This window comes from Chenopodium quinoa, unplaced genomic scaffold (assembly GCF_001683475.1).
Source record: "Chenopodium quinoa cultivar QQ74 unplaced genomic scaffold, ASM168347v1, whole genome shotgun sequence".
Taxonomy (NCBI): domain Eukaryota; kingdom Viridiplantae; phylum Streptophyta; class Magnoliopsida; order Caryophyllales; family Amaranthaceae; genus Chenopodium; species Chenopodium quinoa.
In genome coordinates, this window is record NW_018743850.1 from 2,158,260 (window position 1) to 2,230,348 (window position 72,089).

The following is a 72,089-nucleotide window of genomic DNA, read 5'->3' on the forward strand; positions in this document are numbered from 1 at the left end:
ACAAGTGTCCCTCCATCCTCCACTTAGCTTGATCGTGTAATAATGGGATGTTAACAATTCACTGGAAAAACCCGATGGTTCTTGTCATTGTTGTTGTTGTTGTTATTGCTGTCATCGTAGTTGTTGTTGTTGTTGTTGTCGTCGTCGTTTAGTGCATGAATGAAACAGAGTGGGAAGAGGAACAAAGAGAGAGAAGAAAGAGACGAATTGATAAAAAATGAGACGCTTGACAAGCTTCCTCTTAGCTGGGATAACACTACTCACCGTCTTAGGCTTCAAGTAAAATATGCTAGTTTTTCCCTCCATTTTTGGGTTTAATTTTTGGGGTTAACTGAACGAGCTGCTAGAAGGTAAAGTTGTAAATCTATGAAAAATTCTAAATCTTTAATAAATTTATTCATATATGGCTTAATAAAATCCATTGGTACTAAATTGTGTTTAAATGGTATTGTTTTATATCAATTAAAAATATGTTGAATTCTTATTGGTACTAACGAACAAGTATGTTGGTCAATTTGACAACACCCTCTAGTGTATTTGGGAAAGGGAACCCACACATTCGAAAGTGCCTCTAACTAGTTTGGTAATAGAGTAGACGAATAGAACATCTGGCTTTGGTATGAGTAACTTATGCTTTTCAATTCTACTCTATGTTGTACTCTTTACTACTTAGTAATCAGAACTTTCTTCCTTTATTTAAATAATAATCACTTCCAAATAGTAATATTCACTATTCATCTTAATTCTTACTATCATGAATAGTAAGTAATACCTTATTCCGTAGATATTTTGTTATGTTACCTTTAATTTACACTATCAACGTAACAACTAATTTCTTACACGTATCCTTATGAGGTTTTGATTTGATCACATGAATTTGTAATGCGTATCCCTGATTTCATGAAGTAATAATGAATATGAACTCAAATAGGGAAAAAACAGACTCTGAACCACCAAAATAAAAAAAAAAAAAAAAAAAAAAAAAAAAAAACACCTTAATTTAAAGTCACATAAATTCAAAAATACAAATCACCCAAGAAAAAATCACAAATACATAGATATTGTAATATTAATCTACCCTCCAGTAGTACACATTCCTCCACCTCCACCCTCCCATTGATCATACAAAACTAGGATGCTAATATTACATTGGGAAAACCCGATGATTGTTGTTATTGTTGTTGTTGGGAACTGAAACAGAGTCGGAAGAAGAACAAAGAGAGACAAAAAAAGAAACGAATTGATCAAAAATGAGACGCTTAACAAGCTTCCTCTTAGCTGGGATAACACTACTCACATTCTTAGGCTTCAAGTAAAATGTGCTAATTTCACCCTCCATTTTTTTTTTGGGTTTGATTGTTTATGAGTGAGACAGGGAGAGAATATAATCAATACTTGGTAATTTTGTATATATAAGTACAATAGCTTATTAAGTGTGGGTTGCACAAAATTACGACCGTAGATTAGCACTTTAAAAATTAAAAGTTATCGACGGTATATGATGAGAGACGAGTTTCATACGTAGTATCAAGGTGTGAATGAAAAAAGAGGAAGGTTCAAGGAAAGTGGTTAAGAAAAGAATTGAGGAGGGTGTCTAAAGATTAAAGAAGACTCTAAACTTAAGTCCTTGCTAATTTGCGTTTTTTTTTCTTTGGTTTTATACATGGAAGCCTAGGAGGCACAAGGTTAACACAGTACTCATCCCAGTGAGAGATATCTCAAATGGTTAGAGCATATCTCTCGGTTATAGGAGATATTGTGATCGATTACAACACTACACTTGTGGCTCTCTAAACACCAAAAAAAATTAAAATAATAATAATAATAAAAAAAAACAGTGTACTCATCCCGCCCTAATATTCGCTCATGGCTCATTTGATATCATTGTAGTTTTTGAAATTTTGTTTTTTAAAAGTCATATGATATATGTCATATTAAGAATTAAAAATTAATTTGACTGGTAAAAATCATGACTATTAAGAAAACTGATAACAGAAGAGTGAAATCTAAAATTATTAAACCTTTTACAGTTTTCAAGTCATGACAATAACGAACAAACCCTTAAAAACAGTTAATAAACCCTTATTATAAAACCCTTATTAATAACAAAAGAAATCATGTCGATAACGAACAAACCCTTAATGAAACCTTTTACGATTTTCAAGATATGTTTCAAATTAAAATTTGATACAATAACCTACAATTAAACTGTACATTTATATTTCATCTTTGTTCTTCAACCAACCTCAATTGTTGATCAATTCGGAGTGAAGTAGAGACTAGAGAGTCATAAATGCAAAGTACTTTCGTTTGATGCAACAATTTTTGGAAGAGTATTTTTACTCACCCAAAAATTGTTACATCAATAGACGCCTTACTTAATTTATGTAACTATATTAAATTGGTTTTTGGAGGGCAATTTCCCTCCTAAACTTTACTCTCTCTCTCTTCTTCTTCTTTTTTTTTTTTTTTTTTTTTTTTTTTTTTTTTTTTTTTTTTTTTGCAAAATCATTAATTTATTCACAAACTTTTTATTATTAATCTATTAATGGTTACCTTTTGACATGACTTACATTTATATAGAGACTTCTACATTTCAATTACTATTTCCTATTAATTTTAAATACCGAGCATAACTCGGGCATTATTTAATAAGAATTATAAAAAAAATAAAAATTTAATTTAAATTGATTTTTTGTATTTATTTGTATTTAATACTTTTTAAACATTTGTAACGTATGACTAGTTTGAGAAGATATCATGAAATTGATTATTCAAAATTACTTTGTAATCAATAGTTAAATTCGTTTAAGGTAAAAGGTCATATTTATAATTGTTGATATACTATTAGTGATGGTAACAGATCGGATCTGGATTAGGTTCTGATGGACTTGGTTCCAAATTAGTGTTTTTCTACCTATGATCTAGATCCGACCCGGATTTTTCGGGTCTGGAAAATGGATATCCAAATCTAGATATGATGGGTCCACCGGATCCTGGTCCAAAACGGGTTATAAACGGGTCTTGCATATTTTGCCTAATTTTTTGCGATAAATATAACGTTGAAGTCAAAAAATGCATTTTAAACTTCCGTTAGGATACTTAAGTTAAAGCTATACAACTAATCCAAATAATATAACAACCAACTTATACATACACTTGTCTTAGAAAAAACATGACATAAAAAAAAAATAAAAACAAGTACAAATGAGCAAACAAATAAATATTGATGGTTAGACCTAGATCCATTACAAACAATAATGTTTGAGACAATATTTATTTTAGTGAAATTGAAAAACAGGTAAACGGATTCGGGTCCGAGCATTATGGTTAGACCAGGATCCGAATCCGTTTATTTTCAAAGGATCCAGATCCAACCCGGATCCATCGGGTCCAAATTTTGAAAACTATATCCGTGAAAAACGAATCTTGATCCACGAATCCGGATCGGGTCTAGATTTACTTCCATCCCTATATACTACTATTAAATTCACTTTAGTGGTTTAGCCACTTTGACTTTGAACGCCCTCCGGATTCCCTCCTCCCAAAATAGTACCTGAATTCCTGAAAGTCTTAAACTTCAATGAAAATAAACAAGTTTGCCAGTATAGTTAGGCCTTGTTCTTTTGGATTGTTCAGTTTAGTTTATATTGTTTCAATTCAGTTTGGTTCAGATCGTTTCATTTCAGCTCAATTCAATTTAGTTCAAGTCGTTTCAGTTTAGTTCATGTTGTTTTAGTTCAGTTTAGTTCGTTTCAGTTTAGCTTAGTTCAGTCAAGTCATTCAATTCAGTTCAGGTCGTTTAGGTTCAGTTTAATTCAATTCAAGTCATTTTAGTTCAGTTAAATTCAGTTCAGGTCATTCCTGTTCAGCTCAATTCAGCGTTATTATTATTATTATTATTATTATTATTATTATTATTATTATTATTATTATTATTATTATTATTATTATTATTATTATTATTGTTTATGTTATTGTTATTGTTATTATTATTATTATTATTATTATTATTATTAATTGTTGTTATTGAATTAGTAATTATTATTATTATTATTATTATTATTATTATTATTATTACATTAATAATTATAATTATGTAAATTATTATTTTCATTATTCGATTAGTAAATGTTAATATTTATTATATTAATAATAAATATTAAGTATACATATATTTTAAATTTTTTTATTATTATTAATTATATTAATTGTTTTTATTGAATTAGTAATTATTATGATTGATTATATTTTATTAATTATTATTTTCTTCTTCTTCTTCTTCTTCTTCTTCTTCTTCTTCTTATTATTATTATTATTATTATTATTATTATTATTATTAAATAATGATTAGGAGGAGTTTTTTCCATCCACAAAATGCTCTCCCAAGTGATATTCCTAGGCTTACCCCCCATAAACCCTTACCTTGTTTAAATATGAAGTTGATCGTTTGGAATGTAAAGGGTGCTAATAATGATGATTTTATATCGCATGCATGGGATCTGGCTAGCTTTCATAGACCTGATATTTTAATTTTGTTGGAAACTAAGTGTAACTCTGGAAAAGCTTCTGAGGTTAAGAAGAGGCCAGGGTTTCATGATCATAGAGCGATACAAGCTATTGGTCAAAAAGGTGGTATTTGTGTGTTTTGGAAAGGAACTTTGGATCTTATTTTTTTATACTGATGAAGAGAATAAGTTCCACTCTTTGTTCAAATTTCATAATCATAAGCCTGAGGTGCTTATTACAGGCATGCATGCACCTAGTGTGGCTAGGGAAAGACGTGCATTTTGGAGAGAAATGCAGCAAAATTGCCCTCCTCCTGCTACTCCTTAAAGATGGCTCTAGGCCGTGTCGGGTCGTGCTTCGTGCCAGGCCCACGTGCTTTGGGGTTAGTTAGGCCCGGGCCATGGCTTGGCCCACGACTTTTGGGTCGTGCCGCGTCGGACCAAAGTTTTCAAAAGGTTGACCCTTGCACGTGCCATCGTGCCGGGCCGGGCCGGGCTTGTGTGCCTAGCTAACATTTCATTGATTTTAGCATGTTTTATCGTGCAGGGCCCGGCCGTGCCATGTCTTATCGTGCTACTCCCAAATAAAGGCGGCCCAAGCCCGACACACGGCCCACACGCACAGTATCGTGTGCCGTGCTTTTTTCGTTCTGGGCCATGCCAGGCTTCGGGTCGGCCCAGCCCAGTGCCATCTTTACTGGTCCTTGGTAGAGATTTCAGATCTTCTCAATGCCAAGATTTCAACAACTTCTCTAATGTTGCTGGTTTAATTGATCTGGGTGCAGCTGGCAATCCCGATACTTGGGATAATGCTAGCCTTAGGAGATCTTTAATTAGAGAGAGGCTTGATCGAGCAATAGCTAATGCTACTTTTGTTGAGGCTTTCCCTCTAGTGCAGGTAACAAATTTGGTTCGAACTTACTTTGATCATCATCTTATTTTAGTTACCTTTGCTACTCCTCCTCTTAAAGGTCCCTTCCCTTTTAGATGTAAAGAAGTCTGGATGGAACATGATAATTTTAAACAATTATTTGTGTCTATTTGGCATTTAAAGTTTTTTGATGGTAGATCAAATTTCCTTGATAATAATGGGGATTGGAATACTAATATTTTTGGGAATTTAAACAGGAAAAAGAAAACTCTTTTGGCTAAGATTAATGGTATCCAATTAGCTTTAGCCAAAAAATATTCTAACTTCCTTGTTAATTTGAAAAAACACTCCTTGAATTAAACGGCATTTTTAAAATGGAAAGGGTTATATGGGCTCAGAAGGCTGGTATAATAGGAGAAAATATGGGGATTATAATACTAAGCATTTTCATATTTTGGCAAAGGTCAAAAAAAGTAGGGTTAGGGTGGTTTCTTTTTCAGATTATAATGGTCTAATTATTGAGGATCATATGGCTCTTAAGGCTTTAGCTAGAAGGCATTTTGTTTCTTTGTTTACTAGCTCACTTCCCTCACAAAATCAGCCCTTTGCCTATTCCCCTTTTCATCTTATAAATGATGCTGAGAATGCTTTTCTTGTTGCAATCCCTGATTTAGTGGAAGTGAAATCAAACCTTTTCAAAATGGATCCAATTAAAAGTTCAGGCCTAGATGGTATCTAGCCCCTTTTCTTGTAAAGGTTTTGGGAGGATTTTGGCCCTTCAATTCATGAATTCATTGTTAAGTTAAGGTGTTCATTATTATTATTATTATTATTATTATTATTATTATTATTATTATTATTATTATTATTATTATTGTTGTTGTTGTTGTTGTTATTGCTATTATTTAATTATTATTATTATTGTTGTTGTTGTTATTATTATTATTATTATTATTATTATTATTACTGCATTTTTATTATTATTATTATTATTATTATTATTATTGTTATTGTTATTGTTATTATTTAATTATTATTATTAGTATTATTATTATTATTAATGCATTATTATTATAATCATTAAACATTATTATTAAATATTAATTATAATTATAATAATTATTATTATTATTATTATTATTATCGCATTATTATTATAATCATTAAACATTATTATTAAATATAATTATAATAATAATAATTATTATTATTATTATTATTATTCAATATTAATTATTTATCATTATTATTAAAATTAATTATTATTAATTTTAAATATTAGTTATTATCTTTAAAATATTAGTTTTTATTATAAAAATCAATTATTATTCTTATTCTTATTATTATTATTATTATCATTATTATTATTACTATTTTTATTACTATTATTATTATTAAATATTAATTATTATTATTATTATTGAAAAAATATTAATCACACGAAACTTTGGAAATGTTTGTATTAAATTTCAGTGTCAACAATATGTTTAAAGCATTTTAGCTATTTTGACCCTGGCCTCCACCTCTCAATTAAAGAGTTTTGCAGTTCTGCTCAATATTCTTAATCGAGTTAACCATTGTAAAATTGCGACCTAAAAGAGCGTCTTCTTCTTAGCTAATAAAAAAATCAACCCCCACCCAAAAAAAAGACCCTTATCAACTGAAATTTTCTTCGTGGAGGCGTATGTACCAAGCATGTTACATCCAGTCTTTTATTTTATTTTATTTTATTTAAAAAAAAAAGCAGAATGAACATATAGTTGTTTTGTAAAAAACATATAGTTATTTTGTAAAGAACATATAATTGTTTTATAAAGAACATCCAGCTTTATGTTCTTTTTGTATATCTAAAGAACATTTGTAATATTAATAAAAAACATGATAATATTATGTAATGAACATTATTTATATTCTCCCACCATAATCTAAATACAAAATTCAAAGAACATTTCACAGTCAATTAACATTATTTCAAAAAATAAAAGTACATTACACTGACAATCAAATAACATGGAGATAAAGAAAATTATTGACCAGTATGTTCTTTTTTACTTTAGGTATATGTTCATTACATTTTAATAGTATGTTCTTTTCACTGTAACTATATGTTCATTACATTTCTATAATATGTTCTTTCCGCTTCTTTTTTTTTTTTTTTTTAAACGTATGTACCATGCGCATGGTACATATGCCTCTACGAACCAGGCATTGCCTTTGGGTGACTAGATTGAAAGTTGAAAGAAAACAAAATTTTACCAATGGTTAGTAACATGATCCCAAAAACCTTACCAATTAATGGTCATATTGAAATATTATAGGAGTATAATTTATCATGTATAGCTACGCTAATTTGCAAGCAGTTTTTATCTGAGAACATGTCTTTTGTCCAAATAAATGTTGTTGTTTATTTGTTTTTAGATGTTGTCATTATGGAAATCAACTAATTTGTTCAATGCTATATTTTCTCTTTCATTCTAAAGATGACGTTTCAAATAATCTTCAAGTACATCTCTAAGATCGAAGTATCCTTTTAACATTTCATTAAAAAGAAAAAGTATTCTTTTAACATTACGTCGATCTGCATTGTAATCATCTCTATTGTCATGGGACGTTTTTCTAAAGTGAGCCAATTTTGGCAAATATTAACTAAAATGGTTGCGTGGCAAAAGTATTTACCAAACTAAGCTTCCAGGCTAAAACGTTGTCTCGGTCAGCGTTTTATGCTGGGTTTTTTTTTAAAAAAAAATCAACCTAAAAACGCTGTCTGGGACAGCGTCTTTGTTGTTGACCTTTTTTTTAAAAATTTTTGTAATTGCCTTTTATTTATAAAAATGTTTTTAAAAAACAAAAACAGTTATACCAAAAGCGCTGTCCCAGACAGCGTTTAACTCTGGAACTATAAACGCTGTCTCGAACGCTGTCTGAGACAGCGTTTCTGTCGTTTTTTTTTTTCCCTCCAATAGCGTATTTCATTTCATTTCCTCCTCCTTCATTCTCAAACCCCTTCTTTCCCAAACTCTAACTTAATCCCCCTCTCTCTCATACTTGTGCTCCTCCGTGTAGACCGCCGCCGGCGCCGCCACCTCCACCGTCGCCCGCCGTCACCTCCACCGTCGCCCTCCGTGTAGCCCAATATACACTCCCCTCACCCTGAAATAGGTATTCATTCAACTTTCTTTGTGTTTTAAATTCTAGGGTTTATGTTGGTGATTTCTAATTTTTTTGGAATTGGGTTAAAATGTTGATGAGGTTGAGTTGTTAGTGTTAAAAATGTTGAATTGTTAGTGTTGGTATTGATGAATTATTAGTGTTGGTAATTGTTGAATTGTTAGTGTTGATAATGGTAGTGTTGATATTGTTAGTGTTGATAATAGTTTGGATAATGTTGAATTGTTGTTGTTGGTTTTGTTGAAAATTGTTGACAATGGTTGATAATTATTAGGTTTTGAACAATTGTAATTACCTACATTGTTGTGTAATAATGGTGATTTAGGGGTTCTTAGTAGTTAATTTGTAGAGTATGTAAAATTTTTTTGTTTGATTGTGGTGATTTAGGGATGATTTAACGGCTTTACGTAAAATGTGTTTTGGTTGTTATGTAGAATATGGCTGGACAAAATGTAGCGTTGTTATGTCAATGGGGAGGTGAAATTTTGTGTAATGGATCAAATGTGGAGTACAGTGGAGGGAATATGGACCTTATAACACTTGAACCGAACATGACTGTGACTGATCTGATGAATGAGGTTCACAGTTGTATTGGTTCAAACCCTATGACTGTTGAACTGAACCTTAAAATGAGGTGTGATACTGGTCATGGGGTGCAAGTGTTACCTGTCTCTACGAACAGACATTTGAAAGGTTTGAGGAGCATGGTAGGAATGAAGGGTTTTCCCAATGAGATATATGTAGAAACAGTGCCTATATGTACCCAACAAAGTACTCGGGCAGAACAACAAGCTACATATGTCTCTGATTACAACACCGCGTCCTTCCAAGAGCCCGCAAACCACATTCCATCGAATGCATATGGGATGGGTTCTTTCACTCGAATGATGCAGGATGACCAATTTCACTTGCCTTTTAGTTCTCATATAGCTTCACCAGTACATGCGGGGGGACGCGTGACAGTGTTCGGCCAGCCTGCTCCGTCGTCATCGAACACCGTGGCATCTTCGCCAACGCAATTGCATAGCTACTCTCCTATGCAAGGTGATGATGGTTCACCGTTTCGAGAAGAGCCAAATCATTTTGATGATGTTGTGAATAATGAATTGTCGGTGTATGATGTGTATGCGGAAATGGATGATGAGGACGAGAACGGAGAGGGGGATGATGAACCTACACAGGTGGAAGATGGTCAGCCGTTGGTTAGAACTCCCATACCTTGGTTCAGTGAGGTACCCGAGAACTATGAAGTTGATCAGTATTGGGCCGAATCGGGTAGCCACACCTCTTTTGTTCCCGGGGGAGAATTTGAGAAGGGAATGTATTTTGAGAGCAAGAAACTGCTTCAAGAAATGGTGAAGATGTATTCTATTCAGAGGAATCAATCCTAGGTTGTATTCGAGATCGTGTCACGCAACGGGACGGCCTTTGTGTTATTTCTGATCGGCATCCTGGGATCATTGCAGCAATGAATGATCCTAATGTTGGATTCACCCAGCCCCGAGCGTATCACAGGTTTTGTGTCCGCCACATAGCCTCTAACTTGAAGACTCGCGTGCGAAGTAACGACATGAGAGACATGTTCAAGGCCGCTGCGTACCAAAGGCAAGAAAGAAAACTTCAAGTTGATCTGTGTTTCATTGGTGAGGCATGTCCAAGGCCATCGAGTACATTGCTCAAGTCCCGTTCCCTATGCGGTCTCTGTTTCACGACAGTGGTCGCAGGTATGGTATATGTACTACTAACTTCTCGGAGACATTCAACAATGTGCTTAAAGGATCTCGGTTTCTACCGATTATGTCTCTTGTCGAGTTAACCTTCCACAGAGTTAACAAGTATTTCACTTTGAGAAGGGAGTCTTCTGAGGCTAGGTCTGATCAGGGACTTCCATACCCCCCAAAGGTCACTGCCATCCTCGAGAAGAACAACGCTAAAGCCAGATATCATAGAGTGGATGCCTATAACCGACGATTGCATATTTACCAAGTGACAACAGAGAGGGGAGAGAGAGTTGGTAATAAAGGAGGCCACAAGCATACGGTGAACTGGCAGTTGAGAACGTGTACGTGCAACAAACCGAAGATATTCCACCTCCCATGTTCTCATGTGCTAGCAGTCTGTGCTACATACTCACTATCAGAACGGCCTTGGGTGGACCCTCTATTGCAGTCGGTCGCCTACATGAACACCTATGCACCACAGTTCTGGCCGATCCCCTGCGAGACAACCTGGGCACAGTGGGCACAGTACGTAGGCCCTAAACTCATTCCGGACGGCACAATGATACGTGGAAAAGGTCTTCCAAAGTCGAAGCGCATACGCAATGAGATGGATGACAGCAACCGGCCCCCAACCAAATGCAGCCGTTGTCACCAGCAAGGTCACAACCGCACTACTTGTCCATCTAGACCAACATAGGACCTAAGTGTATATGTGTTATTTGATATAGTAGTATGTAGTGGTGTTATTTTGATGAAACAGTTATAATTTTCTACATTATGTGTTATTGTGTTCAATTCGATGAATTTTATTTTGTACGTTGGATGTTCGAGATTTCCTGTTTATGCCTTTCAATCGAAATTAGTATTCAATATATTGTGTTAATGTTTGGTGTGTAACGTTTTCAATGAACAGATATCATGGACGTACGGGATAGGACACCCGGACCTGTTGACCCTTCTGTCCTGACACTACAGGACACCCATCGGAGCGTCGACGTATGGAACCTGACGGTAATGATTCATCTTTAACGTTTTTGGATTCTTTGATGTACTATCTTTTGTTACTTATAAATGCTCCTGTGTTTTCAGGGTGACGTAGCGAAGCCACTACAGTGCAGGCACTACAGGACCCCTGGGTTGTCCATGATCGCTGCCTTGAGTACGTGACGTACGCTGGCTTTGGCGGTGTACATCGCTTGGGATTCAGGGAGATCGACCGACACCTTGTCACGGCGTTAGTGGAGAGATGGAGGCAGGAGACGCACTCCTTCCACCTACCAGTTGGGGAGGCGACTGTGACATTGCGGGACGTGGCAATACTGACGCGCCTTCCAGTACAGGGGTCTGCGGTGACGTGATCATTTCTAATCGATCCCGTTGGATTGGTTGTGCGGGTTCTCGGGGTGCAGCCGGGTCCCAACGATGTTAGGGGCTCCGCCTTGAGGACGGTCTGGTTAGGAGATACTTTCCAGGGCTTGCCTGCGGACGCCGATGACGCCACAGTACAGAGATACGCTCGAGCGTACTTGTTCTTCCTCATATCCGGCGTGTTGTTCGGCAACAAGAGCGGGAGCCACTTGCAGCTTATTTACCTACAGCTGTTAGACCACGACTGGGAGCATATCCGTGGATACAGCTGGGGTAGTGCCTCTTTGGCGGTGTTGTATCGCCAACTTTGTAGAGCCTCACGGAGTGGTGCGCTCGAGATTGGAGGACCTCTGTTTGAGCATCAGGTATACTACGTATATTATCACACGCGAATTATGCAATGAGTAATGTCATATTTAACATAGTTTTGTGTTTTGCTATTGAAGCTATGTGCTTGGGAGCACATCCACGTTGGAAGACCAGGTAGGCCTGCTGTACATCGTCCGGGGCAGCAGGACCAGGATGACCAGTATGAGCCGTACATCGCTCCGCCTCACCCTGCAGCTGATGAGGCTTACAGTTGCAGGTTTGTAACAATTGTCATTTTTTTTCCCATATACGATTTCATTTTGTAAACATACTTACCAAATTTGTTGCCCCAGGTGGATGGCCCCCAGACTCACACAGGAACATGCGGCGACGGGTCTCCCATACTACCGAGACGCCCTTGATCGACTCACTGAGGATCAGGTACAAACTCTGAAGACATTTGTAATCATTTAGGTACTGTGTATACTGATTGTGGACTAACTTATTTAGGATGTGTTATTGCAGATCACATGGATCCGTATGTACCGGAGTTGGTAGATGTCATGCCTGCACATCTTCTGGAGCATCAGGGAGAGTGGCGTGCTCGGGTCCCCCTGATCTGTTTCGAGGTTGTGGAGAGTCACCTACCTGACCGCGTCATGCAACAGTTCGGACTGCAGCAGCCTATTCCCCAGAACTGTGACACTGTCGTGCGCCTTCACGACATTGACCGTCGGGGAAAGACGGAGACAAACTGGGCACTGGAGCATTGGCAGTATCTTCAGCTATGGGAGCAGCGGTTGGGTCATGTCGTTCAGGGTTATCCCATGCAGGGCGTTATGGATCATGACGATCCGTACATGGTGTGGTACAGGCTTATCACACGCCGTTTCATCAACCCCAGCTACACACCACCGTCCACCATTACCACCCGGCACATGACGTCATTAGCGGATATGTGAGTTTCTTTTACTATACTTATCATCCTCATTTTTTAACTTTTTTAAATATCATGTACTTGACTGATCGATGATTACTACAGGCGGCGGATATGATGGCGATGTATGATGCGCTGTCCCTCGCCCTTACAGACGGACCCACCAGAGCCCAGGTCCAGCGGATGCGAGATATGTCCGTGACTTCCTTACGCAGACATGGTCACGGTCATCTCAATCCAACAGCGGGACGGTGATGATGGTCACTCCATCCATTCGCGGTTCGACCCCGGCCAGAGTAGCAGTGGAGGTGATCCTACGTCGCACACAGAGGCAGAGGAGTACATCTTCCACAGTTCTGCACCCTTTAGAATCCAGGAGGACGCATCGTCCAGCCAGCTCACTCCCCCCCCCCCCCCCCGCGCCGGAACCCATTCACCACCATTCACCATTACACTCGGCGTCGTCCAAGACGAAGGGACGACAGTGAGGCTAGGGAAGGGTTACACTAAATTGATGAGTAGTGAACGTATTGTATCATTGTTTTGTCCTTTTTCCTGGAATGTTGTATATAACGATTGCAATATCAATATAAGACATGCTGGTTGAATGAATCTGTTTGTGTTTTGAAGTTTTGTTTGCTTATTTATCCAAATCGGATTTATGTCAGTCAAAATAGATCCTTCAGGGCTAATGTACATTAAACAACAGACATTTGGAATCCATAGTCGAAAATGGGGAAGAAAGGATGGCCCATGGTGGTTAATGTTGTTGTTCATGGTGGTTTTAGTGTTGTTGGTTGTGGTGGGTGGTGATCGACGGTTGTTGAATGGTTGGGGTTGGTGGTGGAGCTGGTTGAAGTGTTGTTGGAGGTCAAAAGTGGTGGCAGATGGTGGTCGATGGTGGGGGTTGTTGGTGGATTGTGGTGGCAAGAATCATGGCAGGGGTGGTGGGTGGGGCAGAAGAAAGTGGCAGATCAGTGGCAAAAGGCTGATTCTGCTGCTGTTTTGCAGCAGAGAAACGCTGTCCCAGACAGCGTTTTAGGTTGAAAATAAGACGCTGTCTGAGACAGCGTTTTAGGTACAAGGAAGTTTGTACATAAAGCGCTGTCTGGGACAGCGTCTTTGGTATAACTGTTTTTGTTTTTTAAAAACATTTTTATAAATAAAAGGCAATTACAAAAATTTTTAAAAAAAAAGGTCAACAACAAAGACGCTGTCCCAGACAGCGTTTTTAGGTTGATTTTTTTTTAAAAAAAAAACCCAGCATAAAACGCTGACCGAGACAACGTTTTAGCCTGGAAGCTTAGTTTGGTAAATACTTTTGCCACGCAACCATTTTGGTTAATATTTGCCAAAATTGGCTCACTTTGGAAAAACGTCCATTGTCATGAATATCATCATCTTATTATACATTTATGATTTATCCACAACATGCTAGCTTAGTTCAACGGTTATACTTATTTATAGCTTGTGTCATGTTATGTGTAATTTAATTTTATATATATAACTTAATTATTTTCACTTATTTCTTAAGAAAATTAGTTCAAATAAAGGTTAATAAGTTCAAGAAACGTAAGTCCTAAGAAAATCTTATAAAGGTTAACTATAAGTAGCACTAGTTCGATTTTAATTTTAAAACAATAATAGTTTCATATGAATAAATTCAAACAAAAGAAAACATGGTGAATAGAACATAGCTCCATAAATAATATGGAGTACATCCCTTAGTTTGCTCCTAAATAATTTACACTGTATTTATTCTATTTTCACACATACCAATGTCGTAAAAACTGAATTAATAAAGAAAGCTTATCAAAAATTAATTTTTAACTTTACAAACTAATTAAAATCTATATATGAATAGTCTAAAATTGAAAAAGGTGTAACTAAAAATACAAAAAAAGTATAAATATCAAAGAAACATACGAGTTAATCCATATTTGAATCGAAAGATAATGATAAAATAAGTGAATATCATTAGGCTTGTTCTTTTGAGCTGAATTGGGTTGAACAAAACTAAATTGAAGTAGAAAAATGAATTAGAATCAGCTAATCTGAACTGAAAATAAGTAAAAAAATAAATAAATAAAAAATAAAAAATAAAAATTCAAATAATTAAGAATTCATTCTCTTAAATATTCTGAACAAATTAAGGTTGTAAAGACTTTAAACATTAGGACCATCTTAGCTTTCAAAATGGAAACACATGAATGCCAAATTTTCCCTAATTTTAATATTCTTTTTCATCTCTAGATTCTCTACTACGGAGTATCAAATATGGAGGGACAAACACAAGATTAGCCAAGATCGCCCTTTTTTCTTTTGTTCATTTTTGCACAAAATCGCCAAGAATGCCCCACTCGATCTAACCTATTATGGTAATACAAGTACTTGTGAAATAAACAGGAAGGTACAAGGAAGCTAAGTTGGACTGAGAAAGGTAAACTATGTGGTTAGTTTGGCGGTGACTTATACAAGTCACTATATACAAGTCACTATTTTCCTTGTTCAAAATAAGTTGTCTCCTAATATTAAACACTCACAACTAAAATGGATGGTATCTTCGTTTTTAAAATGCTTTTTTTTTTTTTCCTTTCTTATTTGTACTTTTTACCTTTGCTAGCACAAACTTTTAGCTATTTATGGAGTATATTTTTAAATCTTATAATATGTAAAAACTTTAACATGTTGATATTTAACAACTACACTTTAAGACACTTCTAAGTTCTAACAAAAAAATTTTAACGAACCCATCAAAGGGGATTATATTATATCATTTGAAGCAATTTTCCAAATTCCACTTAATATCATTCTCCCACACTCGTTAGTTGGTAGATTATATTTCTCAAGGTCAGAAGAGTGTCAAGTTGTGAACAAATTTATCCTAGATACGTGTAACAAAAGACCAAATTACAATGTCAAAGTTAACTAAAAAGAAAGTTACTTGTTCCATAAGAGTCACTTTTTGTTCCAATAGTGGAAAAAAATAATAATAATAAAAATAAAAATAAAATTTAAACATGTCAATTATTTAGAAATGAGGAAAGTAATAAAGTTGACGATTAAATAAAGGATATACAAAAAATAACTTAAATAAAGTGAAGGAAAATGTTGAAATAATAAGGGGTAAATAAAGGTGTGATAAGACCGTATGGGGCCAATGGGGGAGAATATATAATTATTTTGTAAATGTCAAATCATAAGAATAACCCTCACTCACTTTACATGGTGGTGTGATGTTGTCGGGCCATTTTTTAGGTTTTAGTGGTTTAAGGTGAATATATAAATTGGAGCCCTATACAGTAAGCATTTAAAAAAAAACAAAATGATTTGAGCATGCAAAATGTAAGATTATCCACCTCAATTTTAACTCCAAATTCTCATATTATATTTGAAAAATAAAAAATGTGTTAGTGATAACTTTGATATATTGTTAATTTAATAACAAAATTCTAACAAAAAAAAATTATGATTTCCTTTAAAACTTTTTTAATCGAAGACTGTTGGAATTTATTCAACCAAAAGCTTACCAAATATAGTTTGTGTTAGTAATATGACATATTCATTTTAGAAATATTAGTCGAGTAAATAGAAATGATGGAAGAAGTAAACAAGACATAAAGGTGGACTCAAAAGGCAAATTATAGTAGCTTCACTAATTTGACAATGTGACGACATACTTCACTAAAAGAAACAATGTGACGATTTCCGAAGATTGACATAAGTAGAAATTTATTAAATTCTCCGATTAGGTAGGCACCAAATTCAATAAAAGACATACTTATACTCCTTTCGTCCCAAAATACTTGATTCAGTTTTCATTTTCGTCCGTTCTAAAATACTTAACACGTTACTCAATATGAAATGGGACCACCAATAAAAAAGTATTTTTTTATACTCTATTTGGGACCACAAACTCCAAAACCCAATTAAATCCTACATTTTCTCTCTCCTCTCTACCCTTACCTCCCCACTTTTTATGTTTTTACAATATAAAAATACAAAAAAAAAAAAAATTATATAATAAACAAATATTTTAAATGAACTCACTTATACTGTTTTCAAATTACGTGTCCACCCAACGTGTCAAGTATTATGGGACGGGGAGAATAGTAAATTGATAATCGGCGGATACAAAAATACAAAATCACGTAAGCATCCTCGAAGGTCCACCTCCCCAAAACGCATCTGCCGCAACTCCACCCGCACCAATATCCCTCAATCCTTAACTAAAATGTCGTCTAACTTTTTGCTGCTTTTACTAGTTTCCAAATTAATAAATACCCACAACATCCTTTGATGATTTTACTTCATTCTCACACCTAAGTTCCACGACACCTCCCTTCTTTCTCTCTCCTCCTCCAAGTAGAATAACACAATATGGTAAATAAATCTGAGAAGGAGACTGAAACTGTTAGCTCATCTTTTTACTATAAGCCTAAGAAGGTGAGTAGTGTTATCCCCGCTAAGAGGAAGCTTGTTAAGCGACTCATTTTCGATCATTTTGTCTCTTATTTAGTTTCTCTTTGTTCTCCCTCTTGCTCTGTTTCCGTCATGTACAATAGCGGCATACATGGCGGATACAACAACAATAGTGGCGAGGCCGGTGGCGGTGATGGTGGCAACACCAAAAGTCATCAGATTTATCCACTGGAGTAGTAACATAATATATTTATCGATGTTGTACTCTGATCAACGTTGGACCAATTTGTATTTTCATATTTTGCTTTTTTTAATTAATTTGGGCGGCGAGGCGGGAGGAGGCTAGGCCAGGGAAGATTAATGTACATTAGTTTGGTTTTGTTAACATGTATTTGGGTGATTTGTAATTCTCTTTGCTTCTTATCAAATTTATTGTGCTGTCCATTTTGTAATCTGTTTTGTTAGTTGGATGGTACCTCGGAGACTCTGTTTCCCTGTTTGAGATTAGAGCTGATCATCATGTTCTTCCAATCCAACTCTTCACATTGTTTGATGATCAATTCCTTGAGGACAGAGAGTACTGAATGTACCAGAAATATCTTTCAATTTGATGCACCCATAAATTTCAAGTTGCTTCATAGAGTTATTAGAAGGTTCCACTAGCACACTGATCAATTCTGTGCATTCTAGTTCAAGGACTGAATTGATGCACAACTCCTTGATTATGGAAGAAGCTGATAACGATGACACTGCGATTCTTGGGAATTCAAGAGATATTTCAGCAGCTTCCCATGGATGTTAACTACCTCTAGTGTCTCAAGGTTCGGCACCAGAGGCATTAACATCTGCTTTGGCAGCCACTTATTCTGAGTTCAAAAAGACACTTGAAAATCAATTGTTTGGCGTGTAGGCCATCTGCATCATCCAAAACCGCCTTTAACCACCCCTTAAGTTATGGCAAATTAACAAAAACCCGAATCTTCAAGGATAGAAAGCAACCTGTGGATTGTGTACTGGAAAGAATTGGTATACTAGTATAATTACGAATCCACTTCAAGGCTTTGAGGCTCCAAAGCTCAAGAAATTCAAGACTACATAATGAGCTCAAGGATGGAAAATCCACTCCCTTCCAACCCTGAAGAGGTGTTAAAAAAACTATTAACTCAGTTGGTCGAGCAATGTGTAATCACGGTTACACATGAGATGTAGGTTCAAATCCTACATAAGCTTATGTAGTATCTCTTTTTTGACATGTAGCGATTTCTTTGTTTTTATATATAGTGCCCTTTATTTGTATATAGTTATCAAAGATATAAATACCTTATATTTATATAGTTATCAAAAATACCTTATATTTATATATAGTGACCTCTATTTAATTTGCATATAGGCACCATTAATATAGTTACCTTATTTTTATATACAGTGTCCTCTATTTATAAATGTTGTCAAAACTGATATAGATACCTTATCTTTATACGGAGTATATAGTGACCCATGTGTAAATTTCATCAATATTCAAATAGTTATACTTTATTTTTATATATAGTGACTTCTGTGTACACGTCATTAAAATTGATATAGTTACCTAATTTTTATATATACTTATAGTTACCTTATCTTATGGGCTGTTTCACATCAAACTATTTAATTAATATTTAACGGCTAAGATTGTTTGTTTTTAATTTTCACCATAAGCTTTGTTTTTAGCGGAATCTCCCCGTATATAATATATATCTAGGGTTTGGATCTGGTGAAAAGGGTCTTTAAGGTGAGAAGTGTGAGAAGTCTGGATACATCATGTATCTGTTATAGGTACATCAAGTTAATATTAAGGATATATTAAGTAATTATTGCAAATACATCAACATTCACTTGGATCAAACAAAAGTAGACATGACTTTCTTTCACCCTTTCCCTGAATCCATATCTCACGTTTGGCACTCGTCGTAACTACTTTATAAAAAAGTATGTTACAAGTTTCTGTTCAGACTTATAATATAATTACAAATACAATAATAGAATTTTATAGATACATTAATGGTATACTACAGGTACATAAATAGCACATTGAAGGTACATTATTAGTATATTACATATACATTAGTATTTAGTAGTGTACTGGTATATAAAAAATACACCGAGACAAAATTTGTTTCCATCAATTTTGTTTGATTCAACAGAGATGAGAAGTGAGTAGGTAAAAATGCAATTATCATTTGTAATAGTCCAAATTAAACTCCAACTTTAAAAAATTTCATCATCTTCTCTATTGATAAATCAGATTCATACAGTCAATTTGTCAACAAATCACCTTTAAACCTCATATATGAGTACAATCTGTATCATTTTCTAGGCCTTTTTTTTTTCTGTCCAATGAAATTCGGCAATTTACAATGGCAAGTTGAGTTATTACGGTGAAAGGAAAGAGGGTTAAGTTGACGTCGCTGAAATTTAAACTGCTAGTAAAGGGTTATTGGAGGAGAAAGAAATCATATTTTCGAAGAGGTGGGGGCGAAATCTTGTATAATTAATTGGAACAAATTAGAAGATATGTTAATGGATTAAAAGTTAACGGGAGGGAGATAGAGGCTTGCTTGGCCAGAATACAAAATAAAAATCATCGTGCAGCTTTTCGTTTCTACTTTAAAGTTTTAAGTGACTAACAATCAAGCTATAATTCTGACCGTAAATATCAAGAATTGATGGCTGAGATTGTTTCTCACCCTTTTCACCATAAGAGCCCTTCTCTATATATATATTATGGGATTTGCTAGAATGAGAAATAAGAATATGAAAAGGGTAATTAATTTAACTATTGTTTATAATTCTACACAAAAATTTTAAATAAAAAAAATAAAACATTTTGTATAATGCCACAGACAAAATATATAACCAGTTATTTATTTATTTATATTTTTTTATTTTTTATTTTTATTTTTTTTATGTATATCATGAAATGAAAAATGAAATATAATGACGACAGAGTAATTAGACAAATAAGTTTAAAATTTTAATGATAAATTGATATCGTTTTTCTTTTTATTAACTAAATAATTTAGTATGTTAAAATTGTATATTAAACACTATGGTATTGTAACATAAATAATTACTACAGTGTATTTGATACAATTTAGGATAGTGGAAAACATATCTAATTTGTCGTGCTTTTGATATACATAAATAACTAAAAATTAAAAATAAATCAAATAAGATTGATATTGTTAAAAAAAAATTAAACTATGCTATTAGGAAGCCGTTTCCTAATAAGAAATTAAAACATTTTGAAATTTTTAAATAGAGAATATATGAATAACAAAATAAGGCTTAGGGAATAATAGTAATAGTAAAAAATAATACTACCTCCGTTAAAATTTAGTTGCAATTTTTACTATATTTGGATGCATAGTATTAGTTGCAACTTTACCAAAACTTTCCCTTTTAAGTAAGTTTTTTTGCTGGAAATGTCAATATTGCCCTTATTTAAAAAAAATTGAACATACACTTAGATAATTAATTAAAGGAAAATTTGTCAGAAAAAACCTTTTAAATGGGTCATTTTGCAAGAAAAAACCTTATAAACGATTCTTTGTTAAAAAAAACCATTACGATTACTTTTTTTGTACAAAGAAGCCTGGCCTCTATTTTCCGGCATTGACTCTCCTTTTCTGGTGTTGACCAATTGAAATTCCTACTTGCAGCCACAGTTGGGTAAATTTCCCTCCTTTTTGGTTTGGTTCCCTAATTTTCCCTCTATAAATATTGTAGCGCAATTGTTATTATCCCTAAATCACTCAAACAGAAATTAGGGCAAATCTCCACCCAAATCAAATCAATTGAAAGGTAAATTAGGGTTCTTCTTCTTGTAGTTTAACAATTGGGGTGATGAATTCACCATTGTAGCGCTCATTCGTTCTTCTCTTCTCTATAATTCTTCTGTTGTGCGTTTTTTTGGTCTTCACTAATTCCTCTGGTGTTGTTGTTAATTTTATAGGTGAAATGGTGAATTGTGCATGTGGTTTTCCTTGTGCGAAGCGACATTCCTGGACTCATGAAAATCCAGGAAGAAGGTTCGAGGCTTGCAAAAAGTACGACCAGGACAGTGGGGAACGAGGTTGCAACACGTTCAAATGGCTGGATGAGGAGCAGACGGAGTGGCAACGTGAAGTGATAAATACTCTACTAGGTGAGAGGCACAGGAGGGCAACCGAGTTGACTATTATCAAGGCTAGGCTTGCTTACGTAGAAGATCACAACAATCTTGCAAGGGGAATGCAAAGAGGCTCTGTTCCACATAAGCAACTTGGCATATGTGTTGTTGTTTCTGTGATTGTAAGTGTGGTGTTGATGAAAATGTTTAGTTAGGTAGAATGCTAAGGTTGTGGGATGCTTCAGGTAGTACATTGCTTAGGTTGGTCAGTATGTAGGGGTTTAAGCTAAGAAAGGGGTGGTTTTAGCTAAGTAGGTGGTGCTAAATATTTTGTGTATTTTGGACCCACGATCAATTGAAATAAAAATGCAATCTTATTATCACTAGTAGAAAATAGGTAATGGGAAGCCACTAATTGGAAGCGGTTATTGGAATCCGCTTCCAATTCCATACAAAAACCCGGGAAATTAAAAAAAAAAACAAAAGGATAATTGGAAGCGGTTAGGGTTGAACCGTTCTAAAAAGTAATTAGAAGCGGTTCAAACCGCTTCCTTTTTTTTAAAAAAAAAAAACCGGCTTTTAAACTTTCTTCCTTCCCTCGTCATTTCGTTCATTCCCTCCTTCATCAATTTGTTCCAGCTGCTTTCATTCCCTCCTTCAATTCGCTTCCTCTTTCACTTTCACACACCGTCACACAGTAGCCCACAACCACCATTGTCGTGCTTCTAATACCCACCACAACAACAACCTTCAATTCGTCCATTGAGTGCTTGCACCATTGTCGTGCTTCACGGTTTTGTGTTGTTAGGAATAGGGATTGCTGCTCCTGCTCCGACCACCACAACCACCATAGGGTGCTGCTGCAGCATCGTCGTCGCCTCCACCACAGTCGCCCTCCGTCGTGCTGCTGCGTCCCTCTGCGTGCTGCCCCTGCTGCCTCCATTGCTGCGACCCTCTGCGTGTTGCCCCTCTCACCTTCACACGCCCTCTCACCCCACATTCCTTCTTTTAGGGTGAGTTCATGCTTAATTTTACTTCATTATCTATATATTGTTAACAATTTCCCAAATTTTAGGGTTTCAATTTTAGTTAATCAAATTTTATGTTAATTATTTTATTAATTATTTGTATACAAAATGTTAATTGTTACCTTAATTGTATAATGTTATAAGTTGTTTGAATTTGAGTAGCTAAAAAGTGATGAATTAATGAATGGATTGTAAGTAAGCTTAGTTTGCTTGTAGGTAGTCCAATTAGTATTATATGAATGAATGAACTTGTGTTTTGTTAAATGTCAAACAAATTCAAATTGTTGAATGCTTGCATCATCATTTGCCTAGATACCCGTTCGAGTCTTTCTCATTAGGAGGAAGTCTTGAATAGTCCCCGGTTGAGACTGTTCTTGGACGTGTAATCTCACTTAGGTAGTGAATGTATGTCTCTTTTTCGATCTTAAGGAATATCTCGGCTTAGCATTTTGTCACCATGTTCTCTGGGTGCATATGTAGGTAAGTAATTATCTACGTTGTGTACTTGGAGAACTGGGGCGAAATGCTGCCGGATTTTCCTTAAAATTGGAAAGTTGGCATACATTCACTAGTGAGATTAGACGTTCAAGGATGGGTTAGGTTGGATTGATAAGGACCTTTTGGGAGCATTCATTTTGTACACTATATGCATGAACGATATAAATACATACTATGTACTTTGATTATATGTTGCATTTATACATTATTTATAATGTGTTGGTTTGTATAAAGGCAATTTAAAAACGTTGATGGATCGCGGTTGGATGTATGGTAGACGTGATACGTTGGAATTCTTTAATGGGGTCCAAGAGTTTTGCAAGAGTGCTTCACAATATCAGATCAGAACGGGTGTGAATGACCTTTATTGTCCTTGTGTCAATTGTAATAATGTGACAATGGTCGACAGTGTTGATACAATAAGGGATCATGTGGTATGTCATGGGTTTAGGCCTCAATATCATCTGTGGGTTTGGCATGTCCTAATGATTGTGTTCTTTATCGAAATGAATATAAAGAGTTGGAGGAGTGTCCACGTTGTGGTAAGTCGCGTTACAAGCGAAAGAGCAGCAATGCTAGTATGAAGGGACCTCCTGCCAAGGTGTTATGGTATCTTCCCATCATTCCAAGGTTCAAGCGTCTATTTTCAATACCAAAAGATGCTAAGAACTTGAGATGGCATGCAGAGGGAAAAAAGAAAAATGGTTTGCTGAAGCACCTGGCTGACTCTCCGGATTGGAAGAACATCGATATGAAGTTCAGGGCATTTGGTGATGAAGTAAGAAATTTAAGGCTTGGGTTGTGCACCGACGGTTTGAATCCGTTTGGCACTCTTAGTACCCAACATAGAACATGGTCGGTACTTTTAGTGATCTACAACTTGCCTCCGTGGTTGTGCATGAAACGAAAATATGTAATGCTGTCACTATTGATAACGGGTCCAAGGCAACCTGGAAACGACATAGATGTTTACCTTGTGCCCCTTGTTGATGATTTAAGAAAGATGTGGGACAAAGGAGTTTCTGTTTTTGATGCCCATAAGAACGAGATGTTCTTCTTACGTGCAGCCCTTATGTGGACCATTAATGATTTTCCTGCATATGGCAACCTGTCCGAGTACAAAAACAAAGTGCATAAAGCATGTCCTATTTGTATCGATGACACACCAAACGTGTACCTTGAACACTACGGCAAAGATGTGTACGTGAGGATCCGAAGATTGCTTAGGCGCGATCACCCATATCGTAGGCAGAAAAAGGCCTTCAATGGGAAAGTGGAAAAGGGGGCTGCGCCTAGGCCATTGAGTGGACATGAGGTGTATAGTCGAGTGAAGGGTATAGCAACTGTTTTTGGTAAAACATTGAAACCTTTAGACCCACATGCTCTCTTTAAAAAGGAATCGATCTTTTGGAAGCTTGAGTACTTGAAAGAACATGATGTTAGACATTGTCTCGATGTGATGCATATAGAGAAAAATGTTTGTGATGCAGTTGTTTGGACAATTATGGGTATTCATGGTAAAACAAAGGATGGAAAGAGCGCGCGATTAGATTTGGAAGCGTGGGGGGTTCGTCCAGAATTGTGGGTCCAGGCAAAGATAGGGAAGGCCAAGGTAATGGAAAATGTAAGCGAAGATGGTGGCAAAAGACGTAAGGGGGAGCGCAAAGGAAAGGGCACCAGTGTATCAAAGAAGAAAGATGATGTAAAAGGCAAGAATGAAAAGGTTTATTTACCTCCAGCTTGCTACACATTGTCAAAGGAAGAAAAACGAAAGTTTTGTGCTTGTTTGTACGACATTAAGGTTCCATCTGGTTTCTCGTCAAACATGAAAAGATTCGTTTCCTTAAATGGGGAATTGAAGTTGACAAGTATGAAATCCCATGATTGTCACATGATGATGCAAGTATTCCTACCGATTGCAATTCGTGGTATTCTAGCGAAGCACGTGAGAGAAGCTATTACAAGCCTTTGTTCGTTTTTCAATACCATATGCAGCAAAGTGCTTGATCCTTTTACACTTGATGCTCTCCAGGCGAATGTAGTCGTAACTTTGTGCAAATTTGAGATGTATTTTCCACCGTCATTTTTTGACATAATGGTGCATTTGGTTCTTCATTTGGTTCGTGAGATTAAGATGTGCGGTCCAGTCTTTATGAGGTGGTGCTATCCTTTTGAAAGACACATGGGCACATTGCAACATAAAGTTAAGAATCCAGCCCATCCAGAATGTAGGGGATTGTGGCGGAGGAGATTGGTAATTTCGTGGCGAAGTATGTTGCCGTTGTCGAACCAATTGGGCTTCCCACTTCTCGACATGAAGGGAGACTTGATGGTCATGGCACCCTCGGGTAGAAACAAATCTCACCTACTCATGATCAGTTCTTGCAAGCTCACCTATTTGTGCTTCATCATGTTGCGGAGGTTCACCCATATTTAGAAGAGCACATGGATAGTTTGCGTGCGGAATTTCCATCAAAAGGGGAAAGGGCACTAATGCAGTTGCATAATAAGATGTTTGTGACGTGGTTCCATGATCGAGTTATGCGTCAATTGGATGAGAGTGTCTCTGATACTATAAAGTGGCTAGCTTATGGTCCAAAGGAAGATGTTTATTCTTTTGAGGGATATGACATAAATGGGTATACATTCTAGACTGAGCATCGTGATCAGAAATCCTCATCGACTCAAAACAGTGGTGTCACTCTTGTGGCTTCATCAAGAGAGTTTGCAAGTACGAAGGATACAACACCGGTTGACGCACAATTATCTTACTACAGACGAATTTAGGAAATATGGGAACTAGATTACCGTGAGTTCAAGGTAGGTCTATTTAAGTGTAAATGGGTCGATAATATTAGGCGCAACGTCAGACATGATGACTTCACTCTTGTAGACCTTGGCCACTTGGGATAGTTTGGAACCATTCATCCTTGCATCTCAAGCCAAGCAAGTGTTCTATGTAACCGACCCAGCAGATCCAAAATGGTCCATCGTCCTTGCTAGCAAAAGAATAATTTTAGGGGTTGGAGATGTTGAAGACGAGGACGAATATGATGCGTTTGATGATTCACCCCCTTTCACCGCCCCTACACTTGATGTAGCAAATGATGTAGACAAGGATGCAAATTATATTCGAGCAGACCACAATGAGGGAATACTCGAATGAGGTACAATTTTTTAAGCATCGTAATTTTTTGTAAACATGTTTTTTATACCAAATATGAGTTGTTAGAAGGATTAGATGTGAACTAGGAATGAAAATAAAGAAGTTGGGAAAGTTAGTAGCTCATTTTTGCCATTTTGAACTTATTTCGCTCCTATAACCTTGAATTAGCATGAAATCAATGACTTTTAAGCATTTTCAACTTGTAAATATGTTTTGTATACCAAATATGAGTTGTTAGAAGGATTAGATGCGAACTAGGAATGAAAATAAACAAGTTGGGAAAGTTAGTTGCTCATTTTTGCCATTTTGAACTTATTTCGCTCCTATAACCTTGAATTAGCATGAAATCAATGACTTTTAAGCATTTTCAACTTGTAAACATGTTACTAATTACTAACTATTTGCGTGTCTTGTGGTGGTAGGTGTCTACATAAAATGGGTGGTGATGAATATCTTCACCACGAAGAGGATATGGATGATGAAGACATTAGTAGTTCTCAATCTGGTGGCGAGTCGTATGATGTCAACAAGGAGCAAGATTTGGGTGAACCAGAAGACCAAGCTCATGATGACTTGCAGCGTAGGCTTGATGCTTATGAGATACAAGCTGAATGTGCCCCCCTATTAGGGATGATATTGTCTCCGAGTTTGTACGAGATTCACAAGGATAAATGCAACGTCAAGTGAAAATCAGTGGTGGTGGAAAGGCACCGGGGAAGAGAAAGGTAAGGGGTGCAACAAAAGCTTTTAAGAAACCTGAGGAACCCAGGATTCTTGAGTTTGATGAGTTGGGTCAACCTACTGGGCAATGGCGCAGCAAATATTCGACACACATTGGGATATTGACTCGTAAAATACCGATCACACTTGACTGGGCAGAGATACCTAAAGGGTTGCTTCAAATGTTTTGGGATGATACAATGGTAAGTGTTTTGCATTTTAGTTTTTCTCAAAAAACTTCGTACCAAAATCAATGTGCATTCACCGAAATCAAGCCAAACTTCGTAACATTGGTTGTGCATCCTGCCTACTTGACTGTGCAGCAGGCCAGGGTTGTGTGCAGCCTGCCAGGGCTGCTGTGCAGCTGCCTAGGCTGGCTGTGCAGCCTGCCAGGGCTGCTGTCACTATTACATTTTTTATCTAATGCAACGGTACAAAAATAGCTAATACAACGACTAATTTTATACCGTTGTATTAGACAAGGCTAATCCGTTGTATTACACTAAAACAGGGATAAAACAACGGTTTATACTAACTGTTGTATTAGATAAACTAATCCGTTGTATTAGATGAGCTAATCCAACGGATTATTCTTCTAACACAACAGATAGTGTTCCCGATTTTTTTTTTTTTTTAATTTTTCAGTTAGAGCTAATCCAACGGATCAACCCCAATTACTAAAAAAAGAACAAAATAATAACACCTAATACAACGGATGAGTAAAAAAAAAAAACCTGGAATGCTGAAATACTAGAGCCAAAAATGAAATTGAAACCCCAATTCCCAAACTTCTCAGCAGTCTTCCTTCGTTCTTCTCCCTCGCTGCTGCTCGTTCCTTCGTACTCCTCCCTCGCTGCTGCTCGTTGCTTCGTTCTCCTCCCTCGCCGCCGCCGTTGCTTCGTTCTCCTCCCTCGCCGCCGCCGTTGCTTCGTTCTCCTTCCTCGCCGTTTTGTTTTGCTGTGCTCGAATCTCTATCTGAGGTAGGTATACCTTCAATTTTCGTCTACCATGGATTTGTTGATTTTGTTTTGTATTTAGTTTTAGTTTGAACCTTGCATGTGGCTGATTGCTCGAATCTTTGGATTTAGATTTGTTGATTTGTTCGAATGTTGCATGTGGCTGATTGCTTGCTTGAGGGTGGTTGTTGGGGGTGGTTTTTCGATTTATGAACCCTAATTTTTTTGGGGGTTTATTTGGGAATACTTAACATAAACCTGTTGAAGTTAGCTGATTTTTGTTGTGAAATTTTAGTTATCTCCCATTGAATGTCACCGAATGTCTTTAGTTGCTTCGAAGGTTATTTTTTTGCATCAGTGCAATGTTCAGCCTGCAGCTACGGATGTTCTCTATTCGTGGTGCATTACTCCCATTTTATAATGTGAAGAGCAATTTCAATGCTGCTGTGCTTTTTCGGGTCTAAATATATGTCAACTAGGAGTGACATGACTACCTGTTTAGAAGAAAATAGACATGACTACCTGTTTGAAATACTACCTTGGTGGAGTCTCTTTTTTAGTTTCTGTTTCTTGATTACGACTGAGGGTATGCCTTTACCGGTGGAGTCGTATCAATGTAGACCTCTCCTCACTCCCATCAAAACTGTAATAGGTACTACTTAGTGGCTGTTGTTGCCATTGTTGATTTTGTAATATGAAGTCATCTATCTTTTAAGTGCTTAGTAATTTTGTGGGATGGACTTAAATTCGACATCTAACATAGACACATAGTTTCTTTTCTGGAGGAAAAACCTGAATTTAGACTCACATTTCTGTCAATTGAGGAATGATGATTTAGAGGTGCTTGATAGGTGCATTTCTGTTGTAGTTAGAGCATTCAGTCAACATCAAATATCTCTTTCCCATTTTTCTTAGAAACCTGAGGATTGCATGAGCAGATATCTATGATCATAACAGGCTAGCAGCAATGGGTTATCTCCACACTAACATGATCTGCTAATTGAATTGTGCTGCGAATCCCTGTGTTGTAGCAAGTATCAACACCTAAGTGATCGATTTGCTAGCTAACCGCAACCCTATGTGCTGTTGTTACACCTAAGTGATCCATTCTCTAACTAACTGTTGACTCGGAGAAACTACTTCACTTTTTGTAAATTAGTTCAGTAATTGTAGTTTCATACTTTTGAGAGGATATGATAAGTGCATATTTGAATTTCTAAGCGTAAGTGAACAACTAAACTGATTACTGCATGCTTGTGTCTGATTTTCATCTAATTTTGTTACTGTTATTCTCAATCATGTTCAGTGCAAGAAAGCTGTATGTATTTATACTCGTAGTTCATAGCGAGGGCACAAGTTCTTGATATTTCAAGCTAGTAGACTTGAGGCAATAGTGTAGCATACTGTGTTAGTCATAGTAATTGCTTGTTATATCTTCATTATGTTGATCTGCTATAAATTTAAGTACTTTTGGTAAAATAATTTTCTCCTGAGTTTTGCTGAGCTAATTTAAGCAGATGATGACAAACTTAAACACATTAAAGCTTTAAATAACCCTTAAAGATATAACATACAAGATTGTACATATATCATTGCTGCAAATGGGACACTAATTGCCAAACTTGCATTAATTCATTTACAAAAAAGACCACAAATTAACCCATATACCCTTTTTCCCCTATAGTACAATCTACTTATTGAATATCTCCCCTCCCCAAAAAACCCCAAAATAAAAAAGAAAATTAGTAGGATTATCATTATCATTATCCCCCTCTTAATTAACATCCTCAAAAGGTAAAAATCCTCCCTAATTTCTCCTCTCCTAAGAGTAATCAACATGCCCATTAATACTGGAACATGTTAACTGAAGCCATGATTGGCTGATTTGAGTAGGTAGTAGAATCCCATGGGTTCATAAGAAAGCTGTCAGTTGTAAATGGCTCTGGAATAATTGTGGGAAAGATCCCTTCTGAAGCCATTTAACTATTCAAGGACAGCAATCATTTTAATTTTTTTAGACTATTTAATGGGGAAATAAATTTCTATGGCTTGCTTGACCTTTAAGTGAACAAGGTATATTGTCCATGCAAATCAAGTTTGAGGTTTGTGTGCATATCCCAGAGTGTTCCACCGTAGTTACTAATTAGTTAATGATGCAACTATAGTATCTTCTAGGGACTGTCAATTGTGATGGACTTTGCAACGTAAGTTTCATGTGCCTGACAATCTGACATATACTAATGTTTAGCAGCTTGACCACTGGTTGCTAATCTAATAGTGCTCTGTTGTTTTGTGCATGTTTTTGTTCCCTCTTTTAAATTTTCTTCCCTGGTTTATCGCAATCCGTAGTGCAGGTGACATAAGAGGCTTTCGATCTTATCGATGTTTGGTACCCTACCAAGTTACAACAGTCCTAAAAGAATTATTATAGTTTGCATCCTAGGTCTTTTAAGAGGGATGCCACTGCAACTTTTCCGGTAGCAAAAATGAAGACTGCTGCATTTATTTCAGTCACTTGTAGTGAGTTAGAGACTCAGTTGGTGCCTTTATATCCTGGAATTGTTGCATTCAAACTAGCTTTCTGTCATTTGTATTTTGATTCTAATTGTGTTGTACTCACATTTCTCTATCTTCACAAATTGGATATGGTTAGCTCACCTAGCTGACATGCAACATAAACACGCACACACACACACATGTTGGCATTTATTGCATAAGCCTGGTATTGCTCTGATAAATTGATGGTATTTCCAGTGGTGATCTTTAAGCTTCAATGATGAATTGGTTTGAAAATCTGTTGGCCTTCAGGCCTTGTTCCATTTGTGAAGTTGTTGTGTCATGTGATCCCTTTGCACAGTTTACATTGTGACATACCTTCTCGCCAATTTTGGCATACTTACCAATTAGCCTTTTGTGCCTTGGTGCTCTATAATGAGTGTAATCTGTTCTTGTGTTGCTATGAGCAAACTTTTTATGACTTGTTGACATTGTGGCGGGGGCTTGGTTTTAGTTATTTTTTTTCCTGCTGTTTGACTTTCTAATGCTGGCATGTTATCTCAGTGGTGCCTGGAAGGATTTGGAACTCAATGAATACAACTTTAAAGCTAAAGGTCTTCCACCTAAAGGTGGTCATTTGCATCCCTTACTCTAGGTTAGGCTGCTTGTTCTATTTCCTTAAATTCTCTTTTGCAGGGGTAGTTTTTAAAGCATTTCCATTTGGTTGCAGCAATTTTTTATTTAGTTGAAATGCAACTTATTGGCTAATTTAAAATTTTGAATTGGATATCTGCATGTTATGGATGTTTGTACTATTGTTATAAATAATTGCTTATTGTGTGGTTAGAACTCTCAGAAGCCAATTTTTTTTTACAAGTTCCAACCGGGCAATGATATTGGAATGAGCACATAATGTTTTTGTGGAATGTTACGATGTTTTTTTGATGCAAATAATGTTTTTTTTGTAATTCTTTTGGCATTTTCTGGTGTTTTTAAGTAGTGTTTTGCTATAGTATTGATTTAAGGCCCTTGGATTTAATGAAGAATGGACAGTATGTAATTTAAGTCCGACCTGTGGGTGCAACGTTGTTCCCTTGGCCACCATTAATTTTTTGTGTTTAAAGCTCTCTAATCTTTACTTATGTAGGGAATATGTGTAAAACCCAATTAATGTCTATAACTCTGTATCTTGTCATTAATTCTGAGTCTGCTTACACACTATATTAGTATAGGCTAGCTTGGTGTTCATCTTGTGTTTTGGTAATTTTCCTGCATTATATGTTAGCTATTTGACAATAACACTTCCTTATCTAGAAGGGGTGTATTTACTGTCTGGGATAGAATTATATAGTTCATTGATCACCTTTGTGTCGCACCTCCATGAGAACACCTCCATGAAAAATAATGAGAGTTGTACAGGTTATGTGACTTTATCCTTTGGCACCTATTTACACTGTTAATTTCTATTTTTACCCTAAGGAATGGAAGGTGGAACTAAGAATTGGTGGATGTTTGCCAAATGGAGCGATGAATATGAACAAGGAGTCGACGAATATGTCAAAAGGGCTTTTGCTATTAAGTCTCAAGGAAATCAAATTTGTTGTCCATGTCAAATTTGTCATTATCGTTTTTGGCGGTGTGAAGGTGTGGTGAGAGACCATTTAATTTGTAATGGTTTTGTTCCAAGATCGGTTAAGTTATCAGATTTAGGGTTCAATATCCAAAGAGAAGAAACTATTTTGGATAATGATGAAGGGTCCATCCCAAATGAATCTAGCGATGACGTAGTGAGGTTGTTGCATGATGCACGTGATGCTTTTAGAGATGGGCCAAATGATGAGGCAAAAAAGTTTTTGAGGTTAGTTGAAGAAGGGCAAGAAGAATTGTATCCTGGTTCCAAAAATCACTCAAAACTTTCCTTCATGATTCGACTTTTTATTTTAAAGTGTGATCATAATCTAACCAATGCCGTATTTGGAGATATATTGGAGCTTATAAGGGAGGCGTTGCCTGATGCAAAGTTTCCAGCTTCTTTCAATGAAGCAAAAAGTGTTTTGAAAGTGTTGGGGTTGGATTATACAAAGATTGATGCATGTCCAAACGATTGCATGATATATTGGGAAGAGCATGAAAATGCAACAAGCTGCCATGTTTGTAAAACACCAAGATGGAAATCAAAGGACAAAGAGGATGACATAGAAAATGGTAAGGGAAAGACCTATAGAATTCCTCAAAAGATTCTTAGGTACTTTCCGATAAAGAAAAGGCTTCAACGACTATTTATGTGTCAAGAGACGGCGAGATACATGACTTGGCATGCGGATGGGCGTGAAACTGATCATCTTTTACATCATCCAGCTGACGGTCAAGCTTGGAGGGAATTTGATTCCTTATACAAAGAGTTTTCTGATGACCCGCGCAATGTGAGGCTAGGACTAGCCACAGATGGCTTCAGCCCGTTCAACTCAATGAGTATTGTACATAGTACTTGGCCAATTATGTTGATAAATTACAACTTGCCTCCTTGGATGATTATGAAGCCTGAGTATTTGATGTTAGCACTACTAATTCCGGGTCCTTCTTCCCCAGGCAATGACCTTGACATATATTTGCAACCACTAATGAAGGACTTGAAGGATTTGTGGGAGTTCGGACCGGAAACTTATGATGCTTCGAGAGTAACCAGAGGTTTCACATGCATGTAGCATTGACTACCGTGAGTGATTTTCCTGCTTACGCGATGTTATCTGGCTGGAGCACAAAAGGATACTTGGCGTGCCCTGAGTGTCATTATGAATTAGATTCTGAGTGGTTGCCTTATAGTGCTAAGAATGTGTATAGGGAAAATCGTAAATTTCTACCTCCATTTCACCCTTGGCGTCGTGATAAGAGGAATTTTGATGGGAAAGTTGAGGAAAGACATCAACCTACTCCATTGAATGGAATTAATGTAGCTAATCTGTTGCGTGATTTTCCAAATGAATTTGGAAAGAAGCAAAAGAAAACAAGGCGTGATGTTGATGATCCGAACCCGTGGAAAAAGAGGGTCATTCTTTTCGAGTTACCATATTGGAAGCATTGTCTTAATCATCACAACCTCGATGTAATGCATATTGAGAAAAATGTGTTTGATAGTGTCATTGGGACATTGTTAGACATTTCTCAAAAGACCAAGGATCATAAGAGTGCTCGTCGAGATTTGGTAGAGCTTAATTTGATGCCGGAGCTTCAACCAAGAGAATTGGAAGATGGTGGCGAAGAATTTCCAAGATCCCGCTTTTGGATGTCATTGGAGCAAAAACGTAAATTCTGCCAAGTCTTCAAAAATGCCAAACTTCCTCAAGGCTATGCTTCTAACATTGGTCGATGTGTACAAGTTGGGGAAAGGAAAATTGCAGGCTACAAAAGCCACGATGCACATTTTATGATGAATTATTTGCTCCCAATTGCAGTGAAGACAACATTATCCAAAGATGTTGCTACTCCTTTGATTAGACTTTGTGCTTTTTTTAAAAGTATATGGAGTAAAACGGTTAATCCTCAACATCTTGAAAAATTGCAATCTGAGTTAGTTGAAACATTATGCCTACTTGAGAGGATTTTTCCACCTGCCTTTTTTGATATAATGGTACATCTACCTCTACACTTAGTGGGCCAAATTAAATTGGGTGGACTTGTAAGTTCAAGGTGTATGTATGGGATTGAGAGGTATCGTCATGGACTAAAGCAAGATGTTCGAAATAAAGCTCGTCCAGAAGGCTCAATGGCAGAAGGATATCTAGCCAAAGAATGTGTTGCCTTTGTAGCTAGATTTTTGAAAGGATCAAACTCGGCCACACTTCAGGTTAATGCTTGTAGTACATCACAATCATTTCTTCCTAAGGTAGGACGTCCAGTAAAAGGGAAAGGAAGGACATCAAAGAAAAAAAGACCGTGAACACATACTTGATCACAATCAATGTGTACAAGCGCATCGTTATGTCTTGTTCAATTGTGACTGCGAGGAAGTTGAGAAATATATAAAGTTAGATTACCAACCAAAATGTAGTTTTTTTTCTTTTTCTCTTGGTTTTCAATATGTTTTAATTGTAGTGTTAATAAAGTAATCTTTTTATATTTCATAGTGAGCACAAGGAATTTGTAAGCGCTAGAGGAAAAAGGAAATGGAATAGCATTCAAGATCACAGCAAGGATTTTGTGGATTGGTTTAGGGAGAAAGTTGATTTCATTGTTGAAGAGGGCCAAGACATCATCCCTAACAATATCATATGGTTATCAAAAGATCCTTCTTACATTGCTAAAAAGTATACTGGGTACTCAGTCAATGGTTATAGCTAGGTTCCATACCATGAAGCGCGATGCTAATTGTGTAACTCAAAATAGTGGAGTCACTCTAACGGCCATGACACATAGCTTTGCAAGTTCCAAAGATCAAAATCCTATTGAGGCTAATGTCAATTATTATGGTTCAATAACAGACATTATTTCAATATCTTACCATGGCTACTTCTGTGTCTTCTTATTTAAGTGTGTGGGGTTTCACTCTAAAAAAGACGATGATGAGCTTGTAATGATTAATATGTCTAAGACAATTTCTAAAGAAGAACCATTTATATGTTGAAGATCTTAATAGAGATGGTTGGCATTATGCTGTTCAAATCCCTCCTAGAGAGCATTCTGATGGTTTTTTCCCTAACAATTTATATTACATTATATTGCACTACTTTCCATATTATATTATATTATATTATATTGCATTGTTTTTCATATTATTATCTTTTATGGTTTGTAAACATGTTCTCATTGAATGGCTTTGCAGATTAAGGGGAGTAAAGCAAAAGCTCCTGATTCCCAAAGTCAGCTTCCAGACTATGAGTTACAAAGGCTCAGAAAATTGAAGTATAATGCTGAAAGAATGTCAGCCCAAGGATCGGGATCCTTGGCGAATAAGATACTGCAACAAAAAACACGCGACATACTTTGTTCGAGTGTGAGGCATACAGATGATGGCTCCTCAGGAGACTTTGATATGGAACAGGAAACTCTTGGTAGTGGAAAAAGACAAGTATGTGAAAAGGTATCTTTAGTAACTTGAATTTGTTACTTTGTATATATATGTATTACTTATATATATTAATTGTTTGACTTATGCATTACTTGTTTTGCTTTTGTTTTATAGGTCTCTTCTCAACAACATCCAGTTCCTACACGGGAAATTCAAAGGAAGCAGCAAGAACAGCAATTGGGGTCAACAAAGGTATCTGTGAAGAAAAGAGCTTCTGTTCTCTTGGCTCAATGTCAGCCTACCTCGAGTTTCGGAAACAACAAAAAGATGAAGCGCTGATGATGAGCAGTGAGGTGCATGAAAAAGGGCAAAATTATGATGATGAGCAGCTGAATGACACCGATGATGCTCTTCAGTTCAATTGTGAGGGCAATGATGAGGGCAATGAAATAGCGGACCGAGCAGTTATAGCACAGTTTGGAATGGAAGGTATATTCTGATCATGATATTCTTGTTATATACATACATACATATATGTACTTCATATACAACAACACAGAGTGACCTTTATAACAGATCAGCAGATAACATTTTTTAAGAGTTCGATTTTTCTGATTTGATTTTAAGAGTTTCGCATGTAGTTTGATTTTTTTTAGTTCGATTTTGCAAATGTAGGCTTCGATTTTTGCTTATTTTTGCAGATCTATAGTTCGATTTTAGATTTTGAATTTCAGAGATTTAGTGTTCGAATTTAGGGTTTGATTTTAGCTGATTTTTGCGGATTTTGTTTTCGAATTAATGGTTGTTTGGGGTGCGAATAGCTAAAATGCGAATTGTGTGTGTGTGTCTGTGTATGTATAGCCCACAAGGTTCTGCTAATATGTATACCTTGTGGATAAGCTAATATGCGACTTGCTTCTGTTTGCTGATCTCTACTGCAAGGCTGTTTATGCTATTCTGTGAAGCTTTGTTTCTTCTATCTGGTGTTGGCTGCTAATTTTCAGTTGTTCTTTGATCCTGCGTTGGTGTTCCTTGACGCTGTTATGCTGTTGTTTTCCTCTCTTATATATCAAGCAAGTGTTACAGGTAAAACTTAGTTGATCTTTATTAACTTGATTCCATAAAGAATTTCTGCCACTTTTATTTTGATTTAGTAAATTCATGTATTTTTTGAGAGATCGAGATAAGTCATGCTCCTGCAGCTAGATAAGAAACTTGGAAACTCTGCATTAAGTTTATTTGATCCAATATTTAAGTAACTTAACCTCAACAATTTACTAAGTTCAACAGGAACTGCATAAGCTATATCATTATTATACAGGTTAAGGTACTCAAGCTGTAATAACTGACCGATTTCAGCATGTATAACACCTGCAAACAAGTTACTGTTGAGGTCTAAGTGAGTAAGTTGAGAAAGATTACCAATTCTTGGTGGGATTTGACCCTGCAGCAGGTTGATATTCAGGGATAAGCTTGTAAGACTAGGAAGTGCACTGAAGTCAAGGGTGCTGAGTGTGCCGCCGAGGCTTTGATTATTCAGCTCGATGTTGGTGACAGAGTTAAGGTTTTCACAGACAATGCCAGTCCAATTGCTGCAAAGACTTTGGGCATCGAAATGTCTCCATGATTTGAGTGAAGAAGGATCACACAAGGAGTTTTTCCAACGGACTTGGGCTTATTTCGGTCAAACAAGAACCTTATCCAAAAGCAGACTTGGGCTTTTTTTTTTTTTTTTTTTTTTTTTACTTGAGCTTAAACAAACAGACTAAATCAGGTTATTAAAAGAGGATAAATTACTATGAGTCGTGGTCATGCAAATATGCGTTTGTCCACTCGTTCTGTTCTGTTATATGAAGCTCTGTTTCTTCTGGCTGCTTTCTGTTTTAGTGTGGTGTTTTCTATTTTATTTTTTTCTTTTTTCTTTTTTAGTTTTTTTTTTTTTTTTTTTTAAATCTAAGGTTATATTGGTAAGAGATTTTACTTTATATATATAAACTTGTTAAGCTGGATAAACTTACGAATGCAGTGTTTATTACCACAGAAACATCAAGTGAATTGTCCTCGAAAAGGAAAAAACAGCGAGGTCGAACAATGCTCCACAGAGTTCACGCACATTCAAGAGAGGAGCGTCCTATGATTGTTCTGAACTCATTAGGTTAGCCAGTTGGACCTACTAAGGAGATTGTGCAAGAGTTCAAGTTTTTTTCTGGGAACGGTGGCAAGGGATTCCGAACTTGCACCGCTTAACTACAAAAATTTTCCTAGCCTACCGACACTTGATAAGATATTGGATTATGTCCAGGTAGTATACAATGATACTGTCTTAGTTGCATTACACGTACACCTCCACACGTTACTAATGTTTGAGCTTGAACTGGAGAAGTATATGGTCCCCCATGCCGGGTTAAATTGGGTGATGGATGCTGTAAATAGTTGTTGGAAATATTATAAATGCCAAATCAAGAAGAAACACTTCTATGCATATGATACAGATGATTTAAGGTGGGAACATAAACCAGATACAATCTCCGATAAGATGTTCCAAGATCTTCTACAATATTGGCATACCGATGAGGCGAAGGTACTGTATATTGATTCTAATCTAATTCTCTCGAATAATTTTATCTAATATGTGTTTAATTTTGAATTAAATGGTGGTTTCCGATTTTCCCTAGGCAATTAGCCACAGCAACAAAAGCAATCGTCTAATGTTAGATGATATGCACACTTTAGGACGCAAATCATATGCTATTTTACGCCATGAGTTGGTAAGTACATTTTTTAAAATCTAAATTATAGGCATGTTGCATATATTTTTATTCTAATTTCATATATTATTATTTACATATATATATAGCAACAACAAGATCCAGACAAGAAAGAACCTTCTCAAGCAAAGGTTTACAAGGAATTAAGAAAAAGAAGTGTTGAAAGGACATACATTAGCAGCTTTGAAAAAGCAAAAGAGAATATTGTGAGTTATTCGATAATTAGTAACATTGTACGCCTAAATATTGTTAGTTATTCGATAATTAGTAACACATTACTATGTTTGCCTAAACAGGACAAAATTGATGCTTTGGAGTCAGCAGAATCACAAGAAGATGGTAATGTATGCAATGACCCTTACAGTGAAGTGATTCCACCTCCTAGACGCAAAAGTCGTTTGCATCTATATGGCTCGAGTGTGAAGAAGAGTGATTTGAAGAACAAAGATACAAAGTCAAGTTACATACTCCCGGAGGAATTCCTGGTAGGCAAAAAAGCACAATTAGTCCAAGAAATTGCACCTACCATCATCGCTGCAGTTTTGGATTCGATTCGCGAGGTGAACCCCGGGATTAATCTTGTGGTTCCTAGTACTCTGCAACAATTGACTCCGCATGATGCATCTAGTGCACCAAATCGGAATTCTGCCCAAAGTGGACAATCTTCAAAATCATTTAATCAGGTTGAATTTGCACTTCTCTACTCTGAACTTTCTTTTTTAAACTTTCTTTTTTAAACTTCTCTGAATAGAAACATGTCATTGGTTGATTGGTTGTGCTAAATAAATAACAGAAGGTTGATTACAAAACATGACTTGCGTCAACTTTTAGTTTAACATATGCTGTAATTCAGAAGTTCTGATTCTAAATTCTGTAATATAGGGCTTTGTTTGTCATATTGCTAAATAAAATGGCTTACTTCATGAACTATTAATTCTGTTTTAATATCACTAGGGTCTAGGGTGTTTATAATATTAGCCGATCCAATTCTTTTCACATACTGGTACTGTAGCATTTGTACTTTCATGAATAATGACATTGAGACAATCATATTGGTATTGTGATGCACATAACTGAATTGGAAATCTACTAAGCAATATCGTACGAACAGTCTATTACTGGAGCATTATGGATGGCCCCTTTTAGCTTTGGAGGGTTCCATAGTTTTTGCTCCAACATCGAACTATGGCTTCTGATGACTGCATAGTATTATAACTACTGTGTGGGCAAATACGGGTCAAACATTTTCATCATAATCAACTCATTCAAGCCTCTAACCATATTATTTTTAACCCTCCCTTCTCTAATACCCCGCCTCTTGCATTTACCTCATCTTGCTGGTGCTGAATTGCTACTTAGTGCAATATTAATCAGCTGTCTAGTGTTTTTGTAAGCTTGATGCTTCCTAGTCTTTATCACGCATAAGCTCTTGGACACTTAATAGTTTTTGTCTCTGATGTGTGATTTCATTTTTTCTTTTTTTAATGTCTTTCAATCAATAACTTAAGGTACGTTCTAAAATACAGAACCATGGGAAGCTCTACCCAAACAGTGCAACTCTTAAGATTTTCGGTTGATCTGCCATGGCAATTTGTCTTGTGTTTGCTGATTCCACATGTCCATGCTGCCTTAAATTATTGTATTATGAATTCTTGGTTTCTGTCAAGTTATCTGTTTGTCTCAAAATGCTCCTGCCTGCTGCTGCTGCTGCTTGCCTGCCTGCTGCTGTACTGTGTGTTGCATTGTGTTGCTGTGTGTTCGTGTTGTTGTGCGTTGTTATTGTTGGTGTTGTTATTGTTGTGACTGTTGTGTTGTGGATTACTTGTCCTAATATATTATTATTTGTTTTTCACATGTAGGTGCTTGATGACGATGAGCTACCCCGGGATGAATGAAGTACGGACTAATGTTGCAAGTACTTAGTCATCTGCTTGCCTTCTGTTGCTACTGCCCATCATGTCAGCTGCTTGCCTTGTATTGCTTCTGCTTTGCTCCTAGTACTCAGTGGTCAGTTTAATGTTGCTGTTTGTTATGGCTCTGTCTATGTTCTGCTGCTGCTGGTTCTGGTGCTGCTACTGCCCTGTCAGCTGATGTGTTGTCTTCTGCCTGGTGCTGTGCTACCTCCTGCCTGGTGCGGTGATGCATCTTCCTAGCTGCTGCTAGTGTTGGTTGTTTTGTTTGCTGTTTTTTTGTTTCCTTGCTTTGACGCTACTACTTAGGGATTTGGGGCCGATGTTTGTGTGCCCTTTGGGGCTTTAGGTGTCTTGGAGTTTAGGCCTGAGGGCTAATTGTATATGTACTTTCTTTTGCTACTTTGCAGCTCGTTTTGGTAATAATATTTCTATTTACCAAAAAAAATTATAAATATACTAATATAATTTATATTTATTATATATTATACCTTTTAGATTTAAACGAATTAATTATATATAGTATATAGGTATAATATATAATTATATATTTCAAAAAAAAATTAAAAAAATTGCCTAATACAACGGTTTTTAAAAAAAAAAATAGAAAAAAAGGATCTAATACAACGGTACTAAAAAAAAAAAAAGACCTAATCCAACGGATTCATCAATGCGTTGGATTAGGTCTAATTATTCCCAAAAAAACAAAAGGGAACCTAATCCAACGGATTAAAGAAATCGTTGGATTAGGTAGATACCTAATCCAACGGATTGCTCAATCCGTTGGATTAGGTTTATTTTGCCGTTGTATTAGACCTAATCCAACCCTTGCAAATGTGACAGTTGGTAACCGTTGTATTAGGTCTAATACAACGGTTTTGGACACCTAATACAACGGAAAAAGCCGTTGTATTAGCTCTTAAATGTAGTAGTGTGTGCAGTTGCCTAGGCTGGCTGTGCAGCATGTCAGGGCTACTGTGCAGCTTGCCTAGGCTGGTTGTGCAGCCTGCCAGGGCTGCTGTGCAGCTGCCTAGGGCGGCTGTGCAGCCTGCTTAGGGAGGCTGTGCAGGATCTTTTTTTTTTTTTTGAACTTTATTTTTCCCTAGACTAACATGTACGTTTGCCATTCTTACAGAGTGTGTTTAATATTCCTGATGAGCCAGACAAGAGAAGATCGTTTGAAGGTTTTGTACAAGAGAGATTCAAAAACTTCAAAAGTTCGTTGAGAACAAGATGGATCCATAAGAAACAAAGGCATAAACCGAAGAAAACTGTGATGGGTAATGCAGGAAAGGAGGAACCTGAGAAGAAACCGTGGGATGTATATCCACAAATAACGGTGAAGGACTGGGAGAAGTTTGTGGCGAAATCAACTACTACTACTGCACTTGTATGTATTATAATATAAATTAGAGTTGTTTCCTCAATTTTGCTCACTACATATTATGATGCGAACATTTGGTGATGTGTAGGAAAAAAGTCAACAAGCTACAAGCAATACTGAGAAGAAAATGTATAACCATCATATGGGTTGTAAGACATTTGCGGAAAGTAGACCAAAGTGGATCAAAGAGGGTCTATACCCCGCATCCAAAATACCATCATCTGATAAACCGCTTGATTCCACGATCACAAGTTTGGTAAGTCATGCAAATGATTGGTGGTGTGCTATGCATGGGATCGACAAGAACACCGGGAAGTACATCATGCACCCGGATAAAAGGCCAGTAGCAGATGCACTTGTAAGCACCCTTTGACATTTATGGTAATATTCCACAGTTATTATTAAATATTTCCATAGAAACTACATCTAACTTAGAACTGGAAACTTTTTGTGTTGTTGCAGCTCGAGCATACGTCGGAAGTGGTTGAAGGCAAGCTCACTCCAAGCATAGAGAACGATCCTTTTACCTTGGCTTTGGGAAAACCATACCACCCTAGCGAGTCATTGGTGCGGGAGGGAAACAACTAGGGTGGGAAAAGGTTATGGGTTCAGAATACACTAGATCAAGAAGAACTAGATCAAGTGTTAATTCGCCTCACCATATGAATGCCAAGGAAAACGAATCAATTAAGGCGGAGATACGCAAAGAGGTGCAAGAACAATTGCAAAGTCAATTCAATGCCATTTTAAAGCACATGAACTTGCCAACCTTGTCTTTGCCCCCGATAACCCCAGTGGACTCATGTAGTCACCCAGAAGATGCCGGGGATGATCCACTTGTTGAGAGCGAGGTAATTGAATTACAGTTGAGAACATGAACTTCATATCATCAAACGAGGCCTTATGTAGCATAATTATTTTACTATTGCAGATTCCTACTCCTACGCATGCAGACTCAAGGGGGATTGCAAACCAGACACCTGATCCTTTTCCAGATGTTCAGGTAAATTTCAAGTCTTAATGAAATGTAAACGTATTAGGCTTACGCTGGTTAATTAGTTCATAACTTGTCCTAATCAACTGTGTAGGAAGAGACGCCTTGTGAGCTTTTTCACCCCGGCAAAAAACGTGGATGGAGAGTTGGTGGGGTATGTGCACAACCACTAGTAGAGAAATGCTCATTTGCGTCGCTTGTAGAAACAAACGAAGCAAATGATATAATTTAAGTTCAGTTTAAGTTATTTGCGTCGCTTATTTATTAAAAGTGCGACGCAGAACACTGATATAGGTTATTTGCGTCACTTATTACTAAAAGAGCGACGCAATTAATAATGTCATTTGCTTCTCTCTTTTAGGAACAAGTGACGCAAATGATTTTGTGAATAATTTTCGTTTCTATGTGTATTCCAAAACTGGAAAAAAAAATAAAAAACCTTTCTAACTTTCCTTCGTTTTCCTAAAACTTTTCTAAGTACCTCCTTCCTTCGTTCCCAGCAGCAGCATAAGGCACGAATTAGAGCAAAAATTCGAAGGTAATTAAGCTACCTCCTTCATTCGTTCCAAGCAGAAGCATAAGAAGAATTTTCGAGCAAATTTTCGAGCCTAAACGCATAGGTAATGAACCCTAAACTTGTGCAGCGAATTCGTGAATTTAGGTTTTTTTGATTGTTATTTTCCGTTTTTTTGATTGAATTCGAGCAAATTTTCCGTTTTTAATTGATTGTTATTTTTGTTTTGTTCAATCTTTGCTTCGTGAATTTAGGTTTTTTTTATTGTTATTTTCCGTTTTTTTGATTGAATTTGAGCAAATTTTTAATTGATTATTATTTTTGTTTTGTTTAATCTTTGCTTTAGAATTTAGGTTTTTTTGGGGCCAAATTTAATTAGCCTGGAACTGGGGAGAATTCATGCCTCCTGGGTATTGTTTTGTCTTTGTTGAACAATCTTCAGTAGACTTATTATGAAAAGTTGCTAAATCTTCATTAGTATTCTGACTATTAGGCTGAGAATACTAGAGTTAACAATAAGTGTCTGTGCAAAGGATGCTTCGTTTCGGTTAGAATCTAGCTACTATGAAGGCATGGAAGCACATAACTGATTGTTTACTTGGAAGTAGCTATAATTATCCTCTCATAGGGGCGTATTTGTAAAAATATAAACAGAATTAAAAAAGAAGGTTTAGCTTGTATCACACCAGCAGTGTCCTGTACTGTATTATAAACCAATTTGTGGGCTGTGTTTGAATGTTTATCTCTCTAGACATAGTGCCTTAGATTGGATCCCATTCACGAGTATTTCCTGAGTCAGTATTTGTCTACTCTATTGAATACATGTACGATCTTAACAGAATACATTACTGTACGGATGAAATACTTGCTGAAGTGTTAAAATTTGTCAAGTCATTGTATGAGGGGGTGTGCTTTTACCTATCTATCACAATAGACAAAACATTATCTGACTAAATGCTTACTACTAAGTACTTTGTAACACTTATGGGTGCTGTCTTTTTAAGCATACTTTGAATGTATGTTAATAGTATAAGGTGGGAAGTTCAATGTCCTGTTTAAGCTCTTTGTAGTTGGCTTTTGTGTAACATTATGGTATTTTGATACGGATACATTCTGACAATGAGTAGCAAATAAGATAGTTAACCTTTAAAGATTTGTAGCCCTAAATTGAATTTGGTTGCACATTATGCACTCATGCAGTTACTGGATTATTATCCCTCAAAGCAATTTGGGAGAATGTGCCACCATCTTGGAATGGTTTTCATGATCCTTGTGGTGATCGCTGGGAAGGAATTGCCTGCAATAATACCCGAGTGATTTCGATGTAAGTCAGATCTGCATCACATTTAGAGACAGCCACAACCATCCTTAATACATTTCTTGATTTTATTTTGAAAGTTGTTTCTCAGAACTTTATCAAGCATTGGGCTGAAGGGCGTACTGTCAGGTGCTATCCGGCAACTATCTGAGCTACAAACTCTGTATGTTTTCTGAATTGGGTATTGTTTTTATATTTTAAGTGAATTAGGAAGTTGCTGGTTTAGAATTGAATTGGGTATTGTTTGCATCATTGGCTTAGATACCCGTTCAGGGCTTACTCATTAGGAGTAAGTTCTGAATAGTCCCCGGTTTGGGACTGTTCTTGAATGTTCTATCTCATTTAGGTTGTAACTACTTGAAGTGTTTTTGGATCTAAGAAAAGCATCCCACACTATTTTTCGATTGTTCTCTGGGTACATATGTCGATACTCAATTATCTACATTGTGTGCTTGGAGAACTATAGGGAAATGCTGCCGGATTTTCTTTAGAACCAAAGCTTTACCAAGTAGTTATTAATGAGATAGGACATTCAAGAATGGGTTAGGTTGGAGTGATAAGGACCTGATTGGATCATGTCATTGCATTTACATGAGATAAACTTTGAATGAAAATGTTATATGCCTTATAATCTTGTTCATTGTTAAGGAATTATGTATGCTAGAAAATATAGCCATTATCTTAAAATTAATTTTCATTGTACAGTGGGTGAAAATGGATCGAAGTTGGATGTATGCTAAACGAAATTCTACAAGATTTTTAAGTGGAATTGAGGAGTTTAGTAGTGTTGCCTTAAAATACCAAACAGAGAATAAATCAAAGATTATTCTTTGTCCTTGTTGTGACTGCAATAATTCAAGGGGGTATCGTGATATAGATGATATTAAGGATCATCTAATCCGTCGTGGGTTCAAAGAAAACTACACAAGATGGACATGGCATGGTGAGAACATAGGTCATGAGGCAAATTCTAGTTATTTTGCAAGGGAAGATGAGAGTAGTTGTGATGGCGATAATGAAGACCAGCGTGAGGATATGGATACTGCTGATATTGTTGTTGAAACTGAGGATGAAGTGGAGAAGGATAGGATTACTGAGATGATGCATGATGTAGAAGACCATTTCATAGATGATCCCCATATAAATGACAATATCTTGAGAGATGCAGAGACACCGTTATATCCTGGTTGTACAAAATTCACAAAACTTAGTAGCATTATGAAGCTATTCAACATAAAGGCGAGCAATTCTTTGACCAACAAGAGTTTTACTCTGATTTTGGAAGCCTTAGTAGAAATGTTACCAGAAGGGAATGAACTTCCAAACTCCATATATGAGGCTAAGAAACTTATGTTCCCTCTTGGTATGGAGTACGTGAAGATACATGCATGTCCTAATGATTGTTTGTTGTATCGAAATGAGCATGTTGATTTGCATGAGTGTCCAAGGTGTGGAGTTTCTCGTTATAAGATGAATGATAATGGTGAGTTGTGTAAGAAACGAACTCCGGCTAAGGCATTGTGGTATCTTCCAATTATACCGAGATTTAGGCAACTTTTCTCAGATAAAAAAAAAATGCAAAATTATGAAGATGGCATGCTGATGGGAGGAAGAAAGATGGATTAATGAGACATCCAGCTGATTCTCCACAATGGAGGAACATTGATCGAAAGTTCAAGGTCTTTGGTCAAGAAGATCGAAATCTGAGGCTTGGGCTTTGTACAGATGGAATGAACCCATTTGGGACACTTAGTACCCAATACAACACTTGGCCGGTTCTTCTAACTATCTATAATTTGCCTCCTTGGTTATGCATGAAGTCTAGATACATTATGTTGTCCCTTTTAATATCTGTGCCTAAACAACCTGGGAATGACATTGATGTGTATCTAGCGCCTCTCATTGAAGATTTGAAATTGTTGTGGAATGAAGGTGTCTCAATGTATGATGCATATAGTAAAACCAATTTCACTTTACGTGCCATGATTTTTTGTACAATAAATGATTTCCCAGCTTATGGGAATTTGTCGGGGTACACGGTGAAGGGAACAAAACCTTGCCCCATTTGTGAAGATGATTTGGAGGCATTGCGCCTAGACAATTGTGGCAAGCACGTATACATTGATAATCGTAGACATCTTCCTGAAGACCACCCTTTTCGGAAGAATAAGAAGGGTTTCAATGGAAAAGTGGAGATGAGAGAAGTTCGGGCCCTTTACGTGCTAGTGAGGTTTATATGCGAGTGAAAGACATTGAAAATGAGTTTGGTAAGCCTTAGAAAAGTAAATCAAAAGGGGGCTATAAGAAGAAGTCCGAGCTATGGTCTCTCCCATACTGGAGACATTTGGAAGTTAGACATTGTCTAGATGTAATGCATATTGAGAAAAATGTTTGTGATGCCATTGTGGGAACATTATGAAATATGCTAGGAAAGACAAAGGATGGAGTTAAGGTTAGAAAAGACATGGCTGCTATGGGTCGTTCAGAGTTGGCACCCGAATCTCGAGGAATACGATGGTATCTTCCCCCAGCTTGTTTTACCTTGTCTAAAAAGGAAAAAATAAGCTTCTGTGAGTCATTGCATGGTTTAAAGGTCCCGGCGGGATATTCTTCAAATTTTCGTAGACTTGTGTTGATGTCTGACTTGAAATTGGTTGGCATGAAATCTCATGATTGTCACACCTTGATGAAACACTTATTACCAGTTGCAATTCGAGGAATTTTGCCGGATCAAGTGAGGTATACGATTACAAGATTGTGTGTCTTTTTTAACACAATTTGCAGCAAGGTCATAAATCCATGTATATTAGATGACTTGCAAGTAGATATAATTGAGACAATGTGTCGATTTGAAATGTATTTCCCCCCATCTTTCTTTGACGTGATGCCCCATTTGGTTATTCATCTTGTACGGGAAATTAAACTTTGTGGACCCGTTTGTATGAGGTACATGTATCCTTTTGAGCGACTAATGGGTGATTTAAAGGGAAAAGTCATGAATCCGGCCAAACCTGAAGCCAGTATTGTCCAACGAACAACAGCCGAGGAAGTGGCAGCATGGGTTGCTCAGTTTCTTGCAAGTGCACAAAAAATTGGGTTGCCACAGTCTCGACATGATGGGAGGCTCGGAGGTGAAGGTACTGTTGGTAGAAAAAGGTTTTCCATGGGCTGTGATATGAAAAATAAGGCTGAGCTGTTTGTTTTGCAAAGTCTTAGTGAAGTTCATCCTTACTTGAATGAGCACATGATTTTTCTTAAAAATGAATACCCTTCCAAAACTGATCTTCAGCTGATAAAGGAGCATAATTGTTCATTCCTTACATGGTTCAAGGATCGAGTGATGTCTCAATTGTCCACCACACTTAATGATGTATCTGACACATTGAGATGGTTAGCATATGGTTCTAAATTTCAAGTCATTTCGTATGAGGGATACGACATCAATGGATATTCTTTTTACACTAGTCGACAAGATGACAAAACAACAATGCAAAATAGTGGTGTTAAAGTAATAGGTTTGTCATCTGAATTTGTTAGTAAACATGATAAAACACTAGTGGATAAGAAGAAATTTTATTATGGAGTAATTGAAGAAATAATAGAGTTAGACTATGTTGATTTCAAGATGCCTCTATTCCGATGTAAGTGGGCTGATATTAGTCGTGGTGTAAAAAAAGATGAACAAGGGAACTTGACCCTTGTAAATTTTGGTCGACCAGGGCATCTAGCCGATCCATTTATATTAGCATCACAAGCAAAACAAGTGTTTTACATGGCTGACCAGCTGATCGTAAATGGTCAGTTGTTTTAGAAGGAAAAAGAAGGATACTTGGCATTGAAGATGTGGTTGATGAGGAAGAATATGATGAGCAATTTAATGAGTCACCACCTTCTGTCTGGAGCATCCCTCCAATAGTTGATGATTTTGACACAACTTTGAAACGTGTAGATCATGATGAAGGATATTATGTTGCAAAAGAGAAGAATTAAGTAAGTATGAAATCTGGAATTTTGTGTTATTGTTTTTTCTTACAATGTGTTACTAATTTATTTGTTACATTATGTTACTAAATTAAGAATATAATGAAGTATGAAATCTGGATTTTTTTTTACATATACATGTTTATAATTTGTTTTTTAATGTTTACTACATTGCAGATAAATAATAATGGAGGATGAGGATATGCAAAATGCTGAAAATGAGCCACACAATCAATCACCATCACAGCTTGATTCTCAGAAGAAGAAGAAAAAGAAGCCAAGAGGTCCTTCAAAGGGCCTTAAATCGAAGAGTGGGGTTCCTAGAGTGCTTGAATGGGATGAATTCTATCGGCCAATTGGAAAGTGGGTAACAGAATACAAAACTCATGTTGGTGAAATAAGTCGTGCAAAGGTCTCTATATTGATTAAAGATTGGAAAGAAGTTCCACAAGGAATAAAAGACATTTTGTGGGAAGATGCTAAGGTATTATTATTTCTTATTTCTTATTTAATGTATAAGAAGTTCCACAAGGAATAAAAGACACTTTGTGGGAAGATTTTGTTTGATATCGATAATGTTTTACCAATTAATAATGCAATGTTTTATTATTTAGAGAGAGTTTCATATCGAAGAAGATGAAAAAAAGAAGAAGAAGGTCCTACACACTTGTGATCAGCGATGGAAAGATTTTAAAGCAAAATTGGTTAGCGGTTGGATCACTTGTACTAGGAAAATGCCGGATGACAAAAGAATGCCTTATGAAATTTATGATTTCATAACTCCAGATGTGTGGAATAGTTTTGTAAAGGAGCATAGCACGGATGAATTCAAGGTGTGTAAATGTATATATATACATCACTATAAGTCATAAAGCTTCAAAATAACAATGTTCCTTTTTTGATTCTAAAATAGGAAAGAAGTGAGAAGGCAAGAAAGAGCCAGTCTTTCAACCAATACCCGCATCATTTAGGAGCCAAGTCATATGGTGAAATGGATATTGTATGGAAAAGAAAAGGGTATATTCCTTCATCATCTACTACTTCATCTTGCTCTTCGGTTGTTTCTAGTTTGCCGGATAGGACATATGCTTGGCTTTTAGCAAGATCAATAGAAGATGATAAGGGAAATCATTATTTGCCTGATCAGAAAACAAAAGAGGTGAAAGAATCCATTGTAAGTGTAAAGAAAAGTCTTTATTTCAATGTTGAATCTATTTTCTTAAGTACATATATTGCAACAAAATCATACTAACTTTATGCTTTTGTATAGGATGATTGGAAAAAGCAACAAGCTGAAGGGAAATTTGTTCCTAATAGGAATGATGATGTCTTGGCCCGTGCCCTTGGAAGAAAAGATCGTTATGGTCGGGCAATAGCATTTGGCAGAGGAGTTGGCATTAAAGCTGTATGGGGATCTGGAGAGCGGCGTAGTGGCCGACGTGGTACGCAAATTGGAGATGTTGAGTTGGAGGAATTAGAGGCAAGAGTAACCCAAAGGGTGCGAGATGAGACTGTACAGGAGATGCAGTCCAAAGTGGATTTCATGGTTCAAGAGAAGTTTATGTTTTTGGCTAAAGAGATGGGTATTCAAATTCCAACTAAATTAATGGAATTGAATAGCATATGCCAGGGTACTCCACAAAATCGTAGTAGTTGTCACTCAGGTGGTGGTGATGCTCCACTTGCAAACATACATGATCCATTTGCAAACATACAGGTATCTTAAAATCTTTATTTGATTTTTGTTATGGCATAATTCCATTATAATGTTTACTACTTTGTAACATGTATTTGATATAATTTTGTGGGTTATATACAAGGAACCAGTTGCATGTAAGCTATCGTTGATGATTGACTCTGAGAAAGAGTCATTGTTGCTGAAGGTACATTTTATCCAGAGTTAATCCTTGATCATCATAGTAGCCTCCTACCTGATCATGTGAGGATAAGTGTTGATGATTATTATGATAAGTTCAAAGACGTTCCAGTCCCAGTTCCTTCTGCATTCATAAAGAAACTCAAGAATGCTAATGGTACTTTTACACAATGGCCGAAACACTTGGTTTCCCTTCTGCATGATAAGGTAAATTATATTTATAACAATTATTACATAGTTTTGAAGTTGAAAAATATAGTCAAATTTTTTAATGTATTTGCTTAACTGTAAATTAGGAAATCATCCCAAACAAGAGTGATGGCAATAGAGAAATGACCAAAGAAAATGTGCAAGTCAAAAGAAAAGAGGTTGATAGTGGTCACGAAACAAAAGAATCCAACACCAATCCAAAAAAAAACCTTTCTTGTGGATTTTGTGTTGGAAAATTTGACTCAAAAGTGTAGGTGTTTGAATGATTTCTTATATTCATTACCCGAAGGTGAAAATGTGATGAAGATGATCGGTGATGTAAGAACCTTTAGTTATGAAATTGAAAGGGACATCATTATCAAACGAGAAGATGTCGATCAACTTCTCACGGGAGCATGGCTTAATATTTCAATTTTGCAAGTTTTTATGATGTAAGATATTCAAATTTCAACCCTCCTAAAAACTTTAGTTTATTACCATTCCTAATATTATTACATGATATATATGTAGGGCTTTGAGTGACTATTCTCTCGATACGGTCGATGTGTTTCCCACTGGATTCATGTGTCCAGAGATGATTTCAGAGACCTATTTGCATAGTGATGCTGATCGTGTCCTACTATACATGAGAAATGCAATGGAAAAACAAAAAAAAAAAAAGCAATTCATCTTATGCCCATACTATGAAAAGTATAAAATTAGAACTTTTTTCTATTTAAACATTGCAAAAAAATGTTGGTAATACTTAATTATTTACAAATTTCTGTCTAATTTATGTAGGAATCATTGGGTTCTTCTGGTATTATGCATGACTAAGCGTGAGGTCTACATCTTTGATTCTATGAGTCAAAAGCGAAATTTGGCAATTAAGTTTCCAATGACAAAGTAAGTTTGTTTATAGAGTCATGTGAATTTATTTAAGGTTAATGCTTTTATATAATTTGCACAAATATGTTATTTATTTCAAATGTGTAGTGCTTTTTCGAAATTACAAGACACTAGGTGGACAACCTAAGGGAAGTAAATTGACATGGCATTTGGGACAGGTTTAACTTCATTCCTTACCCAAAATATACTTTCTTAATAATGTTATGTATAGCAATTAAATTGAACTAATTGTTATAATGTATGTAGTGTCCTCAACAATTAGGTGGACGTGAATGTGGCTATTACGTCATGCGTTATATGTTCGAAATAATGCAATATCATCATAATAGTGAGGACCTTATTACGGTATGAGGTGTCAAATATTTCATTTTTACTTAATAAATACAATTTGAAGTACTTACACTTGGATTAAACTTTTGCATTGATCTTTTGTTTGTGTTGTGCTAATAGGATTTTTCAAGATCTACACCGTACACAAATGAGGAGATAAACGAGGTTCGAGATATTTGGGCAGACTATTTTGTATGCAATGTTGAACTTTAGATCTACACTTACAAAACTCCATTTACTTGTTAGACTCTTGTTCTATTTGTTAGGATTGACATGAATGTATGTATTTTGTTTACCAACAATTTGGGTTGGTGTTGGTGGTTGTGTTGAATGATGACTTTAATGTCAATGGAATTGAGTTGTAAATTTATTGGACAGGTTTTTGATATGATGCCGTCATTCCCAATTTTATGGGTAGGCCAAATTACAAAGGAAATTCTGCCAAAATTTATATTTGAATTCTTTATTATTTCTTCTTACTTTTTATTTTGTATCATATAATATATTTATATATCATTTGCATCGCTGATCATTAAACAAACAAGCAACGCAAATAATTCGCTTTTGAATTGTCAAACAAGATTCATTTGCGTCACAATAATATTGTAAAAAAGCGATGCAAATAACTAGAATTCGCTTCACCATTTAACACTATTTGCGTCGCGTTTTTATTATAAAAAGACGCAAATAACACTCGTTTTTGTAAATAAGCAACACAAATAATTATCATTTGCTTCGCACTTTTATAAAAGTTCGACGCAAATAAGAGTTATTTGCGTCGCACCAATGAGCGACGCAAATGACTTAAAGTCATTTGCGTCGCGAACACTTGCTTCGCACCTAGAACCGACGCAAATACACTCTAAAAGTGCGACGCAAATGAGCATTTCTCTACTAGTGAACCGTTTAACAAGGTCCATTTTAAGTCTAATACTAGTACCCACTATATATCGGTCGGGATCAATTCCATAGTACCAGGGTTTGAGGACTTGCCACTACCGGCACCTAGAGAGGAATATGACTTCATCACGCTGGTTGATGCGAAAGGTAGCTTTGTGCAATGGCCACGTGATCGGGTGAGGTTGATAGGAGGGGTAAGTGTACACTACTTACCTTGTTTTTAAAACATGTCTCAAATAGCTTGTAATATAACCATGTGCTTTTATGTTACAAATGAAAATCAGTCATCTAAAAGGAAGAAGGTGGAGAAGCCAAAATCTAAGAATGTCCAACCTACAAAGAACATGGAACAAGGACAAGGGTTGAAGAGTTCGAGAGGTTCTGCCACGAGTTGTACTCCACTAGTAGAAGTCGGCATCCTGAATTCGCTCTCTAGAGCTTGTACTTTTCTTCATAACCGTGTGAGTGAGTTGCCTAGGGGTAGATCTATTGAAGTGATTTTACCTAAGGCATTGTTTCACTATGATGAGGATGGGATCGCACCAATTGCAAAAGAGGATGTGAAGGAATTTCTATCTGGTGCCATGCTTAACATTTCCATCGTTCAAGCTTTCATGAGGTAATGCAATGCCACTATTCCTAATCATTTTGTTGCATTTTCGACTGTAAACAATGCTTTTAATAATTATTCCCCACAATACTGTCATGAAGGGCACTACAGGAGCACCTTAGATGCTTAGGCGATTCCAAGGCTGCAGTTGGGTGGTTTTGCCCCGAGCAGACCTCGCTTACCAGATGCTTGTGCAACCCTCGTGATGTGGAAGATTACCTAGAACGGAGTATCAAGGCATCAACGCGTGCGGGAGATAAGTTCATATTAGCCCCATGTTTTGAGGAGTACGTCTACAAATGTCATAAATTCAGTAGTTATTTTTTAAAATTTTTTTGAAAATGCAGTTAACTGTGGCGTATATTTGTTGACGTTTTTTCAATATATGCAGTGCTCATTGGACCCTTTTGGTGATTTGTGTTTCCAAATACACAATCTACCACTGTGATTAACTTCGTCAGAATCCACCACGTAGGTTGCTAGTGAATAATATATTGAATAGGTACATATTGCTTCCTATTGTTGATTGACCTCACTTAAACCATTGAGTATTTATGTTTCTAACTTTGAACTTACTTTCCTAAAGTGTTATGAAGAAGCTACATTGTCGTTCTGCTGCGGGTCCTACGTGGGAATATGGAAAGGTAATGCCTTGAGTTAGTGATTTGCTTAATATACTTGGCTTCGGTCATGGCTATGCATGATTTGATATCCTTTATGGCATGTCAGTGTGCGCAACAAGACAACGGACTTGACTGTGCCCTATACGTTATGAGGTTTATGCTTGACATAGTCAGTAGTTGCAAGGACACACAACAGCTAGATGAGGTATGCTTTTACTATCTTCAACCTATTAATTGTTTTCATTATTGCACTGAACAAAACACAAGCATAACACGCAATATGCAAAGGCACGCTGCCCAGGTTGTGCAGCAGCCAAGGCAGGCTGCCCAGGCCACTACAGCAGCTAAGGGAGGCTGCCTAGGCCACTGCAGCAGCCAAGGCAGGTAGGCACCCAGCCAGGCAACAGCCCAGCAAGGCAGGCACCCAGCCAGGCAGCTGCCCAGCAGCCTGTACATGTACGTGATGCATGTCATTTTTTGTGCATTTCGGCCATTTTGGTGATTTTCGGTGAATTTCGGTGTTGTGATACTCATGACAATGTTTGGTTTTTTTTTTCTCTAAAGTTTTGCAAGGTTCAAAGGGAAGGCCCGTTAATAAGGAATGAAATCAATGAAGTTCGCGACATGTGGGCTTTTTTTCGTCACATTTGATGGCATGTAGAATTGCGGTAATGGTTATATTGGTTTGTTAGCTTAACTTTTTTAATTACTTATTATTGTCAACATTATTTTAATTAAGTATGTATTAGTATGTACGTAGTGTTTCTAATTGTAATCTTAATATATTTTGGTGTAATTAAATATTGTTGTTCATTAAATATATTAATGATGTTACTTTTTATATATATAATTATTTCGTGTTATATATATTATTGTATTATTTTGTAACTAATATTAATATTATTATTAGTTAATAATATTAATTTTATTATTAATTAATAATAATAAATTTATATCGATTAATAATATTATTTTACTATTAATTAATAATACTGAAATTATTGTGAAAGGTCACTAATAATATTATTATATTAATATTATTAGTAATAAATTATAAAAAATAAAAAATAATAAAAAAAATTCTACAATTGGAAGTGGTTTGGCGCCAAAACCGCTTCCAATTGTAGAATTTTTGTTTTTTAAAAATAGGAATTGGAAGCGGTTTGGCGCCAAACCGCTTCCAATTCTAACTGACAATGGCAAGCCCCCCAAACCGAAGCGGTTCAAAACCGCTTCCAATTAGGGGGTTTGAACCGCTTCTAAATTAGTTTTTTCTACTAGTGTATCTACTGTTTTTATGCCATCTTGTTTACTCACTTCATGTTTTGATTTCTAAATATTGTTACAAATGTTGAAGCAACAATAACATGCACACAATGTAAGAGGAATTGAACTAATGAAATTGCTTAAAACAGAAATACCATACCATAACATAAGTTGGTGTAAAAAACTAATACACCAATTGTTTTACAAAACAGAACTGCCATAACATAAGTTGGTGTAAAAAACAAGTACACCAATTGTTTTTCAAAAGATTAGTTGTCAGAGCATATATGTATTAACATTAAAAGTTTGATTAACTTAATGAGCTTGCTGAGTTCCATGTTGGGGTGCAGACAGTGAGATGGACTGTTGAGAAGCTTTGGTTGATTGACTCAGTTGTTGGGATGAGGTAGTTCCTGCTGCTTGGCCTGCTACTGGTTGCCCTATTGCTGCAACTTTCTTTGGTCTTCCAGGCTGCCTCTTTGGCTTATCAATAGGTGGGGTTGGACATTTATTCTTGTAATGCCCCAACCCACCACAGTTAGAGCATTTGTTTTGCACCTTTGCCCTCTTTACATTCTTCCTCTCCTTATCTTCTCCAACTTCTTTCTTTCTCTTCTTATGTGAAGGCCTGCTAGGTAAGTTTCTATGTGCAGGAGATAATGGCCTGGGATAAGGAGTGACTTCCCACTGCTGATGACCTGACATTGCTTTAAAGGTTGGAGCATATGCCTTGGTGTAGGTCTCCACATGATAAGCTGGGTGGATGAAGTTCTCAATGTCTAGCCTTCTCAATTGAATACAGGCAAGTGCATGCCAGCAAGGAATTCCCATAAGAGTCCATCTGTTGCAGCTACAAGATTTGTTTTCCAGATTCACAACATAGGTGTCTCTTGAGTCATCAACTTCAAACTCCATTAAGTGAGCTTGACTTACTCTCATGTTGGACACTTGTTGCAGACCTCTATGCACCATCTTTAGAACAGTTGGCATGATCACACCATTGAAAGTTTTCAGCCCTTCCTTTTTTGCAAAAAAACCTTCCCATTACATATCTCCTTATCCACTCCATCAACTGTAGAATAGGTTTGGCTCTAGCTTCTCTAAGAACATTGTTGAATCTCTCACAACAATTGTTCAAGAGCATACCTGACTTGGAGAAGGTGCTGAATTTGTGTCTTGACCAATGAGCAGCTGGGATGGCTTGTAAGTAGTTGAAGGCATCTACACTCAGGTTTTTGATGTCTTGCATATGCTGCTTGAAGTGATGCTATGGCCATACATAAGCAAAATAACACAAAAGCAAGAGACATGTAAGATATGTTGCAAATACAAGCAAGCAATTGAATATGCTGTAATACAGGTTGTACCTCTGTGGTAGATCTTGCAGCTTTCCAAAAGTGCTCTTTGTAGACAGTCCCAGGGAATTTGTTCTTGAAGTTGCTCCAAATGTGCCTGCAGCAGTACCTAGTGTCTGCATTTAGGAATGACTGTGGCAAATGCATCCAATAGGCCTTGTTTCATATGTTCAGAGTAAGCAATAAGCATAACATAGGTAAGTTTGGTTAAACAAAAGAACAAAGTTGTAAGCAACACAATTACCTTTTGCCTGTCACTCATGTAAGTGAGTTCATCAGCTTCATGCACCCAAGTGACAGAGTCTGCAACTGACTCAATGTCTTGTCTTAACAACTCCAAAAATCATGTCCAAGTTTCTCCATTTTCTACTTCTACAATTGCCCATGCTAATGGGAAGATGTTGTTGTTGTTATCTTTCCCCACAGCTGTCAGTAGAATGCCTGGATAAGCCCCCTTCAAGTGAGCACCATCCACTCCCAAGATTGGCCTACATCCTGCCATGAATCCTTGCTTGCAGGCTTGCAAGCACACATATAGCCTCTGGAAAACAGGTTGGGGGTTAAGCACTCCATCTACCTTCATAACAGCTGTACTTCCTAGGTTATACTTCATTATGACAGCTGCATAATCCCAAACCTTCTCATATTCCAAAGCTGCATCCCCCCAAATCATCTTGAATGCCCTCTGCCTAGCATACCATGCCAAGTAGTACTTTATTTCTACTCTACACTCTCTTCTTGCCCTCTTAATAAATGCTGCTATCTTCCATGTGGGGTCATCTCTCCAGTCTTCAAGGTACCTCTCAGCTAAGTACTATGAACTAATCTTTGAGTTCTTATGTTGATGCCCACATATATGCTTAAGCCTAAGACTCTTGATTTTCCAAGTTGCCACCCCTTTTAACTTCATGCAATGTATCTTAAACCTACACTTCCTTCTAGCTTTGCATGTGCATTCCACAATTCTTGCTCTCTTCCAAGGACATCCACATCTATTAGCACAATATACACTCACTCTTTGGTTGTTGTTATGCAGAAAGTAAAAGTCATAACCATGGTCAATAACATGGTATTGTAAAGCCCTCCTAAAGCACTTGTTGGTTGGGAACTTTAAGCCTTTACTCAACACCACTTTGCCCTTAAAATCAGTATCTGGGTTGAACTCAGGAAACACTGGCCCCTCATCATCTGAACCAACCTCACTCACCACTTCATCATCTGAATCCACTATGTCCTCATTATTCCCAATCTGCAAACCATCCTCACCATTCTGCTCAAAATCATTATCCTCAACACCCTTTGAAAGACACTTAAAACTCCTAGTAACCCTCCTGTATATCATGATCTACAAACTCATCAAATAAATCATCATCATCTTTATCCTCATAATCATAGTCACTTAATTCAGCATCATCATCCTCAATATCTTGGACCTCATTTTCACTTAATTCAGGATCATCCTCCTCAAAATGTTGCACCTCATAGTCACTTAATTCACCAGTTGGTTCTGCCTCCCTGAAGTTGGTTGTGTCATTCTCAATAACCATCAACTGCTTGGTGTTTGGTTCTGGTTTGGTTTCTAGCAAGGTAAACAATGCAGGCAAAACAATGACATCTGGAAGAACAGGGAAGCTGCTGGCAGAATTGGAAGGGGTACTTATTTCAATGAATTGGGTGGGTGGTTTTTTGTGAGCTCAAATTATTGGAAGCTTTGGCCTTGTGGCTCTATGAACTGGTTTGGAGGGGAGAACAGTTTCTGAAACTATTTTGTGCAAGTTTCTTTGGCTGCTGGAAAGCTCAGATCTAGGGTTTTTAGTTTGGAAATCATGAACTTTGTGTGTTGGTGGACCCCCCTCTTGATTATTTAATGATTCACCAACCCCATTGCTTGCCATATCACTACCTCTCCCACTTGTGCTCTCACTGTCTGTGTAAAAAGCAACACCTGGCCCATAAATTAACCTCCTATTAACATCATCCATCTTGTCCTCATGCACAACATAAAGGTGATAAAATGCATCTTTCTCAGGTGCTTCAAGGAACTCTGCTATGTTCTTATCCCCCTCTATTCTAGCCCTCCCAGTGTGTAAAGAACATCCTTTTTTCCTATACCAAATTTCCCCTATATCATCAAAGCCTAAGTCAGACTTAATCCAGTAGGCAAACTCAAAATAGCAAACCTCCTCTACATTCACACGCAAAACAATTCCATACTTTGTTGGGTCTACATTTGGTTTTTTCTCATAAGTTGTAATGTTTTTCTTAGTCACAAAATGCCCACCATAGTACATCCTAATGTTAATGGGTTCCATGAATTTAAACCGAGGTTCAAACACATTCACTCTACCGTTGAACCTGACACACACACCAACAAAACCAAAATTCCGGAAATTCAACACACTTCATCAACAAATGAACAATTCAAGTAAAAACATTCAACAATTCAATCCAGTTTGCATGTATTATTCGAGAATCAGTGTTCAAAATCATCAAACAACCAACAACAATCAGGTAAATTTAATTTACTAATTATCGTTTTTTGGAAATAAAGACTATGCAATTAAACGCGAATTGTGCAAATGAGTAGGAAATTGAAGAACATACCTGGGTTTGTACTTTACTACGTAATTGGGAAACCTTGTATAGCGTCCAAGCGTCCTCTTTCCAAGCCTCTCCTTTCTTCCTCCATCAGCCATTGATACAGTAACAAAATCAGATTTCCAATTTCATACAAAAAGCCCCAATTTTCAAATTACTAATTCGAGTAAACAACTTATGACTTTCCACTTACCTCAATTAATGGTGATGGTATTATTGGCGAGCGCAGAGACAAAGAGTGAGTAGCCCAATTTGATGTGATATTGCTTCAGAGCATTCAAGAAGGCAAAGGGAAAATTAGAAGGGGGGTGCAATTATCAAAAGAAGTGGCAGCAAGTAGGAATTTCAATTGGTCAACGCCAGAAAAGGAGAGTCAATGCCGGAAAATAGAGGTCAGGCTTCTTTATACAAAAAAAGCAATCGTAGTGGTTTTTTTTAACAAAGAATCGTTTATATGGTTTCTTCTTGCAAAATGACCCATTTAAAAGGTTTTTTTTAACAAATTTTCCTTAATTAAATTACACTAACAACTTAATCTGAATATTAATCTAACAACTCACACCAAAAATTAACCCATTTTCCCACCTACCAAATTTATTTTTCCTCAAGTAAATCCATAGATTTTCATCAATTCATTAGATGTGATGAATGAAGATTGAACATTCTACCTCCTTCTTCTCAACTTGGCTCTTTCTCTCTCCTCTCAATCTCCATTTATCTCAACCTCCATTTGGTTTCGACTCTGGCACGCACTACTAGCAGACTAGCATCAACTTCGTCGTCGTGGGTATGGTGGTTTTGCGGCAAGAAGGGAAGCAACACGTGGTTGTTTTCGTGGGTTTTATGGATGTGATTTTTGTGGGTTTGTGGGTGGTTTGGATTTAAGGGTTTCAGTGGGTTTGTGGGTGGTGTCGGTGGTTTTGGTGATTTTCGATGGGTTTGTGGGTGGTTTAGGTGATTTTCGTGGGTTTGTGGCCTGGGTGGTTTCGGTGATTTTCGTGGGTTCGTGGGTGGTTTCGATGGTGTCGGTGTTGGTGGGTGGTCTAGGTTTAGGTGGTGTCGGGGGTTTCAGTGGCGGTTTTGGTGGTGTCGATCGGTGGTCTTGGCATAGGGGGTTTCAGTGGTGGTGGTCTGGGTTTGGGGGTTCGATGGCGTCGGTGGTGGTGGGTGGTCTAGGTTTAGGGGGCTTTTGGTGGTGGTGGCCTGGTGTGGTGAGTGGCTTGGGTGGTTAATTAATCAAGTTTATTTTATCCTTCTCCTCTTTAATCACGTACCCATTTATCCCATAATCATCATTAAGAAATTTTGACTTAGAATTCGTGTTGCAACTCAAAGTTACAACTAAAACTTAACGGAGGTAGTAGTAATAATCAAGTATGAATCAATTATTTCTAAAACGCATAATTTTTTATTTTTATTTTCTTACAAAATTACTACATATATAATATATTGAAGATTTAAAGGAATAAAATATTGCATAAGGATTAGGAAAGAATATATACTCCATATATATACAAAGTAATAGACGTTAGAATAGTATTTTATGGAAAATATGTGAATCACAAATATATATTTTGTTTAAGTAAGTGAATGATTTGGTGAATATTTTTAGTATATTTTACAATAAGTAGTTGATGTCACTGTGGAAAAAAACTTAGAGAAAAAAATAGTACTAGATTGTGACACGTGTTATTTCTAGAATCGATTTCTTCCTAGTGTCTGTTTTAATATTACGGTATAGATTGAATAATAATAATAATAATAATAATAATAATAATAATAAAAGATATGGAAAATATATGAATCACAAATATATATATTTTTATTAGGAAAGTGAATCACAATCAAATGATTTGATGAATATATATAAAGTATATTTACAATAAAAAGTAAAAAAAAATTAAAAAATAATAAAAAAAAAAAAGAGCAAAAAACAGTTTTGGAGGGAAAAAACAACACTAGAAAGTAACACGTGTCATTTCTGGTGTATATATATATATATATATATATATATATATATATATATATAAGGAATTGCTAGTATGAGAAATGAGAAAGCCACTAATCCATAGACACATCATCTTAGTTTAAAATTCAAATTTTTTTATTTATTTATTTATTTATTTATTTATTTATTTATTATTCTCAACTTTCTCATATTTTGACAATGACATGTGTTAGAATATTATTAGCTATCTCATTTCTCATTCTAGCAATTTCCTATATATATATATTAGTTTGTAATTTTCCTTTTCTTTTAATCTATTAGTTTTTTCATATTTAGGCCCACCAGCATGACCCCTTTAGTAGCAATTGTGCCATTAACTTCTTTAGCTCTACTTGATAAATAGCCTAGACTTGGTGGTGTTTGCTTTTACTTGACAGTATTTTAATTAGAGTTAGGAAAATGTATCGTGTCATGCCATGCAGTCATGCTGCCTTTAAAAGAGCTGTCATCCAATGAGAATACATACGGAGTATTTATGTTCCAAATAAAACAGGTTGAGACTTTAAAAACTTCAAACATTAATTTCAAATGTCCTTGATAATTATAATTCCCATCATTGTGAAAATTAAATATATCCCCCCTTTGTTGATAATTTTTATTACAAATCATCAGTGTATCATTATATTTTTCTAGTTACTATTGTTTGAATTATATTGTCGCAACATTAGTTTAATATTGAAATTTCTTGCTAATATTTTAGATGCCTAACTGCTTAAGTTGATTGAACTCATTAAGTATTTAAGTATAACTAGACTGTACTATATTAGATATCGGGCCAGGTCGGGTTTTAGTTTCATACCCAAAACACTTTTTTGGGTTAATCAAAACCCATGCTCTTCTCGGGATAGATCGGGCCGGGTCAACAGGTCATCTAATTGATGAGCAGCTCTAATCTCAAATGGAGAAAACAGAGCATCTAGTAATAAACTTTTAATTACCCACCAATAATTAAAATATTATAAAATTTCACAAGCAGCAAATAACAAATCAGCCAGATACATTTTAACAAAAACAAACAAATAATCTATATTATTCGTCCTTCATTGCCCTCGTTCGCCAAAAATAAAAGATGCAAAATACAAATCGTCACAACATATAATTATTTAGCTCTGTAAACAAAAACCCAACATCTAAAAATATGTTATGTTACTATTCCGTCGGATAAACCTGATAATTATTTTTATTGTTGCTGTTGCCACTGCCACCGGCCTCGCCACTACTGTTGTTGTTGCTGCTGCTGCCATATCCGTCGCCGTCACCGCCACCGCCACTGTTGCGCATGACGGAAGTAGAGTGGGAAGATGAACAAAGAGAAACGAAAAAAGAGACAAATTGATCGAAAATGAGTCGCTTCACTAGCTTCCTTTTAGCTGGGATAACACTACTGAAAATTCTAATGTAAAATGTGTTATTTTCACCCTCTTTCGACATTTTCTTTGCCCTTTTTTTTTTTTTTTTTTGTTTTGACGAAGAGGAGAGACAAGGACGGAGGTAATGTGATCAGATCGATAGAGGTGAGAAAATGATATAGAATTATTTATTTAGCTTTCGAAGGAAGTAGTTAATTGTTTAAATAAATAAATAAAACCTTTTAATATCTGTACGAGTATTATAACAGTCGGCAAATTAACAATGACATCACTAGCTTGACTATATAATCCTACCAGAATCAACTGAATTTGCTAACTAACTTCCATCTTAACGCATTATCATTTTTTTTTAATACAACGTTAACCTTTTTAAAATGACGCTGTGTCACTGTGACCATGATCGTTGGGGACCGATCAAGGAAGTAAGAGTTGTCAAAAAAACCGATCCGATTATCATGACCCGAAATCGGCTGAAAAAACTAAATTCGAATTTAAACTTGACTCAAATTTAAAATAAATCCGACCTGATTTCACTGATTCTAACCCGGACAGCCAAATTAACAACTCTAGTCTAAATAACCTTGAGTTCCCTTCGTAATGCATAGAATTGCACTGTTTTTGTGCAAATTTTTAGTTGCCAAATGATCATGCATAAAGAGGATTAGAGGAACATGCTGACATGCAGTTGGTAATATTCAAAGTATCTTTTTCATGTTTAGTCCCACCAATATGACCCCTTCAATTGCAAATGCGTCATTAACATTTTTCTTTGTCCTAATAGCCTCTAGACTTATTGATGTTCTCTTTCCCTCCAATATTTAATCATTTATTTAGCTTGTTAATTAGATTAATGATATATAGGAGTGTACATGTTATTGGTAAACTTGGAATATCACTAATTTAAGGTAGTATCTTAATTAGTTTTAGTTCAATTTTAGTAGTTGATGTGATAATTAACTTTATGAGTCAAGGTTTATGGAGTATTAAGCTTAAAAATTAAAATTATGCTTAGTGGTAATTAGCCTTTTTGCTCCTTATTCAGGTTTTGGTGATGTAATTATACTATATTCAAGCTATGTTGAAATTCTTATTATTACATGTCAAACGTAATTTAATCTTTCATCCGTCAAGCATCAATGTCGGATTTCTTCTCTTTGTTAAGAATGACACGAGTTGATCTAATATGATGCATTTGACAAGATTTCTCGTAGCTGGGATAACACTACCCTTCTTGGACTTCCAAGTTAATTTTGCTAATTTCACTATTCTTTGCCATTTTATTAATGTATGTATGTAATTTGGTGTTTTCACCACTAAAGTACTCCCTCTGTTCTTATTTTTGCCTTATTGCGTTTTTATAATCAAATTATAATAACTTTGACCACAAATTATCACTAATTCATACAGAGTAAGAAATAATTTAGTTATTTATAAATCTTGTTGAATTCATTTCAATATCCTTTTAAAATATCAATAAAAAATTAATTTTTTCATATGAATTTAAAGATATTTACTAGTATATTTTAAAATGAGTCTCAAAAATTGTGAAAAATAAAATGAAGCAAATAAATAGGGATAAGTTAGGGAAGTAGGAAAAACGAGTAGAGAGAAAATGAAGTGTTGGAATAAAAGCAGTGACAAAATCCTACCCCGTACTAAAATAAACAAATGTAGACAAATAAAGAGTGGGAATGGGATCAAGGTAAGCGTGTGAAAGCTTCTCCTTAAACAAAATAAAAACTCCATAGACAACGAAAGGAGTATTGTATAAGTAATTTTCAATTTTGCAATACTATTTTTGATTCTTATTGTCATTTTGCTTGTCATATTTGATCTAATTAATTAATTATTGAGACAAGTAAAATAAGATAAAAAATAATAATATTTACGAATATTGCCTATTAGTCTATTAAGATTGTCGTGGAGTTGTTACTTTTATAAGGTTGATACATAGAATGATTGAACATGAACAAGATTGGTGGAATCTTTGAGATACGGAGTAAATTTATAAAAACCTAAAACGAGAAGAGAGATGTCTAATATTTGGATCGTTTAATGACTTGGCAATGGCTCAAACGGGGTAGTACTAAAAATTAACTTTGGTTGGAATTGGTTGTCATGTTACAAATTAATATAATCACAACCCTTTTAGATATAATGTATTTCAAACAAATTATTTCACAATTTTTTAACATACTAATTGGTATCGTTGAGTGATTTTCATCCTTTCATGGACCATAATTATCCACATCAAATAAATAAATTAATGATGTGATAGGGAGTTAGTAAAGAACCATTGCTAATTTGTTTTGACTTTTGAGGGTTGTTTAGTGTTTTATACTGAAACTATTGGAACATAAATCGGGCCTTATGATATTAAGACTCCAATCACTAGGATATTAAGACTCTAATCACTATGATATTAACACACTTTGGTATAGAGAGAATTATCTTGTTTGCAATCTTAAAATGGACAATTATATTCCAAATAATGAAAGCATAATTATGTATTGTATGGAACTAACTAAATCTATAAAAAGGTGTTGAGCCTAAAAAAAAAGCCCCAATTCAGGAAAATTATCAACGATATCATTAATTTGACTTCCCAAACCATAATCACTAGGCAACACAGTTCTTACTACTAGGAAAACCAAATTTTGTTACACTATTACCACTTACTAGTCTAAATTGGCTAATTCAATTAACGCGACTAATAATTCTGGACAATCGTAATACTTTTAGATTTTTCATCCACATTTCATCCATTTTACAATATTTGCAATGTGTAATTTACTTATTCCCTGAATTCGGCCGTCGTTTATGAGTAAATATATGAATCCAAGCAGAGTAAAAACAGAGCTTTCGAGTTATCCAACAAAAAAAAAACATAATTCAATTACAGATAACAGAGTATTATCAGGACACAATATATTAGATCATTACTTGGACTGAAAAAAATACTACGTAAAAAATATATAAAAAAAAAAAAAAAAAAAAAAACGTGATGAAACAATCTTGATCGTACACACTTGGTATCCATGTTACTGTTTCTCAGGAAAAACCTTATGATTGTTGTTGCTGCTGCTGCTGCTGTTGTTGTTGCTGTTGCTGGCGCCACTGTTGTTGATATTGCTGCAACCGGCATCGCCATCGAAAACAGAGTTTTTGGAGGAAGGAGAAAGAAGAAAAGAAAGGAATTGATCAAAAATTATGCGTTTGATAAGCTTCCTCTTAGCTGGGATAACACTTCCTTTTTTAGGTTTCAAGTTAACTGAGCTAACTTCATTCTTCTTAACCATCTTCTTTATTTTATTTTATTTTATTTTAAATTGTGTTTTTTGGAGGGTTAGAACTTTTGGAGTGGAAGAAGGGGAGAAGGTAGAGATAATGAGAGAGATAGAGGTGAGAAAATGAAGTACTATTTATAACAAAAATATATATTTGAAAATTTCACCAATGAAATTTTGTGGAAATTTCATACTATACGCAAATTATAACCATGCTATGATGTCATGGGATGATGATATATGTAAAATCCAACTCCTTTTATCATCCTTTTACATTTTGTTAATTTTGTTCTCATACTTTCTCACTGTGTGTTCCACTCCTATAATTTGATATGCTGATTATTGGATTGATACTTGAGCTAGTCTCTAGGTTAAAGTATTGCACCTGGTACAAATAATTAAATTTTGTGCTGGTAGCGTGTTGGCCCTGTATTTTAGTTGCTTTCTCGAGGATGTAGATAAAAATCATAACATAGGTACTGTTGTACAGTTAGAGATAGCTCTGAGGATAAATGCACTCATGTCCCATTTTAGTCTCGTTCTCATGGATTAGCTCATTAGCATCAATCCACATTGGCCGTAACAATATGTTGCCGTGGCATTCTGGAATTTTTCCTTGTCACTAATTTTATGAGAGATCTGTAAATGAATGACCTGAGTTACCTCTTGCTTCAGTTCAACAAACCCGAACATTAAACACCTCACTCTTTCTCTGTCCTCTGACGACCTAGCCCTTCGCCGTGGTGCTAGAGATTCGGCTAAGGTGAGGTGGTAGAGCTAGGGTTTCGGTGAAGGTGGTGGTGGAGTTGGAGGTGGTGTTGTGGGTAGATGGTTGGTGGTGGTTAATTTTTTTAAAATGTTTTTTTCTTATAAATATAACCATACTTAATTTTAATTAACAATTTAATGAAATAAAGTTATAAGTGGGAAAAAATTCTTAACTAAGATCATTTTGTATAATTGATTTTCAAGAGAGTCACCATGTGTGCGTAGCAGAAGTTGGGTGTCACCGTTGAAAATGTCCCTTATTTTTTTTACATGTTTAAAGTTGCAAAGAATTAACTTGAAACACACTCATAAGGTTATTTCAAGTTAATCAATGAGTATACCACATCCCGTTCAAAAAAAAAAAAAAAATTGGTTAACAATAAATATTTTGAGAAACGAGTCATTTCAAAAAAAAAAATAGATAATTAAACCGAGTATTGATTTTTCCTTCAATAAAATCAGTACATTAAAAGTATTGATTTTATATTAGTTATTTTGACCCTTTACCTCCCAGCAAGTTTTGCACTTTAATTTTGATCACTGTTCTTGATCGAGTTGACCAATGTAAAGTTACGAATTATATATATATCACTGTTCTTGATCGAGTTGACCAAGGTAAAGTTGCAAATTATGTACTCCATATATACCTTCATCCAACAAAATACTCTCTATGTCTCTTTATGTTTTACCTCATGTGACACATAAAGCTCTCACAAACAAGTGGACCATAGAGCAAACAAAAAGAGATTGAGGGATTAGGCCTTAAGAGTTAAGAGTTTTAAGACCCTTATAAACCTTAAGGTGACTTGATTGAAAGTTGAAAGAGAATAAAAGTTTGCCAATGGTTAGTTTGACGTAAGATGATCCCAATACTTACCAATTAATGGCTATAGTGAAATATTATACTCCATCCGTTTTATATTATAGGTCCTCGTTTTTCTATTTTGGAGACTCAAAATGTTGTTCATGTTTCTATATTTTGGATAGTATGTAAATACCATTATACCCTAATGTTTTTAACTTTATTCATTGTACTTTCTAAAGTAACCTTAAATTTTCCACATACTTTGTAGTACTTTTTTCTACTTTCTCTCGCTAACTTTTGTCTATAATTGTACTTTTTACATTCTTTATGTACTTCATTCACTTTCTCTTCTCTAACTTTTGTCTATAATTTACTTTTCATCTTTTTTTATTTTTCAACTTTTTTTTTGTACTTCATTTACTTTCTCCTCTCATTTCTTAAATACCGTGAAAAATACAAACAGGAACTATCTATTGAGACGGATGGAGAATTATTACGTATAGCTGCGCTATTTTTGCAAGCAGTTTATATTTGCGAACATGTCTTTTGTCCAAATGCTGTTGTTTATTTGTTTTAAAATGTTGTGATATTCATTATGGCAATCATGAATCATCTAAATTTGTCCAATGCTAAATTTTCTTTTACTAAACACGACGTTAGCAATAATATTCTACATCCCAATGAAGTATTCTGATCTAGTAACATCTATACTAATATTTTAAAACAGCATCTTGGAGACTGACATTGAGGCCTATTTATTACATACACCGATAGGAAGTTCTTCTGGAACTGGTGATTGAAATTTGTTGTTGTTATTCATAATAAAGCGGTTTTGGTTCCCTTGAATTGATTATTATTATGCAGCTTGTGTTCATTTTTTGTAGCCATTCTAGTTTTACCAGCATTTGGACAACCTGCAAGAAATTGGAACTCTTTAAAGACTTCAAAAAAAATGGGAGAAACTGGTGTCTTTGTGCATGTTATGGCAGTCAACTAGACATACACTCACGCATACGGCATACCAATCATTATTAAGTGATGATTTTGGTCAATGTATTATCCCGTTTCACCTTTTTCATTAATTTCCAACAACAAATTCACATCCATAATTCCCCAAATTCTCATTCCCACATGCCAAGCCAAGCGCCCTAACAATGAGTCAAAAAAAAAAAAAAAAAAAAAAAAAAAAAAATCTTATGAAAACTCCCTTCTTTACATGAGTAGAACTTTTGGTATATCATGTGATTAACATTCTTATGAAAATAATTGTTACGTCCCCTTCAATTTCATGCAAATTACAATCGTGCCTTTGAAAATGCTATACATAGCGCTTAGGGTTACATATAAGCATTAAATACACACTAGAAAATCGTATAAATTTAGAAAATCATAAAAACATAAACACTAATTACACTGATTTACGTGTGTTTTTGTCATGAATTCCTAATTTTATACAATTTTTAAAGTGTATTTAATGCTTATATATAGTCTTAAGGACTACATATAGCATTACCCTTGAACTTTTAGTTGCACTAATTCCCTAAACATGTGTCCGATTTCCCGGACGCGTTAGTAGTCTATTCAAGACTAGTTAAAGACAAAAGGTTCGGCTCATTTACGTTATAATCAAACTGGATTTAATTGTTCTCTCTCATTGATGTTTTATTGGCGACCCCATATCAATAGCTTATCATTTATAATCAGATTTTCATTAACTGAATTTGAGAAGCTAATCAAGTTTAGTACTTCGTATCATGTATTTCATCTATTTGATAAATTAGCATATTGTTCAACACTTGATTGGCAAGGATTAAAATTATTAAGCTTTTATAAAAATAAATATAAAATTAAAAAAAGCACTACTACTACTCCCTCCACCCCATTTCAATTTTGGATGACCCAGAATGTTATCACTTTTTATATAAATATCACATAATTCTATCAAATTAAAATTTCATCATACACAATAACATCATCAACAACAATAGTGGCAGAGCCGGTGGCAACAACAGCAACAAGAATTACCAGGTTTATCCGCTGGAACAGTAACATTACATAGTTATCGATGATCAAGGTTGTACACTTGTACCAATTTGTATTTTGCTTTTTTAATTTTGGTGGGTGAGGGGGGAGGAGGGAAGATTAATGTTGATTAGTTGTTTGCTTGTGTTTGGGTGATTTGCAATTCTCTTTGCTTCTTGTCAAATTTATATGTTTTTTCCATTTTGTAATCTGCTTTCTTAGTTGGATGGAACATTGGTACTTTGGAGACTCTATTTCCCCTGTTTGAGATTATTTAGAGCTAATCATTATATCCGGCTTACTGACCCCGGTCCAATCTGTCGCGAAAAGAAATCTGAGTTTGGGTATCCAAAAAATGTGTCTTTAAGTCCAAAACCCAACCCGCCCAAATAGCAGTTTGAATTTTATGAGTTTGGGTACAACATTCAAGACTAAAACTTACTCCGTATAACACACCCCAATATTTAATCTAAGTCTAGAACATATCTTATGTTTTACGGAGTAATTAACTAATTTAAGCTAGTTGAAGAAATGAGCATGATTGTCTTTGAAAAATGTTCCATTTTTAGTTTTTTACTAGACTAGAATCTCTTGTAACTCAAAATGATTTAAGTCTTGCATCTTATGAAGTTTTGATGCGAGATAATATTCCAAAAGTATGACTTTAATCACACATTTATTTAGTGATTCTCTATTTTTCTAGAAATCAATTTATATTTTGTAGTCATTGCCCTTTTTATTTATATTTTTATTTATTTAAAGACTTATTTTAATTTAAGGTGTAATGAACAAAAGTAGATTAAAAAATAAACAAGTGCAGATGATGAGAATCAATCCCATGATCTCCTGAAATCGGCAGAGAAACTCTACCTAACCACTTAAGCTATCTCTCACTCTCCAGAATGTTTATGTTAGTTACTTGGGTAATATTATACATAACCCTTAGGGCTACAAATAAGCATTTAATATCTTTTCTTTTTAGGTATAAGTTTAGGATGCATGACAAAATAACGCGTAAATTAGTGTAATTAATGAATATATTTAATTAATACTTTCCTCTTTTAGTTTCTTATACATAGTCCTTAGGGCTACATATAAAATTTTCTTAGTTACTTTCAAAACACTAGTTTATTAAAACACCTACCTTAAATATATTATTTTGATTTACTTATAATTCCTTAACTTGTAAATAATTAACTTAACGAGGCGTTTGGCACATGGGAATGAAAATTTGGGGAATATAAAGTGGAAGTGGTAATGGAAATTGGTAAGTGAGAATATATCAAATAATCTCAATCCCTTGTTTGGCACATAAATGGGAATACAATTAGGACTAAAGGCCAAATTTATTATTTTATCCTTGTTGTTTTAAGTCTCAAATTTGATAGGCATTACTAAATTAAGGGCAATTATGTCTTTTAATTAGCTAGAGAATTCCCACCATTTTATTATCTACCCCACTCCCCCACCTCCCCCCCAAGTAATAAAATGGTGGGAATAGAGGGTAAATAATCTCAATCTTATTTCCACTCCCTAATCTAATTCCCATCAAACAAACATGGGTTAATGGAGACTTGGGAATAATAATCCTATTCCCACCTCCTAATCCCACATACCAAACACCCCCAAGGCTAATAATATATACTTCCTCCGTTTTTTTTTTATTGCATCATAGGGGTTTTGGAGACAAAATTTGATAGTGGGAAAAAGTAAGAGAGAGAAACGTAAAAATACAAAATTGTCCATGTAATGTAAGATAAAATAAAAAATAAGTGTGAAAAAGTAAGGGTATGTTGGATATTTGCAGTGTGAACATAGATATTTTTTATCCTAAAAAGAAAATGATGCAATAATAAGTAAACTTCCTAAAGTAGTAAGTGATGCGATAAAAAAAGAACGGAGGAAGTATAACTCTTATGACAATTAAATGATTTTCTTAAATGGTACTCCGTATTTGTACTTTGTATTGAAAAAAACACATCATAATTGTCAATTGGTCATCCATTAGATATCCTTGACTCCTTCGAAATGAAAAAAAAAAAAAAAGCCATCTCATCATAATTGTCAACTGGTCATCCATTAGATATCCTTGACTCTTTTGAAATGAAATGAAAAAAAAATAATAAAAAATAAATAAATCACATCATAGTTTTCTTATCATGGACTTTTTGCAATGTACGGTTCTTGAATATGGAGTACTTTCCTAGCTAGCACAATTTCTACCTTACACCTAGAGTACCAATATGCAAGTACCATGTGCATGGTACTCCAAAGTAAAAAAAGAAAAATACCGTCGAATTTTTTTCGAGTGTTAAGTATAAAAATTCAACCTCATTTTGTTTTTCCTCCTTTTCATCGCTACTATGCTTCCCTCAGTTTTCTCTCAAATCAATTTCAATTTTCTTTCTTCAAATTTGTGAATTCAATCAATTTTCTCTTCCAATTGCAATTATTTCATTCCGCTTAATCCAATCATCTATTCTTCTTCGTATTAAACTCTGTGTCATTTAAGAATTACATTAGTTTAAAACATAATAACATTATATGTGAATAAACAACATAGGTTTTAAAACGTAACTATTATAAGATATGAATAAAATATCATAAGTATAAAACATAATAACATAAAATATTATTAAAATATCAAAGATTAAAACAAAACACAATAGAATTTAAATAGAATAACATCAGCTTTGTGACAAATAACATGAAGTTTAATATGAAATAACATAAAGTTTAATATGAAATAATGTACCTTAAACTCATTAACCAAATAGCAAAACAAAATTCATATAAATAACACCACGCAATTGAATAACAGAAAACTAAGAAGCAAAATAACATTAGATTTTAAGTAAAATAATTTCATTTACTAAATAACATACACCTGCACTACTCAACATCAAGCACCTCATGCAACAATAATATTCAGAACATCATCCAATTGGCACAATATTTAATAAAAAAATCATTTAAGAACA

General features: G+C 35.6%; 3 protein-coding genes and 1 long non-coding RNA gene across 8 annotated transcripts; all 4 read left to right on the plus strand.

The window, feature by feature from the left end:
• The first annotated feature begins 27,420 nt into the window (after nucleotides 1-27,420).
• Nucleotides 27,421-40,126, plus strand: LOC110685919. The gene is made up of 8 exons (XM_021862475.1): nucleotides 27,421-27,846; nucleotides 30,883-30,973; nucleotides 35,138-35,395; nucleotides 35,498-37,904; nucleotides 37,999-38,091; nucleotides 38,181-38,297; nucleotides 38,388-38,774; nucleotides 39,951-40,126. Exons 4-8 carry the CDS (start codon nucleotides 37,683-37,685, stop codon nucleotides 39,984-39,986), a joined length of 855 nt encoding a protein of 284 aa, XP_021718167.1. The 5' UTR covers nucleotides 27,421-27,846; nucleotides 30,883-30,973; nucleotides 35,138-35,395; nucleotides 35,498-37,682; the 3' UTR covers nucleotides 39,987-40,126.
• On the plus strand, nucleotides 31,800-33,023 carry LOC110686274. Its single transcript, XM_021862887.1, has one exon. It carries the CDS (start codon nucleotides 31,800-31,802, stop codon nucleotides 33,021-33,023), a length of 1,224 nt encoding a protein of 407 aa, XP_021718579.1.
• A 4-nt stretch (nucleotides 40,127-40,130) lies between the features above and the next one.
• Nucleotides 40,131-51,188, plus strand: LOC110685917. 5 transcript variants are annotated; one of them, XM_021862474.1, is made up of 17 exons: nucleotides 40,131-40,222; nucleotides 41,137-41,391; nucleotides 41,474-41,743; nucleotides 41,848-42,236; nucleotides 42,317-42,388; nucleotides 42,474-42,533; nucleotides 42,883-42,999; nucleotides 44,094-44,217; nucleotides 44,303-44,374; nucleotides 48,370-48,676; nucleotides 48,807-49,025; nucleotides 49,106-49,366; nucleotides 49,463-49,909; nucleotides 50,020-50,275; nucleotides 50,365-50,709; nucleotides 50,789-50,968; nucleotides 51,059-51,188. In XM_021862474.1, the coding sequence occupies exons 10-14, from the start codon at nucleotides 48,380-48,382 to the stop codon at nucleotides 50,038-50,040; spliced, it is 1,245 nt and encodes a 414-aa protein (XP_021718166.1). In that variant the 5' UTR covers nucleotides 40,131-40,222; nucleotides 41,137-41,391; nucleotides 41,474-41,743; nucleotides 41,848-42,236; nucleotides 42,317-42,388; nucleotides 42,474-42,533; nucleotides 42,883-42,999; nucleotides 44,094-44,217; nucleotides 44,303-44,374; nucleotides 48,370-48,379; the 3' UTR covers nucleotides 50,041-50,275; nucleotides 50,365-50,709; nucleotides 50,789-50,968; nucleotides 51,059-51,188. The 5 variants fall into 5 exon arrangements, with proteins under 5 accessions (XP_021718166.1, XP_021718164.1, XP_021718162.1 ...); XM_021862472.1 differs by having other exon boundaries at nucleotides 42,880-42,999; nucleotides 50,013-50,275; nucleotides 51,059-51,187; XM_021862470.1 differs by having other exon boundaries at nucleotides 50,013-50,275; nucleotides 51,059-51,187.
• Nucleotides 51,189-51,257: 69 nt separating this feature from the next.
• LOC110685920 lies at nucleotides 51,258-51,923 on the plus strand. Its single transcript, XR_002504121.1, has 3 exons — nucleotides 51,258-51,324; nucleotides 51,413-51,511; nucleotides 51,617-51,923. It is a non-coding gene; the product is annotated as an uncharacterized LOC110685920 (long non-coding RNA).
• The last annotated feature ends 20,166 nt before the right edge of the window (nucleotides 51,924-72,089 follow it).

Excerpts from the sequence above, each read along its gene's own strand:
- LOC110685917 (XM_021862472.1), top strand. The coding sequence starts at position 48,380 with ATGGAGGATGAGGATATGCAAAATGCTGAAAATGAGCCACACAATCAA. Across the intron at positions 48,677-48,806 it reads TTTTGTGGGAAGATGCTAAG|AGAGAGTTTCATATCGAAGA; the intron begins GTATTATTATTT and ends TTTATTATTTAG. Across the intron at positions 49,026-49,105 it reads ATAGCACGGATGAATTCAAG|GAAAGAAGTGAGAAGGCAAG; the intron begins GTGTGTAAATGT and ends ATTCTAAAATAG.
- LOC110686274 (XM_021862887.1), top strand. The coding sequence starts at position 31,800 with ATGGAAGGTGGAACTAAGAATTGGTGGATGTTTGCCAAATGGAGCGAT.
- LOC110685919 (XM_021862475.1), top strand. The coding sequence starts at position 37,683 with ATGTTTGAGCTTGAACTGGAGAAGTATATGGTCCCCCATGCCGGGTTA. Across the intron at positions 38,092-38,180 it reads CTATTTTACGCCATGAGTTG|CAACAACAAGATCCAGACAA; the intron begins GTAAGTACATTT and ends ATATATATATAG. Across the intron at positions 38,298-38,387 it reads AAAAAGCAAAAGAGAATATT|GACAAAATTGATGCTTTGGA; the intron begins GTGAGTTATTCG and ends TTGCCTAAACAG.